This window comes from Giraffa tippelskirchi, chromosome 6, assembly GCF_054371585.1.
Source record: "Giraffa tippelskirchi isolate mGirTip1 chromosome 6, T2T-mGirTip1v1.2.pri, whole genome shotgun sequence".
Lineage (NCBI taxonomy): Eukaryota > Metazoa > Chordata > Mammalia > Artiodactyla > Giraffidae > Giraffa > Giraffa tippelskirchi.
In genome coordinates this window covers 89,805,032-89,876,759 of record NC_137280.1, presented here as the reverse complement: position 1 = coordinate 89,876,759, position 71,728 = coordinate 89,805,032, and the positions used below count along the sequence as shown (strand labels likewise).

The 71,728-nt window shown below is 42.0% G+C and overlaps 3 protein-coding genes and 1 long non-coding RNA gene across 5 annotated transcripts in view; 3 read left to right on the top strand and 1 right to left on the bottom strand.

The window, feature by feature from the left end:
- The window catches only part of LOC145508755 (uncharacterized), a 9,335-nt gene extending 2,096 nt beyond the window's left edge, over positions 1-7,239 (top strand). The window contains exons 2-4 of the mRNA XM_081496056.1: positions 2,665-2,791; positions 3,124-3,184; positions 3,554-7,239. Coding sequence (XP_081352182.1) covers positions 2,665-2,791; positions 3,124-3,184; positions 3,554-4,523 — 1,158 coding nt within the window. The 3' untranslated portion in view covers positions 4,524-7,239. The remainder of the gene's footprint in view (positions 1-2,664; positions 2,792-3,123; positions 3,185-3,553) is intronic.
- An 11,871-nt stretch (positions 7,240-19,110) lies between these two features.
- LOC145508756 (uncharacterized) lies at positions 19,111-22,710 on the top strand. Its single transcript, XM_081496057.1, has 2 exons — positions 19,111-20,261; positions 21,199-22,710. Exon 2 carries the CDS (start codon positions 21,237-21,239, stop codon positions 21,903-21,905), a length of 669 nt encoding a protein of 222 aa, XP_081352183.1. The 5' UTR covers positions 19,111-20,261; positions 21,199-21,236; the 3' UTR covers positions 21,906-22,710.
- A 5,103-nt stretch (positions 22,711-27,813) lies between these two features.
- On the top strand, positions 27,814-37,976 carry LOC145511402 (uncharacterized). Of its 2 annotated transcripts, none has more exons than XM_081504589.1 (4): positions 27,814-27,987; positions 34,417-34,543; positions 34,896-34,956; positions 35,560-37,976. In XM_081504589.1, exons 1-4 carry the CDS (start codon positions 27,985-27,987, stop codon positions 37,724-37,726), a joined length of 2,358 nt encoding a protein of 785 aa, XP_081360715.1. In that variant the 5' UTR covers positions 27,814-27,984; the 3' UTR covers positions 37,727-37,976. The 2 variants fall into 2 exon arrangements, with proteins under 2 accessions (XP_081360715.1, XP_081360714.1); XM_081504588.1 differs by lacking the exon at positions 27,814-27,987 and adding an exon at positions 28,168-28,617.
- A 25,272-nt stretch (positions 37,977-63,248) lies between these two features.
- Positions 63,249-71,728, bottom strand: part of LOC145511404 (uncharacterized) — a 25,018-nt gene continuing 16,538 nt past the window's right edge. Inside the window, exon 3 of the long non-coding RNA XR_014057833.1 lies at positions 63,249-64,780. This is a non-coding gene — a long non-coding RNA (uncharacterized LOC145511404). The remainder of the gene's footprint in view (positions 64,781-71,728) is intronic.

Below are 71,728 nucleotides of genomic sequence, written 5' to 3'. Positions count from 1 at the left end.
TAATTATGTAGAAAATAAACTTGCCCTGGAAATATTGATATATATTTTCTGAAAGGAATAGATATTTGGGGTTTTCTGGGTGGAGTAGTAAAAGTGACTTGTAATTTTCTTCTCTCATTTCCACATAAACATTGGATTTGAGTGATTTTCCTGAATTAGTCAGACAGGGTTTGTATATTTAAAATTTCAGTGGTGGTAGAGAGCCCTTTAAATGGAGAGCAGAGCCTGAGGTCAGTGTTTTCAGGCTAAGGCCCCCCTTGGAGCCTTCAAGGGGAAGTACTTGAAGACGCTCATATACTTGGAATCATACAGTTTATAGCTTTGTCAAATTGACTCCTTTCAGTTAGCAGTATACTTTTGAGCTTTCCTGGTGTGTTTTCATAGCTTGATTTCTTCCCTGGTGGCTCAGTGGTAAAGAATCCACCTGCCAAAGATTGAAGGCGGGAGGAGAAGGGGACAACTGAGGAGGAGATGGTGAAGGACCGGGGAAGCCTGGATTACTGTGATATTGAATGGTTTCCCTTGGAAACAAACAGAGATCATTCTATCGTTTTTGAGATTGCATCCAAGTACTGCCTTTCGGACCCTTTTGTTGACCATGATGGCTACTCCATTTCTTCTAAGGGATTCTTGCCCACAGTAGTAGGTATAATGGCCATCTGAGTTAAATTCACCCATTCCAGTCCATCTTAGTTCGCTGATTCCTAGAATGTCGATGTTCACTCTTGCCATCTCCTGTTTGACCACTTCCAATTTGCCTTGATTCATGGACCTAACATTCCAGGTTCCTATGCAATATTGCTCTTTACAGCATTGAACTTTGCATCTATCACCAGTCACATCCACAGCTGGGTATCATTTTTGCTTTGGCTCCATCCCATCATTCTTTCTGGAGTTATTTCTCCACTGATCTCCAGTAGCATATTGGGCACTTACTGACCTGGGGAGTTCATCTTTCAGTGTCCTATCTTTTTGCCTTTTCATACTGTTCATGGGGTTCTCAAGGCAAGAATACTGAAGTGGTTTGCCATGCCCTTCTCCAGTGGACCACATTCTGTCAGACCTCTCCACCATGACCCATCCGTCTTGGGTGACCCCACACGGCATGGCTTAGTTTCATTGAGATAGACAAGGCTGTGGTCCGTGTGATCAGATTAGCTAGTTTTCTGTAATTTTAGTTTCAGTGTCTCTGCCCTCTGATGCCCTCTCACAACACCTACCGTCTTACTTGGGTTGGACGTGGGGTATTTTTCATGGCTACTCCAGCAAAGTAAAGTAATCAGCCTCCAACTAAAATAAATTAATTAATTAAAAATAAATAAATAAAGAGTGTGATGAGAAAGAGATTTTCCAGCACATAATTGCCCTGTATATTCTAAAATTTGGCTGGAAGCCGCCCTGAGGCACCTGAGTATAGGAATTTTGTGGTCCCGATTTTTTTTTTAACTTACTGGATTTTTGTTCTGCGTGCAGGTTTTCTCTGCAGCTTCTTGTTGTGGTGGTTAGTTCTCTTGTTGAGGAAAGCACGGGTCTCTAGAACACAGGCTCAGTAGTTGTGGCCCACGGGCTTAGTTGCCCTGGGGCATGTGAGATCTCTGACCAGGGATTGAACTTTTGTCTCCTGTCTTAGGGGCTTCCCTGGTGGCTCAGACACTAAAGAGTCTGCCTGCAATGCAGGAGATGTGGGTTCAATCCCTGGGTTGGGAAGGAACCCTGGAGACGGAAGTGGCAACCCACTCCAGTATTCTTGCTTGGAAAATTCCGTGGACAGAGGAATGTGGCAGGCTACAGTCCAAGGGGTCGCAAAGAGTCAGACATGACTGAATGACTAGCGCTCCTGCATTGGCAGGCAGATTCCTAAATACTAAACCACCAGTTTCATAAACCCTGTATTGGAATATCACTTTTTTAAAAAATATATAATTTAGGAACCAGGAATGTCCCTAATGTATTATTGCTTCTTCTCCATAACTGAGGTCTAAATTTGAAATTGCTTCCTACCTGCATTAAGTTTTTTTAATAAAAAAAAAGGAAAAACAGACTCTGTGATAATTATTACACAACTTAAAGGCAGTGCTTCTGCAGAAGAATGTTTATATCCAGGCAACTGCATGTGATTTCTTCTAAATACTTGAAGGACCTTGGCACAGTATGGCCAGCTGGCCTTTGTTAAAAGTTTGAGTTCTGCAGGCCACCTGGGCTTTGATGTTAGGTGATAGGACTAGAAAACACCGTCCAGTTTTTTGCTGCATTTTTATTCATTGAAACCTCATGCAGTCTGTATTCTCTACCCCATGGGGTACTATAAATTGTAGACCATAAGGAAGAATATTAAAGAATTTTTTCACAAGAACTAAATGGTTCCTAAAATGGTATTTATTTCATCTGTATAACATTTCTAATGTTTCCCTACATTCTCTGGTTCTGCCATGATCGTGATATGAGTGACACTGTGACCACAGAAATGATGTGTAAATGGTTTCATTTCTTCATGATCCTGTCAAATTATTGAGGAAATGTGGAGAGTAAGTTTTTCATGATCAAGTCATAGAATAACTCTTTATAAACAACAAAATAGTACATCACCCGCCTGTAAATGGAGTGTGGATATCTAGTGCTGTCAGTCTCATGCATCTCACTGTGTACATATTTTGGATGTTTTAGGACTCATTGGCCTTTGAGGATGTGGCTGTAAACTTCACCCTGGATGAGTGGGTTTTACTGGATTCCTCACAGAGGAAACTCTACAGAGATGTGATGCGGGAAAACTTCAGGAATGTAGTCTCAGTAGGTAAGAATAAAGAAATTTCTTCCCTTTATCAATTAGAGAGCAAGTGTTTCTTATCTGGCTATACTGTTCAGAGATGTGGAATGTGGAGAGGGAGGACACTGGTAATGAAAGTAGGGGGAAAAAGAGGAATTCCCGCAATCCAGAGGTTAAGTAGCAGCACTTTCACTGCCGTGGCCCTGGTTCAATCCCTGGTCAGGGAACTAAGATCCCACAAGATGTACAGGGAGGTGAAAAGAAAAAAAAAGAAACTGGGCAATGTCAGAGTTCATTATGGACATAACATTCTCTAATGTCTAATACTTTGGGATCTTTTTTCTGGGTATGCATTTCAGAAGCAAAACAGGAAGATCATGACACTGAAGATCAGGACAAAAACCAGGAGAGAAAATTAAGGTGAGCCATATATACAGTACAAAGCATGTCTCATGTGAGAATCTTATGAAAACTTTAAAGGAAGCAAACAAATAGTTCCATCTTCAAATTTAGTTGTTTTTAGAAAATGTCTCCCCCAAATTTTCTTAAATGTGATATAAATGTTCTGTGTTTGAAATATAGTTGTGTACAGTCAGTATTCATAAAGCCTATATTTGAATATCACTTTTTAATAGAAAAGGGAAAGTCCTGTTAACAGCATTCAGTTTATTTGACTTCTACCAAGTCACACAAGATATAAAACCTCACTATTCCTATAAATCATAATAAAAACAATAAATATAATGTAATTAAGAAAAAAATCATTAATAGTATTCTCATGATTTACAGAAATCCCAAGGCAGAGAGACACTCTGAAAAGAAAGACATTAATTCCTCTGAAGAAAGCTTCAACCTTATTCCAACTCCCAATGTGAAGAGAACTCGTGATGTAAAACCATGGGAATGCAGAGCATGTGGGAAAGTCTTCATGTATCATTCATCCCTTACCAGACACATGAAATGTCACATTGAAAACAGATCAGGAGATCACCGAAAGTACCGTGAGAAGGTATATAAATGTAAAGAATGTGGAATAGCATTCATTTTTCCTAGTGCTCTGAAAACCCATGAAAGGAGTCACACAGGGGAGAAACCCTATGAATGTAAGGAATGTGGCAAAGCCTTTGCGTGGCACACAACTTTTCGAAAACACATGGGAACACACACCGGAGATTTACCTTACAAGTGTCAGAAATGTGAGAAAGCATTCATTTATCCCAGTCACCTACGAATGCATGAAAGCACTCATAAAGGACATAAACCCTATAAATGTACAGAATGTGGAAAAACCTTTGAAAGTCCTGAAACAATTGAAATACATGAAAGGATTCACAGGGGAGAGAAACCTTATGAATGTAAGCAGTGTGGTAAAGCTTTCAAACGTTTGAGGTCCTTCCAGGCACACAAAAGACATCACACAGGAGAGACACCGTTTGTATGTAAAACATGCTCTAAAGTATTGAATACTGCCTGGTCGCTTCGAAATCATGAAAGAATCCACACTGGAGAAAAACCATATAAGTGTAAGGAATGTGGGAAAGCCTTCTTACTGAATGTAACCCTTCAGAAACACATGATAACACACACTGGGGATGGACCTTATAAATGTAAAGAATGTGAGAGAGTATTCATTCACCCCAGTTCTTTTAAAGTACATGAAAGGAGTCACACTGGAGAGAAACCATATCAGTGTGACCAGTGTGGTAAATGGTACCGGTATCCATCATTTTTAAAAATACATCGAAGGACCCATAGTTGACAGGGGGGACACTTTGAATGTATGGGAATGGGAAATGAAAGGGAAACCCTCTGTTCCACTTATGTTGACATGCATGAAAGAATTCACACTGGACAGAAAGCTATCAATTTCATGGAAATGTCAGAAATCTTCCATTTGTGTCTCAGTCATTCAAAGACCCACGAGACTACACACTGGACAGAAATCATATAAAATGTGAAGAATGTGTAAAAGGCTTTTCCAACCTTAGTAGTTTCTGGAACCATAAAAGGATTTACTAGGTAAAACCTTATTTGTAAACAGCCTCAGAAATACTTCAATTGGCTGATATCATTATATGGAAAAACTCCCATGGAGAAGATGTGTAAATGTAAATAACATGAGATAAGTTGGTGGAAAGTAACCTTCAGCATGAAAGAGTTATTTTATTTTTATTTATTAGTATTTTCTTTTGACCTCAACTTGGGACATGTAGGATCTTAGTTCCCCAACCAGTGATGGAAGCATGCCCCTGCAGTGGAGGCACGTTGTCTTAACCATTGGACTGCTGGGGAAGTCCCAAAGGAATTGTTCTAAAAATTTGTAAATGCGTTGTGTTTACTAAAGATCTTTCTTCAAGTTTAACCTTAAATGGTGGATTTCTACTCATTTCAGAAAGGAATATTAATGTCAGTTATTTCTGTAAGTTATCTTTCAACCATAGTACATAAGGTTTAAAGATAGTAATGTTTCCTTTACTCAGTGATTTTTTTTTTCCTCTTTGGGTGTAATAGAAAAGGATAACTTTGTTTCTTTGCTAGGCAAAGGCGGCCACAGCGGGCTAATGCCCTCAAAACCATGTGTTCCCACTTGGGGAAGAGAGTGAGAAAGTTTTATAGTAATTGTTCAAAGAGGTTCACTTCATGGACATTCTTCTGATGGGTGGGTGATGAGGCAAGTTGGAGTCAGCATCATCAACCTGAGGTCCAACTGGTCTGGGGTCTCCCTGTCTGTGGGCAGCATACCCTCCTTAATCATTAACTTCTCCCACCTGAGGGAGTTTCAGTTTCTGCAAAATAGCTCAAACATATTGTGTGTGTTCATTGATGGGGAATCAGGACCTTGCCCCAAGGCTGCTCTTGACTCTTTATCCCCGGTCTTGCACCCCCTCCCTTCCCTGATCAACAGTTGCTTCCCTAAGCCCACTGGAACTCAGGGAAGCTCATGGAAGCTGAGTGAAGGCTGTTTCCTGTGATCAAAGAGATGGACACAGAAGGGTCTTGTCCCCAGGAGTCCCAGAGGGTCCGGCTCAGTATCAGTGCAGCAGTTCCTAGATATATAACCTATTATATATATTGTACCCTTTTTTATGGGCTTCCCTGGTAGCTCAACTTGTAAAGAATCTGCCTGCAATGCAGGAGACCCCTGTTCAATTCCTGGGTCAGGAAGATCCCCTGGAGAAAGGATAGGCTATCCACTCCAGTATTCTTGGGCTTCTCTGGTGGCTCAGACAGTAAAGAATCTGCCTGCAATGCAGGAGACCTGGGTTCGAACCCTAGGTTGGGGTGATCCCCTGGAGGAGGGCGTGGCAACCCGTTCCAGTTGGTGGTGATGAGTATAGGAGCCTTTTTCCGCTTCCATTCTATTAATCACTTGAAATTAATATTATGTATGGCTGTGATGTCAAAGAGTATACTACTAAGTAAATTATGATTTTTCCTATTTGTTTTATTTCTGACTAATAATTGAACAGACTGCTTGCTTGCGTGTGTGCGTAGGTGCTCAGTCATATCTGACTCTCTGACCCTTTGGATTGTAGCCCACCAGGGTCCTCTGTCTATGGAATTTTTCCAGGCAAGAAGACTGGAATGGGTTGCTATTTCCTATTCCAGGGGATCTTTCTGAACTAGAGACTGAACCCACGTCTGTTGCATCTCCTGCATTGGCAGGTGGACTTTTTATCACTGCACCACCTGGGAAGCCTGAATAGACTATGAAACTTGTTTTAATCCTAAAGATGTCAAGTTAGAGATACCTTGCCCTGTGAGTGATATTAGGACCTAGACTTTCTAGAATCCATCCTCTTTGTGGTTCCTTGTTAGAGATACCTTGCCTGTGAGTGATATTAGGACCTAGACTTTCTAGAATCCATCCTCTTTGTGGTTCCTTGTTAGCATTCACCAGTAGCTCACCTGTGTGTGATTTAAAAGCAGATGTAAAAAAGACATTGTTCAGATATTAGAGCCCCCACCCTGGGAGACAGTTACACAGGAGCTTCAAGGACAGCATCTTCCAGCTTATTTTCCAAACTCCGTGAACTTGTAGTGAAGAGTATCGTCAACACCAGCAACCAGTGGTGGTTGCTATAAAAATGATTTCCATTTTTATAGATGTATAGTTTCCCCCAATGTCTTCATAGCTTCCACATCAAAGATCCAGCAGAGTTTAAATTTTTTTCTGTTACGCTTCCTGTGTCCACAAGGAAAGTATTTCAGAGTTTTGTGGTTGGGAATATCCTCTGATTCCACTCTTATCTGGATTATATCTTTGTTTCTCTCCTACATTTCAGTTTGCTTCTCTGGTTCGTTCTGCACTGCTATCCTTGACCCATTGTTTCCATGTGAGAAGAATCACCTCCCTTCTGTCAGGAAGGCTATGGGTGCTTCCTGTTACTTGTAGCTGAACATAATCCTTCAATGTGTTTTTTATTGTATTTTATGTTATATGATTAAAACTTTGAATTTTTTGTGAAACAGAAGGTTTTGTCGTTTCAAATATTTTACCTGTATTCTGAACTGTTCATTAGCCAACAAGTTTCTTTTTCATGTCCTTAGAGAATATATAAAAGTACCCATTCGGAAAAAAACTTGCATTATTCTTCATTTAACCATTTATACAGTCTGGTCAGTTTTATCCTGTGAGTGAGTACAAGGTCAGCTACTTTATCTTTGGGCTATTTTCTTGCTTTTAGTTACAGTTTTCCTCATGAAACTAATTTCTTACTCTTTTTTTTTTAAGTTTTATTTATTTTATTTTTGGCTGTGCTGGGTCTCTGTTGTTGCACCTGGGCTTTCTCTAGTTGCAGCAAGCTGGGACTACTCTCTAGTTGTGGTGTGCGCACATCTCATTGGGGTGGTTTCTCTTGTTGTAGAGCACAGGCTCTAGGGTGCATGCGCTTCAGTATTTGTGACACACGGGCCCAGTTGCATGTGGAATCCTACCCGACCAGGGACAGAACCTGTGTCCTCTGCATTGGCAGGCAGATTCCCAACCACTGGACCACCAAGGAAGTCCCTCATTTCTTCTTATCTGCAGAAGTTAAAAAGATTGTTTCAATGCCATCTTGCCTGTGACCTCTAAGATCATAGCTGTAGTCAGATTCTAAGGTGAAGTAAATTCTATTAATAATAAATTATATTAAGAGTAACATGGAAACTTACATTACCATATGTAAAATAGATAGCCAATGAGAATTGCTGTATGTCTCAGGAAACTCAAACCGGAGGTCTGTATCAACCTGGAGGGGTGGGATGGGGAGGGAGATGGGAGGGAGGTTCAAGAGGGTGGGGACATATGTATACCTATGGCTGATTCATGTTGAGGTTTGACAGAAAACAAAATTCTGTAAAGCAATTATCCTTCAATTAAATGTTTTTCAAAAGAATTGTAAAAAAAAAAAAAAGTGATTACAGGACTTCCCTGGTGGCTCAGTGGTAAAGAATTCACCTGCCAGTACAGGAGACACAGGTTCAATCCCTGGTCCGGAAAAATCCCACATGCCTTGGAGCAACTAAGCCCATGGGCCACAACTACCGAGCCCGAGTACCCTAGAGCCCTTGCTCAGCAATGAGAGAAGCCACCGCAAGGAGAGCCTGCACACCACAACTAGAGAGTTGCCCCTGCTCCCTGCAACTAGAAAAAAGCCTGTGCAACAACAAAGACCCAGCACAGCCAGATATAAATAAATAAATAAATAATATCTAAAAAGAGAAGTTAGAGGGAATGCATAAATTCCTTAAAAGAAACAAACTCAGTTCAGTCGCTCAGTTGTGTCCGATTCTTGGCAACCACATGGACTGCAGCACGCCAGGCTTCCCTGTCCATCACTAACTCCCAGAGCTTGCTCATCAAATTCACTGTCCATCGAGTTGGTGATGCCATCCAACCATCTCATCCTCTGTTGTCCCCTTCTGCCTTCAATCTTTCCCAAAATCAGGGTCTTTCTAATGAGTCAGTTCTTCGCATCAGGTGGCCAAAGTATTGGAGTTTCAGCTTCAGCATCAGTCTTTCCAATGAATATTCAGGACTGATTTCCTTTAGGATGGACAGGTTGGATCTTGCTGTCCAAAGGACTCTCAAGAGTATTCTCCAACACCACAGTTCAGAAGCATCAATTCTTCAGTGCTCAGCTTTCTTTATAGTCCAACTCTTACATCCATACATTACTACTGGAAAAACCATAGCTTTGACTAGATGGATCTTTGTTGGCAAAGTAATGTCTCTGCTTTTTAATATGCTGTGTAGGTTGGTCATAGCTTTTCTTCCAAGGAGTAAGCGTCTTTTAATTTCATGGCTGCAGTCACCATCTGCAGTGATTTTGGACCCCCTCAAAATAAAGTCTGTCAGTGTTTCCACTGTTTCCCCATCTATTTCCCGTGAAGTGATGGGACCAGATGCCATGATCTTTGTTTTCTGAATGTTGAGCTTTAAGCCAACTTTTTCACTCTCCTCTTTCACTTTCATCAAGAGGCTCTTTAGTTCTTCTTCACTTTCTGCCATAGGGTGGTGCCATCTGCATATCTGAGGTTACTGATATTTCTCCCAGCAATCTTGATTCCAGCTTGGGCTTCATCCAGTGCAGCGTTTCTCACGATGTATTCTGCATGTAAGTTAAATAAGCAGGGTGAAAATATACAGCTTTGATGTACTCCTTTTCCTATTTGGAACCAGTCTGTTGTTCCATGTCCAGTTCTAACTGTTGCTTCCTGACCTGCATACAGATTTCTCAAGAGGCAGATCAGGTGGTCTGGTATTCCCATCTCTTTCAGAATTTTCCACAGTTTATTGTGATCCACACAGTCAAAGGCTTTGTACCTCGATATAATCCCCCAATGTTTTTTATTGTATTTGATTTTATATGATTCTAAGTGTTTGATTTATTTGTGAAACAGTTTTTGTAGTTGTTTCAAATATTTTACCGACTCTTCTGGAAGCCTTTTGTTAGCTAAGAAACTTTCATATCCTGAAAGAATATATTAAATTTCCCCTTTTATTTATGAGCCTTCCTTAAAACCTTGCAGTTTTTTTTCAGTTAATTATTATACAGTATCAGTTAGTCTTATCCTGGGCATAGAAGGTCAGCTACTTCATTCTCAGGCCATTTTCTTATATTAGGTATAGTTTTGTAACAAAAGTAATTTCTAAATTTTAATTGTAAAATTTGAATCATGGGATATGTCAGTACCTTTTGCCAGTGACCCTTAAGACGACAACTGTCCTGTAGTCAAATACTGTGATGAAATAAATTTTTTTTCAAAATAAATTTTATTAAGAATGAATACAGATAAACAAGATCCTAATGTATAGCACAGAAAACTGTATTTAACATCCTTGAATAAAATATAAAGTGTGTGTGTGTGTGTGTGTGTGTATATATATATATATATATATATATATGCACAGACACATATATATGTAATGGGATTGCTTTGCTGTACAGCAGAAATTACCCTAATATTGCAAATCAACTATACTTCAATAAAAATTAAGAAGAAAAGAATGTTACAAACCCTATAAGAATATGGTACATAACAGTATCAGGGCAATCAAAGGACTTCTTCTAGGAGTTGAACTTGTGTTAGAGAATTTGATTGCTATGCAAGGTAGCAAGGTGTTTTTCTTTATTGAATGTTTTCAGATGTTTATTTTATCAATGATGACTGGAATCATTTTCTTCAAGGCAAAATTTTCTCATATAGCTAAACTTCAATTGTAAGAAGCTGAATTCAATCATATTAGTAATGAGAGGGGACTATTGGACATTTTTATGAAATTAAAAGATGGAGACTTTATATTCTTTTGAAGGAAGCCAATAATCTAACCCTTACATATTTTATAATCATGGGAAAACTCACCATCAAATATTGTGGATGTAGGAGAACTCCCTCGTACACTGTAGCTCTTAACTTTTTCCTTAAGGCAGAAAGGTCCAAAGAATACTGTTAGGGTGGGATGAGAAAGAGTTTTTCTGGCCTGTAATTGCACTGTGTTCTAAAAGTTGACTGGAAGCAGTCCTGAGGGAACTGATTACAGGGTGTTTGTAGTCTAAGATGGGCTTCCCAGGTGGCGCTAGTGGTAAAGAACCTGCCTGCCAATGTAGATGTAAGAGATGCAGGTTCAGTTCCTGGGTCTGGAAGATCCCCTGCAGGAGAGCATGGCAATCCACTCCACTATTCCTCTCTGGAGGATCCCATGCACAGAGGAGCATGCATGGGCTACAGTCCATGTGGTTGCAAAAAGTCGGACATGACTGAGGTGATTAGCACGCACTTTGTTTAAGATATTAATGTTTTTTCATCCAGGAATTTGACAGACGTCGACAGAGTCCAAGGTTTAGTTCATTGAAACCAGAAGAGTCAACTTCCTAATTTCATCCTCCACCTGGGTAGAGGCCTTAGTTCCTACAGAACTGAAAGATATATTGTTATGTATCTCCCTTAAGAAAGGACTAGGACTCTGCTGTATTGTTGCACTAGGCAGTGTTTGACTGCCTTTTCTCTGTTCTTTCATTCCTTTGTTCCTTTAAGATCATTGCTCAGACCTGTTCAAGGGCAAGCATCCAGGTCAGGCTTAGATCACAGAATATGTTAAGCCAGAAATGGCTTCTTCTCTGTCAAGAAAGCCATGCCTGTATCTCTTTCTATGGGGATCTCTTACCTTATTTTCTTAGAAGTTCTTATAAATTCACAAATATTTCCCTTGATGGATCTAAGGAGAAACGGGGCATATTCCCATTCATAGAAGCATGAAGAATCAGGGATATGACTATGGACATTACAGAAATAAAAAATATTGAAAAGGAAGTCAGTGAACAACTGTAGGCTAGAATAAAAGGTAACTTAGAAGAAATGCATTCCTAAAAGAAACAAACTACTGAAACCAACTCTAGACAGAAAAGCAAAATCAAAATAAAACAACAAAGTACATGAGTTACTAAATAAAAATCACCTATAAAATAAATTACTCTACATTTGTGTAGATGGCTTGCTTCTACACAACATTCTGCACATATTTTAAAGACGATTTGTTATCGAATTAGACTGAAGACTTCTCTCCCAGCCATCTAGCTGAACCATAGCCCCCCAGGTTGGGTCTGGGAGTTCTTTCCCCTCCAGGTTTGAGTTGCCAGTATGGAAACTGAGTTTGGTGCAAGTCAAACAGGCTTTTAGCTCAGTTGGTAAAGAATCTGCCTGCAATGCAGAAGATCCCAGTTCGATTCCTGGTTTGGGAAGATCTCTTGGAGAAGGCAAAGGCTACCCACTCCAGTATTCTTGGGCTTCCCTTGTGGCTCAGCTGGTAAAGAATCCGCCTGCAATGTGGGACACCTGGGTTTGACCCCTGAGTTGGGAAGATCCCTTGGAGCAGGCAAAGGCTACCCACTCTAGTATTCTGGCCTGGAGAATTCCATCGACTACATACAGTCCATGGGGTCTCAAAGAAACAGACACGACTGAGTGACTTTCACTTTAAAACTTTCAAAACTTTTAGATAGGCTTTTATTCAATGGCCAGAGAAAGACAAGGGGAACTGATACTCTAATGACACCTTCTCTGAATACAAGGATAACAAGATTTTTATAGAAATAGGTAAAGGCTGCTTATAGGAGGCAGGGTCTAGTCTTCCCCATTCATGGAAATGGGTGGAGAATTCCCAGAATGCAGTTCATGCCTCTTCTCTGACCCTGTGTGGTGGTGGTGGTGGGAGAATATGATATTATTATAGTGAGATGGTGATGAGCTATAAACTAACCTTTGTCCCAATTTTGAAGTTCAGTCAGCTTAACTTGAATTCTTTTTTTTTTTTTAATCCTGAATTCATATGGTTAAGGTTTCCTTGGACTGTCTGAGTCCCTCCTAACAAGATCACAGGGCAACAAAAGATCCCTGAGACTCCCTGGAGCAAGTGAACCTTACACAGCCTGTGATCCTGTGCACTGTGAGAGAAAGCAAGGACTTCCAGGCAGAGGCAGGGGGTTGCCCCACCCATCTACCTGGTTTCCTGGTTGGTTGGATCCCAATACCCCGCCCTGTCATTCTGAGTGACAACCTTCAAAAGAAAGCCAGACCCTCCAAAACCACTGTTGGATGCTGGCAATGAATCTGTCCCCACCTGGCACTTTCTGTTCCTAACAACTTTATCCTGGGATTCTGTTTGATAAGACGATGGCCCAGGCCAGTGCTGCCTTGAAGTGGAGGGTCTTATGTCCTCCAGGGGTCAAGGGCCTAGTGTAAGGCTGTTTGGCCACACATGGAACTGTACTTCTTATTAAACAATGCAAATTCTTAAATGTGAACTCACCATCTGTAATAAAGGGACTAGCTCCATTTTCATCTTTGGCCCTTGACGGGGCTGACTTTTCACCCATGCCTTCTCCATCCCCATTCATTAGGTACTTAACCTAAAGAAGCCCAGAGCACTTGGCTCTGGTAGGAGGTCTGAATCACTCACTCCTGTCTGGATGTCAGGACAAACCTCAGTCAAACCACAGGCTGTGAGGTGCATGTATTTTCCAGTCTCAAAGGAAATTTATTCAAGATCAGTGATCCCTGTGTGCTCTGCAAACCTTGAAATGCTAGGAAAGATTGAAGGCAGGAGAAGGGGACGACAGAGGATGAGATGGTTAGATGGCATCACTGACTCGATGGACATGAGTTTCAGCAAGCTCTGGGAGTTGGTGATGGACAGGGAAGCCTGTCGACCTGCAGTCAGTCAGACAAGACTGAGCGACTGAACGGAAATGAACTGAGGCAAGGAATATGTCTTGATTCAGAACGCTGGCTGACTGAGAAGATGGCAGAGTAATGTCTCAAAATGACCATCTTGTGGGGGACTGGATGCCAGGTTCTTTTATAGAACCAAGGGGGGAAGGAGTTGAGGAAGTAAAGACCATTTTCTTGCAAGTAGCTCCTGGACTGGCCAACTTCAGGAAGGGGATATGTTTATTGGAAGGGCAGACATCCCTGAGGCAGGCCATTAGGGAGGGGAGGTATTAATCTCTTCAGGCGGAGGATCAGGGTTCCCAGAGGCAGATCTTCTCAAAGGATTATAATAAAAAAGGTGGCCAAGTGGTAAAGAATCTGCCTACCAATGCAGGTAGTGGCATCCACCTCTGAGTCAGGGAAAGGTCTAGCTAGGCCTGAAAGGTTGTTGCGGAACCACGAAGAGACACTAGGAGTCTTGGCCTCCAGAGGAGAAGAATTCAATCTGGGGCCAGAGACGAGGCTTGATCACTCAGAGCTTTTGTGTAATAAAGTTTTATTGAAGTATAAAGGAGATAGAGAAAGCTTCTGACACAGGCATCAGAAGGGGGCAGAAAGAGTACCCACTTGCTAGTGTTAGCAATGAAGTTAAATACTCTCTAATTAGTTATTACACTGAATCAAAAGAATGTCTGGAGGTTGTAAAGACCTCACTAGACCTACTCCCATAATTTACATTTTAAGATAACAGGATTAGCCAGGTTTTTTCCAGAGACTGTCCTCAAGCAGGATATATTATTGTTATATAATCCTAAGGAATGTAGAGGGGAAAAAAAGTTTGTCCTTTCTTGCTCCTTGAGAATTCCAGACCCCTCTCTCCTTGGGGACCCCTAGACTTTTTATCAACCTGCCTAGGAAATGACTCTCTCAGGCCCGCTGGGTGTCCGGCAGGTGGAGCCACTCGCGCGCAATGTGCAGGGAGCCAACCCCTGTGGTGAGCCCAGGAGGAGGGGGACGCCCAGTCCCAGCTCCCCAGTCCCGCAGCCATAAGGAGCCCGTCATGCCTTGCCTCCCTTGAGCCACAACCAGTGGCAGTGTGCAGGCTCGAGCAGGACCACCTGGCTCGAGAATGTGTCCCAGGGATGTGAGACTCGGGGTTGGACTACATGAAGACGGTTCTGCATCAGACATGTTAGGTGAAGCACACTGACTGAAACCACCCACCCTGGCCAGGCACCATAGTAACCATTTGCATGAGCTGTTTAAAGACAAGAGGTCCTGGTAAGGAACATGGAAGTAATATGTCACCACTAACCAGAAGAGTTCGGGAAAGGTCAAAAGGAGACACCACATGTCCTACCACCTCCCAGTATCCTCCTCGCTGGCATCCATCTTGGCTGAGCAAGGCATTCACCACCAGGAAGGACTTTGAGTCAGAATGATGAGCCAAAGACAACCCAGAAGCTAATCCCATCACCATAAAACCAGAGACTGCAAGCCACGTGGCAGAGCAGTTCTCCTGGGTTCCTTTACCCTACTGCTTTTTGCCCTAGGCGTTCTTTCCTAATAAAATCTCTTGCTTTGTCAGCACATGTGTCTCCTCAGACAATTCATTTCTGAGTGTTAGACAAAAGCCCAGTTTTGGGCCCTGGAAGGGGTCCCCCTTCCTGCAACAAATGGCACCTTTGGCAGAGACTACTCTTCACTCCAGCTGACATCCTGACCACTCAGGGTACTTAGGGACCAGTTTGCTCACCGATGGACCAGACCCAGCCGCCATAACTGGGACCCTTTTGTCCCTGGTCTCTTCCTGACGTGGACAACTGGTCAGAGGCCCCTGACCAGGAAAGGAACAAGAGACTTTATTGACCTCCCTCCCCTTCCCTCTCTCTTTCCTCTCCTTAACCCTTCCTGCTGCTGCCAAGTCGCTTCAGTCGTGTCCGACTCTGTGCGACCCCATAGATGGTAGCCCACCAGGCTCCGCCGTCCCTGGGATTCTCCAGGCAAAAATACTGGAGTGGGTTGCCATTTCCTTCTCCAATGCATGAAAGTGAAAAGTGAAAGTGAAGTCACTCAGTCGTGTCTGACTTGTAGCGACCCCATGGACTGTAGCCCACCAGGCTCCTCCGTCCATGGGATTTTCCAGGCAAGAGTACTGGAGTGGGGTGCCATTGCCTTCTCTGTAACCCTTCCTATCCTATCTCTTTTTTTTAGTTCCCCTGAATGCAGGAATCTGGTCAAAGGGCCTCAGCCTAAGCTGAGGATTGGAGACTGATCACCTCCTCTTGGTAGAGAACTTGAATTCTTGTTCTGTTCTGGTCTGGTTTCTGGTAGGTCTGAGTTCCAGTCCTCCCTTCTCTGGAGGCCCAGGGTAAAGTCCTGTAACGCCTGGGTGTCTGCAGGTGGCAGGAGACATCTGTAAGGCCACCCCTTTTGCCTTCCTCTCCCGCCTCCTCCCCTTCTTCTTTCAACCTGGCTTCCTTTCCCCTCTTTGAAATCTTTGAAGACCTGAGATATTTTCATTTACTCTGTTAGTACTTGGATCTGAAGTTCTGTGTCTCTATAGGAACTTTTCTGAGAGAATGTAATCTTGTATTTAAGGGAGTGTCTGATGAGGACTGCCAGGTCTGTTTATGTGTTTTATACTCTGTGTTCTGTGTTGTGATTTGTGGTGGCCATTCTGCTTTATCTGGCCATTTGGTTTAGACCTGCCACCATTTTATTAGAACTTGATTTTCTTTCCCTATGCCTTGAGATCAGGGCTCTCAGGAACACTTATCTAGACCATCTCTAACTCCTGAGACTGAAGAAAAATGAGAAAAAGCCTTTAAAAATTTTACTTATTCCAACTGTTATTTACAAACTAGTAAATTTTGTATTGTATCTAATTCATGACTAAGCTTAGAAAATGAAGCTCTATCTTGCATTATGTCTGTTTAAATATGTCTCAGTATGTCTTTGTCTCTGGATAATATTTTTGAGACTGATTTGTAAATGAGCTCTATTTAATTGGCTTAAAGAAAAGTAAGCACTTACAAATCTAATAATTCTAAATTAAATTATTCAGTATTAAATACCTGATATTAATGTTTGTTTGTTGATCTAACTAATGTAGACATGGCTTAGAGTAATTAACATTAAGTAGAACATTTTCATTGTACCTAGGTTTAATATAAATTAAATATTATTATATCTGTTACAAGTTTGTCAACAAGGAAATTACCTGGAGTAAAGAAACTTCTACACAAATGTAAATGAGATATAAGCTTTTAGATAAACTCTATTAAGAATAATTATGCTTTAGGAATACCTGTTTAAAATAGTCTCTCCGGACTGAGGTAACTTGAATTTCTAAGGGTTGTGCTAACCTAAGTGTTGGAAGTCTATTGAATAGCTAGGTCATTTCCAAATAAAATAAAATTTTGAAACATTTACTACTAAATACTAATTTCATTTTACAGAGAAATTAAAGAGATTTGGGACTATAAATAAATAATGTTTGGTGCCATCCTAAAATGTTCTAAGAAAGCAAAGGTTTTAGAAATTATCACTGGTCTTTATGCTCACCAATCTATAAAATGCTAATATAAAAGTTAGTTCTTGGTTGCTAAAGGAAAGTAGAAAGTGTGTTTTCAGTAAAAAAAAAAAGGTATTAAAAAAAAAACTAAAGAGTTATGCATGATCAAGATTTTCTAAAACTGGATTATAGTTAGTTAGATAAATGGATTTTGTTAGGAATGACACAGCCATAGCAACACTGGTTAAAGCCAACTAGGTCCAAGATGGCGGAGTCAACTTTCACTAGACTAGACCTTGAGCCTATGTATATATGCCTATTCTGACATATCACCAAGCTAAATGATACACCCATCAGCACTGACTAAATCTGACCAAATGTTCTAAACCCTTTTAATTGATTTTTTTGACAAAACTTCCTAAATCCAATTCTGTTGAAGTTCCTTTGACTTCTAGCTAACTTTGGGGTGCTTCAGAGGGCCCCTGAAACATCCCAAAGAGAGATATTAAACTAATTGTGTTTATTTGGTTGGTTAAATTACATGAAAAAAATTATCAAATGAGTAATAAATCATCTCATGTTATAATATATGGTAAATATTGCTAATATAGATATCCTAGAAATTATATGGACTTCTTAACATTCTAATATTGAAGAAGGAATTCAAAGGGCCTGGACTCCATCTTAGGCCTGTTCGTGCTGATTATGCTTGGCCACCTCTCTAATGGACTCTGAACTCTGTGCTTAGTGCCTGTGGAAATGACAATAGAAGGATAAGACCCCCTCTGGACAGGTCATAAATTCTTATCTGTAACCTCAGGCTTATTGATTATTGACTGTTTGAACACATAACACATGAATGATGGAGTTATTGTGATTGTATTTACCTTTCCTTTGTTTATGTAAGTCACAAGGAAGTTGGGTGGTGGGTTCAGACACGTACACATGGGGTATAAAAGATTTTCACAAATGCTGGTCGGGGTCCTTGGCTAAGAGGATACTCTGCCTTGGGCCCGCTGGTGTAATAAACTGCACTTCACAATCTGCATTGTCCTTCTGAGTGAGCTTGTTTCCCAGAACACGTGGCCATAACAATATGTCATGGTATTCTAATGGAAACCTGATGACTTCACAAAAGTTAACAAAAGGACTGAATGAACCAGTGAATATGCTTATAACTTTTATGGTTTCTATCTGAAAAATTATGGGTTTGAATCTTGTGTTTTCCGGGAGTAGGGAAAACCTTCCCTCAAATTAGTTATTATAGTAATTTGGTAAAATTATATGTTATAAACAAAACAATTATATTTTCTCTCTATCTGACTCCTCCAGAGATTGGAAACTCAGGTTTCCAGTAACTTTATCAGATGAGTTAGGAAGGTTATCTCACTAACAGGTACAAAAATCTCAAGGAATTTTTTAGACCTTGAAAAGGGAAGAACTCACTTAGATTTGTTAGGCAAAATCTGTGATAAGCCTTTGGTGTGAGTTTCCCAGCCCTGTTTCATTCTACAAGTTCAGTCTGAGACTCTATAAATGTTTCAGCAAAACAAAAATTCTATGCTCAATTATGGTTCTATAAATCATCAGGCCAAAATTACTGAGAGCAGACCTATTTTGCAAACAAACTAGCCTTAATTTGGTTATATTTGATAAAAATAAGAGTAACTTTAGGGAGAAAAAAATGTTTCAATAAATGTTAAATCTCAGTTTGTTAATGGAGGTCTGCATCTAGTAAGATTAATTTCCTGGATCATTCTTTGCTGTTATGCAATATTAATGTAAAATTTAATTGAATTCTTAAGGAACACCCTAAGTTTATTTCTGAAGCTTATCTCAGTAATCTATCTTTGGATGAAGATAAGATGCCTCATGAGCTGCAACCAGGACTGGAAAAAGACATAATTTAAGGGACTGTCTCCAACCTGGATGGAAGGACCTTTTTATCAGTAAAAACTGCACTACACCAGGATGAGAAAAAGACAACATCAGAGGCAGACAGCTTGCTAAGATGCTGGACCTGATTCATATGTTCATTTATAATGTTTTCTTAACTTCTTAGACCTTTGCATATAAATCAAATGCTTTTCTATCATAGGCCTGATCCTATGCTAGTTTTAAAAATCAATCCAATTGTTGGGTTTGTGGCCAATTACCTGTGCCTACTTCTGGGTTACCTTGGTAAGTTTCCCTACTCCAAGGCTCTAACTGTTTGGCCCTGAGAAAATTTACTTAAAAACAAAATTATAGTCATATTCAGGTCACTATTGACATTACTAGATGGGATCCCCTCACCTGGCCAATGAACAATGCCTGCTCTGACTCTGGCCATAAATTTGAGTTTTCTTGTATTACTCAAGTTCAATCAGAGCAACAAGCAAAGTTTTAGCAAAGGAAAAAAATCTCCCACAATTATGGGATGGATTTATATAGATAACAACAGGCTATGGTAATTTAGATTTAAAGTCTTCTCTATGTTGAAAACAATTAAATCATACTAAGGATAATCAGTTTAGTCACATTAGAAAACTGGGCTGTCTTACTGACAATGCCAATGTATAATTTCCCTGGAGGATAAAGATTTGTACAGAGTAGACTAAGTCAGATGACCTGGGATGTACTGGGCTACATCTACATCTCTTAGCTTAAGTCTTACTTATGACTTTACTAATATTGCTGGCTGTGTTATTTGTATTTTTACTGTTTTACAAAATTGCTGTTTCTTACACTACCAAATGTGTAACTGAGGCCTCTGGTAAAATAATATATAGTTCTATATGAGATCGATGATGGTATCAGTGTAACTTTAGATATGGGAAGAAGCAACAAGAGGAAATGTTTTCCTGGACCAAAAATCTCTGGTGGTCCAGAGAATTTTGGGTACTGTTTTATGCCCTAGTCCAGTAACAGCACATTGAGTGGCCTGTCAACAAAACCTTTGCCAAACCTGGGAATGCACATTCTCAGCACCATGGGATAACATGGTCATGAAATGACCCCCTCAAAATCATGGTCAAGTTTATGACCAAGAAGGGCTCTACCAACTAAAACTGACACTTGCCATCTACTTCTACAAAGATTAAATCATGGCCACTGCAGCTGCTGATCTTCAACACCCCTGAAAGGAGTTCAGGGTGGAAATCAGAAATGAGGTACTCTGTGCTCTGGAAAAAACTGGCAGAACAGGCCTTCAGGTAGTTAGATCTTTTCAGGAGGAGACTTTGTGAGTCCCAATTCTTGCATCTTCTCATACCTTGACATTGTTAATGGTGACATCTGCTTTGGCTATTAAGGAGAAATTTACAATTAAAAGTCAAAATAGAGTAGCTATGGTTCAGACATCCAAGGAAATAACTAGGTGATTCTATGGGTGTAATTTCAGACTAGAAATTATTGTATTGCTAAACACTTGAGTTTTCTAAGTCGTTGTCAGGCTTGGATGCCACCATTCTCAAAACAATGTCTGCTGGCAGCTAGTAACTGCAACCTTACTTTTTATAAAAGGAGGCAACTGGCTACCTGGCTACTAGTCTCCCCGAAGTGCCAGGTCCAGACTGGGTTTGGGGCTTATTCTTCTAAAAAGAAATGAGACCTATTTTGTCTATTAAATTCCAGTTATCACTCCTTCAACAACTTCTAATTGGGTCTGTTACGCCAAAAGGGCAGACCAAGGGGCTGAGATTTTAATCATACAAGACTCAGATCTAGGACTTGGAACTCAGGAATACTTCCAATTCAGTGTCTATTCTCCAAGCTGAGGCAGTCCTATGCCCCATTTTGACAGGAAGTTATCACAGTCATACTTGCCCAGTTCCCTGAATTAAAACTGAGCAGGACTCTGTGGGGCTCTGGAGTACAGATCTGTTCTGTGTTCTCCATATTTCCTCTGTAGGATATAGGCTTCATTCAGCCTCTTTGACCTTTCCTGAGTACCAAAGGGTGGATTCAAACAATTGCTAATCAGGGAAGCCAGGTGATACAGAAACAGAGGCGTCAGGGGACCGCCGACGTGTGTGTGGCGGTGGGACCCCGCGCTTGTTTTCCTGGTGGCCCGTCCGTGTCTCGGTCTTTCTGGTCCCTGTCCCGCGGCCCTCGCTGTGCGTGGTTGCCGCCCCTCCCCGTCGCTGCTGGCCTTCCCTCCGCCCCCTAACCCCGCACACCCGACCCGGTCCCAGACGGGTGGCCGCCCGCGCCCGCTTCCCCTATCTGGGACCGAACCTGCCTCGTCTCACGTGGGTGGCGTCCCGGGCGGAGTAGTGCATGAGGGCCGCGGGGCGCGGTACGCGGCGGGAGAGCCTTCTCCAGGGCCTGCTGTGGCTCTGGGTGTTAGCGGTGGTGGGCGCGAGCCCAGCGAGGGTGGCCCCGCGGGAGCCGGGGAGGCCATTCCGCGTCCTGGGTGCCGGGGGACCGCCCCGGTGCTGGAGGCCTCTGGCGGTGAGATCCCGCTGCGTGCCCCGGCGGCCGACTTGCTTTCGGGTCTTTTCGAACTGCCCTGGGAACCCTCGCGATGGCGCGCGGCCACCCCACCTCCCCCGCCGGTTCTTTGCTGCTGCCATGTCTTCGCAACGTCGGCCTACGTGGCCGCACCCCGTCTGTAACCCTCTCTATCCTTCTCCATCCTTCTTCTCCAACCCTCGTCCGTCCTGTCTATTGATCCCCTGGGCCGCGCCGTGGTGCGTCTCGCTTCCCGGGCCCGCCGCGGTCCCGCTCCGTTGCCCGTCGCCGCCGTCTGTGTGCCGACGTCCTTCCGTGCTGGATGAGGAGGAGCGCCGGTTCTCAAGGCGGTGCGCTCGCCAGAGCGCGGGTCCGGTCCCCGGCCGGCGGCCGTGCCCTCGCCGCTCGGCCCTTAGGCGGGAGGATGCGAGGGAGATTCGGCCGTTCCGGAGGCCCCGGGTCCCTTTCCCAGGCCTCGCTCCCGGCCCTGCCTGAAAGGCCGATCTGCCGCGGGGGTCACCCTATCGTTCTTCCTCGCCGCCGCGGCGCTCTGCTTCCCTTGTGGACCGAGCGTGGGCTGGAGACCGTCCTCGCCGGGGGCGGGGCGGGTCTGCCGGAGCCCCCAGGTGATTCCCTTCCCCCATCCTTCGCCTCGTTGGGTTTCCGCTGCCGCTCGTCGCCCCTGCGCCCCGCGCCCGGTTCCCTGTGCTCGGTTCCTGGGGGTTCCGTGGTAGCTGGGGCTTCCGTCGTGGCTCAGCTGGTAAAGAATCCGCCTGCAATGCAGGAGAGCCAGGTTCGATTCCTGGGTTGGGAAGATCCTCTGGAGAAGGGATAGACGAAGCATTCTGGCCTGGAGAATTCCATGGACTCTATAGTCCATGGGGTCACAGATTCAGACATGACTGAGAGACTTTCATTTTCACATGTACCAATGCAGGAGAGGCAAGAGATGTGGGTGAGTTTGGATCCCTGGGTCAGGAAGATCCCCTGGAGTAGAAAATGGCAACCCACTTCGGTATTCTTGCCTAGAAAATTTCACGGACAGAGGTGCCTGGCCGGCTAAAGTCTGCTGCTGCTGCTGCTGCTGCTGCTGCTGCTAAGTCGCGTCAGTCGTGTCCGACTCTGTGCGACCCCATAGACGGCAGGCAGCCCACCAGGCTCCTCCATCCCTGGGATTCTCCAAGAAAGAACACTGGAGTGGGTTGCCATTTCCTTCTCCAAGGGCTAAAGTCTACAGGGTCTCAAAGAGTTGGATATCACAGAGCCTCTGAGCAAAACCAATAACAAAAAGAATGAAAAAGAGAAGAAGCAGACCTAGCACAGAGTCTGAACAGGCTCTTTCTTGAAATATGATGTCGCTTACAGGTGGTGCAGAGCCCTATACCAAAGTCACAGGATAAAAATCTCTGGAACTGACCAAGCCCCATAGCAACTGTTGCCATGAGCCTCTGGATATAAACCGGCCAGTTCTCTGACTCCATATAACGTAAAATACTCATCCTGCTATACACCCTATAGCATCCTAACCAATAACTTAATGCCACCATTCCAGTAGGAATTTTCTCTGTCTTGAGGCTATAAAAATTGGCCAAAAGCCTTTGGCCCCCTCTTGAGTCCAGTCTGGACGTGAGTTTGGGTAAACTCCAGGAGTTGGTGATGGACAGGGAGGCCTGGCATGCTGCGATTCATGGGGTCGCAGAGTCGGACATGACTGAGAGACTGAACTGAACTGAACTGAGTCCAGTCGGCCCGCTGGTTTTTTTTTTTTTTTAATTTTTTTTATAAATTTATTTATTTTAGTTGGGGGCTAATTACTTTACAATATTGTAATAGTTTTTGCCATACATTGACATGAATCAGCCATGGGTTTACATGTGTTCCCCTTCCTGGACCCCCCACCCACCTCCCTCCCCATCCCATCCCTCTGGGTCTTCCCATTGCCCCGGCCCTGAGCCCTTGTCTCATGCACCGAAGAAATCAAAGAGGACACAAACAGATGGAGAAATATACCGTTGTTCATGGATTGGAAGAATTAATATAGTGAAAATGAGTATACTACCCAAAGCAATCTATAGATTCAATGCAATCCCTATCAAGCTACCAATGGTATTTTTCACAGAACTAGAACAAATCATCTCACAATTTGTATGGAAATATAAGAAACCTCGAATAGCCAAAGCAATCTTGAGGAAGAAGAATGGAACTGGAGGAATCAACCTGCCTGACTTCAGGCTCTACTACAAAGCCACAGTCATCAGGACAGTATGGTACCGGCCCGCTGTTTTAACAGCGTCTTCCACTCTAAAAAACTTTATTCTTCTGTCGTTCTGCCTCACGTCTGGAAATTCTTTTCCAACCCATGCACGGACCAGGACACGTGGATCAACTTGTTTGCAGGACAGAGGTAGGGTCGGGGATGTGCAGAGCAAACTTGTAATTACCAAGGCATAAGGGAGGAGGGATAAATTGGGACACTGGGATGGAAGTGTACATGCTACTATCTATAGAATAGATGACTGATGGGGTCCTGCTTTGTAGCCCAAGGAACTCTACTCTGTACTCTGTAATGGCCTATATGGGAGAACAATCTAAGAAGAGCTGATATATGTATATGCATGACTGATTCACCATGCTGGACAACTGAAGCTAGCACAGCATTGTGGATCAGCTATATTCCAATAAAAATTATTAATTAATTAACTAATAACATTTCTTCCAGTGTTAAATGTACACCTGAGCACTTAATGTACCTTCCTCACATCCTGTGGCTTGACTGAGACTTACCGTCGCAAGCCCTTAAGCTGACTGATTCACTTCCTACCAGAGCCATGAGCTCTGGGATTGTTTAGCTTAAGTATCCATTGAGTGGGAACGGGGCAGAGATGGGTGGAAGGCTAGCGCTGTCGAAGACCAAAGATGAAAATGGAGCCAGTCCCTTTATTACAGGTGGTGAGTTCACCATAAGTTCTGCGTTTCTTAACAAGATGCACAGTTCCATGCCTGGCCACACAGTTTTAACCAAGCCTTTACCCCTAGAGGACCCAAGAGGCTCAAGTTCCAGACAGGACTGACATGGATCATCCTCCTATCTATACTTGTGCCATCTTGAAACAGAATTGAAGGAGTCCTCGGGCCTGGGAAAAGGAGATAACGATCTCAAAGGCCCGAGCTGGACCACCTGACCTCGGGGAAAACAAAACTGAATTTAAAAGTCCCACCCCGATACTCCGGGCAGATTGCATCAGCCCGAGACGTTCAACCCCCTGCTAGGAATAAATTCGTTTAGAAGGCAAACATGCTTGGGGGGACAAGTCCCACCTCACCTTCCCTAGGTCGTCAGTCAGTCCCATGGGGCGGGGCATTAGGATCTGTCCAACCAGGAGGCCACCACGGCAGGTGGGCGGGGCGATGACGCGATTTTACCTAGACTTCTTTACTTTCTTTAACCGCGGGGAAGGTTGCGCTTGTTTCCTGTGTGGTTCACTTGCCCGGTAACTTTCAAGTCTTTGTTTGGCCCCCTGATCTGCACTGGTCTTTGGCGTTCTTTAGGCGGGACTCAGACAGACCAAGGAACCTGGACATGGTGAGTGTGCTGATCCGGATGCGGCCACGGCAGAGGGACTCTTGGACTGGATGAACCGACCATGTTTGGACCCCGTCTCCTCCTGATCGCCGCCAGAGTCTGTGACTGCGAGGCTCTGTGGTGCTGATGGGATCTCGGTCCCTTAGATTCATAGAGTTAGCGGGTCTGTTGCCCTGGGCGTACTAAAAGGGAGCTCTTGTCTAACACTCAGAAATGAATTGTGCCCAGGCCTAGAGCATTAGGGTAAGGGAAGCAGGAGAACTACTCTGCCGCATAGCCCGGATTTTATGGTGATGGGATTAGTCTCCGGGCTGTCTTTGAGCCAGTCACTCTGACTCAGGGTCCTTCCTGGTGGCATACACATTGGTCAGTCAAGATGGATGTCATTGAGAAGGATTCTGGGGGGTGGTAGGACACGTGGAATCTCCTTTTCCAAATGTTTGGGACTCGGAATCTCAAATCAAAGAGCTTTTCCACCCTAGATGGGCTTTTTGTCGGGCTGGCAATAAATTCTTAAATTTCTAGATCACTCTCCTCTTTGCCAAAGTCAGTTTCACCTCTCTGATTCAAATTATCTGTTAATCATTCATACAGCCTCTTTGTACAGGGAAGGGAGGAGGGTAACACTGATTGTTGGTTCCGTGCTTGAGACTCCACTGAACTTCCACTGCAGGGGGCATAGGCTGGATCCCTGGTCTGGGAACTAATATCCCCCATGCTGTGTGAAAGTGAAAGTCGCTGATTCGAGTTGGACTCTTTGTGACCCCAGGGACTATACAGTCCATGGAATTCTTCAGGGCAGAATATTGGAGTGTGTAGCCTTTCCCTTCTCCAGAGGATCTTCCCAACCCAGGGATCGAACGCAGGTCTCACACTGCAGGCATTTCTTTACTGTCATGCTGTGAGGTGCAGCCAAAACCTTTTTTAAAATGGGGAAGCTGGGCTTTCTTGATTCCTTCGCTGGAACAAGTGTATTTGTTTATTGACACTATTTAGGCATTGTGTGTAATGGACTCTGTGACTGCTCCCCTTGGAGCCATATTTATTTACTGATTTTCACAATGTATTGTAAATAATAGAATGCAGACAATACTCCACACTCCATTTTTGACACCAGTTTTTCTCTTATACCCACATGAGAACTACCCAAAAAAGAAAAAAACAAGAAAAAACATAACCGAAGAAACACACACCTTTTTTTTTAATATAGATTCAAAAAATCTCAACAAATACTAGCAACTACAAACCAGCATTATGAAAAAAGTATTATAAAGCATGACCAAGTTTGACTATTTCTTGGGATGAAAGGTTGGGCTAGCATATCAAACTCTTTAATGAAATGAATGAGATCAACAGGTTAGAAATCAAAAGTAGCAAGGCCTTCTGAACAGACTCTTTAGGAGGTCTGAGTCCCTCCTAAAGACTCTGAAGACAAACACAGTCACAGAAGATACTCAAGAACTACTGGGAACCCACAAGTGTTAGCAAAACCCACCAACACAGGATGGCAACTAGCAACTGGCCAGTGGACCTTTCCACTTGCCTTCCTGGCCTTCTGGTTGTGTTGCTTTCAGTACCCCACCCCTTTGTGCCTGAGTGACAAGCTGCAGGAGGATGGCTGCTCAGTGGAGCCATTTCTGCAGCTGCCCTGGGATGTATCCCTGCCAGGCACTTCTGGTTCTTTAACAGTTTTTCCAGGCCTGGATTGCTTCTGCTGTCCTCTGCAACTCATTCTACACTGAGCTATCTGAGATGCTCTTCCCAGATTATAATCCTCAAATCTGTCTCAAATAAATTTTCCCAATTATTTCTTAGATTGAGTGGTTAATTTTTGAAACCACCTGTGTACCAACAAAATATTGTAATGTCAACAGTTAAAATTTATGCAAGGTAACTGTATTCCTATTTCCCTTAATAGAATAAAAACAAGAAATGATACTGTCAATTGGAATATACCTGGAGAGTATTCGGGGCCACACCCCATCCCCACCAGTAGAAGGCACCCATTAACTAATCATTTTTATGCTTTTAATATATTTGTAAATACATACAACAATCACCACAGTCAAGTTATGCCTGGGAAATCCCATGGGCAGAGGAGCCTGGTGAGCTACAGGCCATAGGGTCACAAAAGTTTAATATACGACTTAGTGACCAAACTACAACATATATAAATATGTGACTGCCTTCACTGCTGTTCTACTGAGGCTCGAACACCATTGTAGATCAGCTACACTGGAATAAAATTAACAAATTAATAGTCAAAATTTCTTCCGCTCTAAAACGTGTACCTGAGAAGTTAATGAAGACACCTCACAGGCTGTGGTTTGAGGTGCGTGCTGGCACCCAGGTAAGGCTGAGTGATTCAGACCTCCTACCAGAGCCAAGGGATTCTTGAGCTTCAGGACCTAATGAGTGGGGTGGGGCAGGGATGGGTGGATAGCTCAGCCCTCCGTAGGACGAAAGATGAAAATGGAGGCGACCCCTTTATTAGAGACGGTGAGTTCACATTTCAGTGTCTGCCTTTCTTATGGAAGCACAGTTCCATGCCTGGCCACACACTTTTACACCAAGCCCTTGACCCCGGGAGTACCTAAGACCCTTCTGTTCCAGGCAGGACTGACCAGGGCCACCATCTTATCTGTACTTGCTCCATCTTGAAACGGAATCAGGAATCATAGACCCCAAAACTACTCTTTTTCCAAGCACAAGCAACGGGCCAGGGGAGGTCCAATCTCATCTCCCACAGGTTGTCACTCAGGAGAATGGGGCGGAACATTGGAATCTGTTCAACCAGGAGGGGGCCGCTGCGGCATGTGGGAGGGGCAATGCTGCGCCAATACCTGGACTTCCTTTCCCCCACTGCGGAGAAGGGCCGGTGTCTTTCCGGTTTCACCCGTCTGGTCCCTCTTCGCTTTCAGAAGCCCTGCGATCTGCGCAGGTCTTTGGAGCTCTTGGGAGGGACTCAGAGCAACTTCCAAGCAACTTGAAATGGTGAGTCCGCTGACTGGGCTACCGACACCGGGGTGGGACTGATCGCTACCGGCCGAAGCCGGCTACGATTTGATCCGGCACCTCGGGGTCACCGCCGGGGTCTGCAGATACGCGGGATCTGGGGCGCCACTCGGACCTCAGTCCCTTCCGTCTCGCAGCGTGGGGGATGGACCGGCAGCCGGGACCCGGGCGTTTTGCCGGTCACCGCGCGCCAAAACTTCGGCCCCGGAACCTCTTCCGGCGGCTCTTCGCGCGCAGCCCCTCTTCTTCCCAAGATTGTGGGTGACCACGTGCATGGTGTTCAGGGGACAATCGCGACTTGTTCTCCAGGGTCGTAGGATTAGATGTTGTCTGAGGGCTCCAAGACCTTAGTTTCTCAATCGTGTCCGATGCTTTGGGACCCCGTGGACTACTGTAGCCCGCCTGGCTCCTCTGTCCGTGGACTTTTCCAGGCAAGAATACTGAAGAGGGTTGCCATTTACTTCTCCAGGGGATTTTTTAGCGCCAGTGATGGAACCTGCGTCTTCTGCGTTGCTGCCCCTGCTGCTGCTGTCACTTCAGTCATGTCCGACTCTGTGCGACCCCATAGACGGCAGCTCACCGGGCTCCGCCGTCCCTGGGATTCTCCAGGCAAGAGTACTGGAGTGGGTTGCCATTGCTTTCTCCGGTCTTCTGCGTTGGCTTGGCGGTATTTTTGCCAGTGAGCCATCAGGGAAGCCCTTTTTATGACTGGCAGGAATCATTAAACTTCCACGTCGTTCCCCTCATTCTCAAAATTCCGATTGAAATGATCAACTATTCGTCTCTGCGGTGCATTTCAAACAAACCCAATATTTTAATTTTTTATCCTATTTGCTCAGAGTCTTGGATGGCATTTTTCCGGGGTGCGGGAGAGAGATCCGTAGGTATTCTACCTTAGCGGAAAGCCGAGAGTAACCGCCTGGAAGTTGGTTGTGTGATAGCCATTCCTCGCCCGATTTTTTGCTGGGAACAGATATTCCATAGGAAATCCTTTCATGAAGGTTTTCCTTTTTTTTTTTTTTTTGAAACTTTTATTGACAAACTACCCTGTGAGTCTCCTTCAGAAGATCTACTCACTTAAGTTTCTTCTTTCTAAACTGTAAGATGTATTTAATTAATAGAGCTTAACGAACAGTATACAATATTTCTGAAGATTTAAGATGGGAATATCAGATGGGAAACAGTCCATTCTTACATTTCATTTGTTTCACTTTGTTTCATTCCCTGAGTGAGTATCGGGGAGGAGGTGTATTTCCAATGGCATTCCAGGATTTACAGTTGCAGACAAAAAGTATTCAAGTAGGATTACTTGTGTTGAAAATAATGATTGGCATATATTTTTATGAAAGGAATAGTTATTTGTGGTTTTCCGGGTGAACTAGTAGATGTGGCTTGTACATGTCTTCTGTCATTTCCACATAAACACTAGATTTGAGTGTTTTTGCTGAATTGGGCACAGAGTATTTGTGTATTTAACATTTTAGTGGTGCTGTAGAGCACATGTAGTGGGGAGCAGAGCCTGGGTTCATTGTGTTCAGGCTAAGGGCCAGGCTAAGGCCCTGTGGAGGGGAAGTACTTGAAGGCCTTCATGTATTAAGAATCATACAGTTTCTAGCTTTTTCAGATTGGCTTCTTTCAGGTAGCAATACAGTTTTAATACAGTTTTTCTTCATGTGTTTTCATAGTTTGATATTAGCGCTTCATTCCTTTTCAATAGTGAACAGTATTTGATTGTATGGATGTACCACTGGTTATTTGCCTCTTGCAGGATTTGTTGCTTACCTGTTAGCTTCTGCTCCCTGGGAATCGAGCCCATACAACTATTTGTGTATGACTTTTGTGTGAATACAAGAGTTGTCCTCATTTCAACAAATAACAAGGAGTGGTATAGCTAGGTCATAAGATACTTAGTAAAGTAACAGTCTATTTTGTTTTCAAAGAATGCTCCTGTCTTCCTTGATAGGGTATCAAATTCCATTTTCCTCAGCAGTAAATCCTGTTGCCAATTCAGGAGCCTCCAGTTGGATCCCTGGTCTGGGAAGGTTCCATGGAGAAGGAAATGGCAAAACACTCTATTATTCTTGCCTGGAGCACCCCCATGGAGCCTGGAATAGATTATTATAGTCCGTGGGGTTACAGAGAGTGGAACTCATAGTTGCCACCTACCGACTGAACAATAACAGCAGTGAATGTGGATGATCTTCACATCTAATTGGTATTCTGAGTATTTTTCTTGGTAGTCATGAGTGTGTAGTGACAGTTTATTGTTTTATTTGTAGTTTCCAATTGACATTTGATGTTCAGCTTGTTTTCATATTTCCTGTTTCCCTTCTGTATATGCTTTTTGGTCAGCTGTTGAGATCTTTTGCCCATTGTTAATTGGATGATTTTGTCTTCTTACTGTTGAGTTTTCATAGTTGTGGGGCTATTTTGAATACTAGTCATTTATCACATGTGTGGTGCTGTTCTTACTTGCTCAGTCAAGTGACCCTATGGACTGCAGCCCACCAAGCTCATCTGTCCATGGGGATTCTCCAGGCAAGAATACTGGAATGGGTAGCCTATCCCTTCTCCAGGCAATCTTGCTGACCCAGGAATCGAACCAGGGTCTCCTGCATTGCAGGTGGACTCTTTACAAGCTGAGCCACCAGGAAGCCCCATTTATCACATAAGTGATTTGCAAATATTTTCTCCTATCCTGTGACTTGGCTTATCATTCTCTTAACACTCTCTTTCTCAGAGGAGACATTTTCTATTAATGAAATGAAATTATACTTATTTTCTTTTATAGACCTTGTGTTTGTTGTTTGAAAATTAATCATCAAAGCCTGTTCAGTTCAGTTCAGTTCAGTCGCTCAGTCGTGTCCGACTCTTTGCGACCCCATGAATTGCAGCACACCAGGCCTCCCTGTCCATCACCAACTCCCGGAGTTTACCCAAACCCGTGTCCATCAAGTCAGTGATGTCATCCAACCATCTCATCCTCTGTTGTCCCCTTCTCCTCCTGCTCCCAATCCTTCCCAGCATTAGGGTCTTTTCCAATGAGTCAACTCTTCGCATGAGGTGGCCAAAGTATTGGAGTTTCAGCTTCAACATCAGTCCTTCCAATGAACACCCAGGATTGATCTCCTTTAGGATGCAAGTCCCTTGCAGTCCAAGGGACTCTCAAGAGTCTTCTCCAACACCACAGTTCAAAAGCATCAATTCTGCGGCGCTCAGCCTTCTTCACCGTCCAACTCTCACTTCCATACATGACCACTGGAAAAACCATAGCTTTGACTAGACGGACTTTTGTTGGAAAAGTCTTTCTGTGAAATTTTGCAGGAGTTTATTACTTTTGTACTTTACATTTAGATCTGTGATGGTTTTGAGGGTTTTTCTGGTAAAATATGTAAGTCCTGTGTCAACATTCATTTTATTTGTGTGTTTGTGAATATCTATTAATTCTTGCACTATTTGTTAAAAAAAGTTTATTTTCATTTGAATTGCCTTTCCTTTTCTTTGTCCAATTTCAATGTGGCTCTCTAGGAAGATACTGATTTTCTTCCAATATTAGGATAAGTCTTACCCCGTTGTCTTTGAATTTTCAAATTTTTATTTTCCAGATTATTATTATTCTCATTATCTTTATGCTGACTGCTCTGGGTCTTTGTTGCAGCTTGCTGACTTTTCTGTAGTTCAGGCACATCAGCCTCTCTTGTTATTGAGCAGGGACTATAAAGTAGGCAGGATTGGTTGCCCTGGGACATACAGGACTTTAATTCCTGGAGCAGGGTTCTTACCTGCATCCCTTCATTGCAAGGCAGATTCTTAAGCACTAGGCTAACAGGGAAGACTCTGAATATGTTTCCTTAACCAAGAGTTATCTGTTGTTGGAGTATCTTTCAAATGTTTCACAGACATAGTTATGTGCCACAGAATGACTATTTGAATTTACCTACAGAATTCAGGAACATGTTCTTTCTTAGGAAGTAGAAGTTGCCTCTGTTTCTTGTTTGTGATGATAAATGGATGCCTGATTTTACTAAGTCCTTTAAATTTTCATTTCCCCTTCCTTATATGTGTGTGTCTTCCTTATATTAGTCATTTCTATCTTCCCGCTTATTACTGAATCTGGGCAAACTCTAGAAGACAGTGAAGGACAGAGGCGCCAGGCATGCTACAGTCCATAGGACCACAAAGAGTCAGAAAAGACTGAGCAACTGAACAACAACAAGAATGCCCCTGCATAATTTATATTCTTTCCAATGAATATTTTCCTAAAGATTTATTTATTTATTTATTTATGGCTGTCCTGGCTCTTCCTTGCTGCATGCAGGCTTTCTCTAGTTGTGGTAAGAGAGAGGCAGTCTCTAGTTTCGGTGAACAGGTGTCTCATTGGGGTGCCTTTTCTTGTGGAGCATCGACTCTATGGGCAAGAGCTTCAGTAGTTACAGTATGCGGATTCAGGAGTTCTGGCTCTAGGGCTCTAGAGATAGAGTCAGTACTTGTGGCCCATTGGCTTAGTTGCCACTTTGCATGTGGGATGTTCCTAAAGCAGGGATCAAACTCGTGTCCACTGCATTGGCAGGTGGATTCTCAACTGCTGACCACCAGGGAATCCCCATTTCTAATGAATTTTCAAAGGTATCTTTCAAACTTGTTATATTAATGACTAATTCCCTCAATTTTTTTCTCAAAATGGCTTTCTATTCTTAATTTTTCCTAATTGTGCTTGCTAACAAAATTCTAGGAAGTTTTTTTCTTTTAACATGAAATCATTAAATATTTCAGTCAACTTGATTCTTGTTTTAGTTTATGTTTGTCCCAAAAACAAGTCCAATGTGATTCTAGTCTTTTCCTGTACATAAAAGTGTACCTCTGGCTTTTTACAATATATTCTCTTTGCCTTTGTTTTTTTCTTCTTTTGAGTATAACATACATTGGTCTCCATTTTAGGAGTTTTGATTTTTTGTTCACTGAGCTTCTTGGACAGGTGTTGTCTGTCATTAATGTCAGGAAAACCTCAGTGCGTGTGATTTCTGTCTGTCTTTTTATTTAGTTATTTTCACTAACTGTACCTGAAATATTCCATTAAAAAATGTCATGTCATGTCAGGTTTCATGAATATTTTTTTCTGTGTTTTTTTATATTTTTAGTCTTTGCGTTAGACTCTAGTGAAACAGGTGTTTTGGGCATACAGGCCTTTAGAGCAAAATATTTGAGGAATATTTTTTAAATGTCTTTCTTTTCTCTTCCCAGTATTAGGACTCTAGCTTGACTTTTGAGTCATGCTTTGATGGTTGTGGGATAACTTCTTTATTTCAAGTTTTTCAGTCTCTTCTTCTGACATGGAGAATCACAAGATTTAAATTCACAAATCACAGACTAGATTTACACCTCTCTGGGGTTATAGTGGCTCTTGCCGAAACACTTGTTCTTGAAATTGCAGGATAGAAGCTTTATGTTCTTTTGGAGGAGGCCAATGATGATAACCTCACATATTTTATAATCACAGGAAAATTCACCCTCAAAATATTATGGACATTGCTGTGGCTGTAGTTCTTAACCTGTGCTTAAAGGCAGTAAGGCCCAGGATATACTGTTACTGTGTGATGAGAAAGAGACTTTCTTTTGTGTAATTGCACTGTGTGTTTAAAGTTTGGCTGGAAGTGCCCAGAGGCACTTGGGTAGAGTAAATTTTGTAGTGTAACATATTGGTAGTGATTCTTCATCTCTGACGTCTAAGGTTGAAATCACTTGCTATCTGCATCAAGTTTTATGTAGAGAGAAGAGAAAAGCAGATTCTGTGATTATTATCAAACAACTTACAGGCAGTATTTCTTCAGAAGAATATTTATATTCAGGCAGCTGCAGGTCTTTTTCCAAAGACCTGGAGGACATTCAGACAGTGTGGACAGCTGGACTTTGGTCAAATTTGAGGTATACTTGTCACCTGGCCTCTGATGTTAGGTTGTACAACTAGAAAAGGCTTTCCAGTTTTTTTACTGGGTGTTTATTCATGGATACCCTATGCAATGTTGATCATCTGCCCCATGGGTTAGTGTAAAGTGTAGACCATAAGGAAGAAGATGAAAGAATTTTTCCACAGGAAATCAGTGTTCCTGAAATTGTATTTGATTCGTTTGTAAAGGATTTCTGTCATTTCCCTCCATTCTCTGCCTTGGCCGTGATTGTGATATAAGTAATATGTGACCACAGAAATGATGTGTAAATAACTTCATTTCTTCATGATGCTATTCCATTATTGAGAAAGTGTGGAGTGTAAGTTTCTCATGATCAAGTCATAGCATAACTCTTGTTAAAGAACAGAATCATACATAAGGTACATAACATTTACAAATGGAGTATAGTGTCTAGTGTGCCAGTCTCATTTATCTCACTGTGCACATATTTTGGGTGTTTTAGGACTCACTGGCCTTTGAGGATGTGGCTGTGAACTTCACCCAGGAAGAGTGGGTTTTACTGGATTCCTCACAGAAGAAACTCTATAGAGATGTGATGTTGGAAAACATCAGGAATCTGGCATCAGTAGGTAAGAATGACAAAATTCCCATCATTGGTCTATTAGAGAACAAATGTTTCTTACCTGTCTATACTGTTCAAAGATGTGGAGTGTGGAGAGACAGTACATTGGTAAAGAAACTATGAGGGAAGAAAGGGCAGTTCTCCTGCAGTCCAAAAGTTAGGACTTGACTCTTTCACCGCTCTGGCCTGGGTTCAACCCCTGGTTCAGGAAGTAATATCCCACAAACTGCACAACATGGCAGAAAAAGAAAGAAATAGAAACTGGCCAGGGTCAGAGTTCATCATGGACCTAAAATCCAGTGAATTTTTCTTTAATTTCTAGTATTTTGGATCATATTTTTTCTGGTTCTGCATTTCAGTGGCAAAACGGCAAGATCATGACATTGATGAACAGGAGAAAAACCATGGGAAAAAATTAAGGTGAGCCATATTCATGATACACAGCATGTCTCATGTCCAAATCTTGGTGTATTATGAAAATTTTATAGGAATCAAAGAAAAGAAATAGCCCCATTTTCAAATTTATTTATTCTTGCAAATGTCTCCCCAAAATATTTTCTTAAATATGGAAGAAATGTTCCATGTTTCCAATATAATTTGTTTACAGTTCATATTTATAAACTCTATATTTGAATATAAGTTTTAAAAAAATAATTTTATTTATTTATGTATTTCTTGTTGTAGAGTTTAGGCTTCAGTACTTTTGGTCTCAGGCTGTAGAGTTAAGGCTCACTAGTTGTGGTACAAGAGCTTAGTTTCTCCGTGGCATATGGGATTTTCCAAGACCCGGGATTGACCCCATGTCTCCAGCATTGGCAAGTGGATTCTTTACCACTAAGCCACCAGGGAAGCCCTCAATATCACTTTTTAACAGAAAGGTTGAAATTCTGTTGGAAAGCATTCAGTATATTCAACTTGTTACAATCACACAAGATAGAAAACCTCACTATTCTTATAAATCATAATAAATACAAAAATGTAAAATAATGAAGCTATTTAGAATGTTGTTCTTATGATTTACAGAAGTCCAATGATAGAGAAACTCTGTGAAAGTAAAGACATTAGTTCCTCTGGAGAAAACGTCAATCTTATTACAACTCTCAAAAGGAGGAAAAAAACTACTGTTTTAAAACCATGGGAATGCAGTGCATATGAAAATGCGTTCATGAGTGGTTCATCCCTTACTAGATACATGAAATGTCACATTGAAGACAAACCAAGAGAGCATCGAAAGTACCCTGAGAAGGTATGTAAATGCAAAGAATGTGGGAAGGAATTCTTTTCTCCCAGTGCTCTCATAGCACATGAAAGGAGTCACACTGGAGAGAAATCCTATGAATGTTTACAATGTGGAAAAGTTTTTTTATATCAAAACTATTTGAAAATACACAAAAGAACTCACACAGAGGAGAAACCCTATGAATGTAAGGAATGTGGGAATACCTTCTTGTGGAGAATAACTTACCGGAAACACATGTTAACACACACTGGAGATTTACCTTATAAATGTCAGAAGTGTGAGAAAGCATTCCTTACTCCCAGTTGTCTTATTAGTCATGAAAGGAAACACAATAGAGAGAAACCCTATCAATGTAAGCAATGTGGAAAAGCCTTTAAAAGTCCTAAAAGTGTTCCAGTCCATGGAAGAATTCACAGGGGAGAGAAACTTTATGAATGTAACCAGTGTGGGAAAAACTTCAGTAATTTGAGTTCCTTAAAGGCACACAAAAGAGTTCACACAAGAGAGACACAATATGTATGTAAAATATGTTCCAAAGTATCGACTTGTGCCAGTGCTCTTCAAAAACATGAAGCAATCCACAGTGGAGAAAAACCATATGAGTGCGTAGAATGTGGGAAAGCCTTCAGATTTAAGGAAAGCCTCCAGAAACACATGATAACACACACTGGAGAGGGCCCTTATAAATGTAAGGAATGTGAGCGAGCATTCATTAATTTGAGTTCTCTTAAAATCCATGAAAGGAGTCACACTGGAGAGAAACCCTATGAATGTTTACAATGTGGAAAAGTTTTTCCATATCGAAACTCTTTACAAGAACATAAAAGAACTCACAGTGGAGAGAAACCTTATGAATGTAAAGAATGTGGGAAAGCCTTCATGTGGAAAATAAGTTTTCGAAGACACATGGTAACACACACTGGAGATTTACCTTTCAAATGTCAGAAATGTGAGAAAGGATTCATTTTTTCCTTTTTGCTTCGAAAGCATGAATGGAGTCACAATATAGAGAAACCATATCAATGTAAAGAATGTGGAAAAGCCTTTAAAAGTCCTGAAAGGATTAAAAAACATGAAAGAATTCACAGGGCAGAGAAGCCCTATGAATGTAAGCAGTGTGAGCAAGCATTCATTAATTCCAGTTCTCTTAAAATACATGAAAGGAGTCACACTGGAGAGAAACCCTATGAATGTTTACAATGTGGAAAAGCTTTTCCATATCAAAACTCTTTACGAAAACACAGAAGAACTCACAGTGGAGAGAAACCTTATGAATGTAAAGAATGTGGGAAAGCCTTCCTGTGGAAAATAAGTTTTCAAAGACACATGGGAACACACACTGGAGATTTACCTTTCAAATGTCAGAAATGTGAGAAAGGATTCGTTTTTTCCTGTGAGCTTCGAAAGCATGAATGGAGTCACAATGTAGAGAAACCATATCAATGTAAACAATGTGGAAAAGCCTTTAAAAGTCCTGAAAGGATTAAAAAACATGAAAGAATGCACAGCGCAGAGGAGCCCTATGAATGTAAGCAGTGTGGTAAAACCTTGCAGTGTTTGAGTTCCTTAGAGGCACACAAAAGACGTCACACAGGAGAGACAACATATGTATGTAGAACATGTTCTAAAGTATTCTCTTGGTCCAGCTCTCTTCGAAGGCATGAAAGAATCCACAATGGAGAAAAACACTATGAGTGTATGGAATGTGGGAAAGTCTACAGATGGAAGGAAAGCCTCCAGAAACACAAAATAACACATACTGGAGATGGTCCTTATAAATGTCAGGAATGTGAGAGAGCATTCCTTAATTCCAGTTCTCTTAAGAAGCATGAAAGGAGTCACACTGGAGAGAAACTGTATCAATGTCATCAATGTGGTAAAAGTTATAGATATCAATCTCATTTAAGTAAACATCTGAAAACCCATACTATAGAAACATCCAATGATTGAAAAATATTCAAGAAAACCTTCACTCCCTCTTATGTGCTGGTGTATGAAAACATTCACACTGGACAGGAATCCTATAAAATGTGAACAATGTGGAAAGACTTTGTTTCTCCGTAAGAATAAACACCTTCCTTCTGTCAGGAATCCTTTGGGTATTTTTTGTTACTTGTACCTCAATATAACCCCCCAATATGTTTTTTATTGTATTTTATTTTATATGATTAAAAGTATGTTTTTGTGTGTGTGTGTGAAACAGTTTTTGTAGTTTCAAATATTTTACCGAGTCTTTTGGAAGCTTTTCTTAGCTACGAAACTAGTTTTTCGTTTCTGGAAAAAATAAAGTTCCCATTTTACTTATGAGTATTCTTTAAAAACCTTGCAGTGTTTTTCAGTTAATCATTATACAATAACAGTTATTAGTTTTATCCTGTTTATAGAAGGTCAGCTACTTCATTCTCAGGCCATTTTCTTAGATTTAGTTACAGTTTTTTATCAAAAGTAATTTTTAATTTTCAACTGTAAAAGTTAAATCATGGGATGTTTCAGTACCTTTGTGCCTGTGGCCCTCAAGATCACAACTCTCCTGTAGTCAGTTACTGTGATGAAATAAACTCTATTAAGAATGAATACAGATAAACAAGATCCTAATGTATAGCACAGAAAACTGTATTCAACATCCTGTAATAAAGTAGAAATATATACAATGAGATATATTTGTATATATATACATAATATCACTTTGCTGTAGCAGAAATTGACATAATATTGCAAATCAACTATAATTCAATAAAAATAAAGAAGAAAAGAATGTTACAAGCCCATAAGACTGTGGTATGTAACAGTAAGAGGGCACTCAGAGGCCTTCTTCTAGGAGTTGCACTTGTGTTAGAGGATTTGATTGCTATGCAAGGGAGCAAGGTGTTTTTCTTTATTGAATGCTTTCAGATGTTTATCATTGATGACTGGAATCATTTTCTTCAAGGCAAAAATTTTCTCATGCAGTTAAACTTAATTAGTAAGAAGTTTCATTCAATCATATTAGTAAGGCGAGGGAACTATTGGTTATTTTTATGATTTCATTTTTTTAAATCACTGAGTCAGGGTTAAAATGGAGAAAGCAATGGCAACCCACTCCAGTACTCTTGCCTGGAAAATCCCATGGATGGAGGAGCCTGGTAGGCGGCAGTCCATGGGGTCGCTAAGAGTCAGACACGACTGAGCAACTTCACTTTCACGCCTTGGGAAGGCAATGGCAACCCACTCCAGTGTTCTTGCCTGGAGAATCCCAGGGACGGGGGAGCCTGGTGGGCTGCCGTCTATGGGGTCGCACAGAGTTGGACACGACTGACGTGACACAGCAGCAGCAGCAGCAGGGTTATAAAATACATACATTCAGTTCTTCTGTATCCTAGGTAATATTTTTTAATCTCTCATGACATAATCAAGGCCTATAAATTTATGTAAATTGTGAGGCAATAAAAGATGGCTTGAGAGAAAGATAGACAGTCTGCCTGTGAACCTTTTCTGAAAGACTTTACAGTTTTCAAAAAATTAATTTTATTGAAGTATGGTTGATTTACCATGTTGTATTAACTTATACTGTATAGCAAAGTGCTTCCATTGTATATGACATTGTTTTTTATATTTTATTCTATTAGAGTTTATCACAAGATAGTGACCCTATACTATACTGTAGGACCTTGATGTTGATCTGTTCTATGTATAATAGTTCGATTATGCCAGTTTGAAACTCCCAGTTCATCCTTCCTCCTGTCATCTCTCCCCTATGGCAACAAGAAATCTATTCTCTATGCCTGTGAATTTGTTTCTGTTTTTTAGACAAATTCATTTATGATATATTTTAGATTCTACACATAACTGATATCAGCTGTCTGTCTTTCTGGTATCAGAAAGGGAGGGAGAACAGTTTCCAGGTGAATCCCAATTTATGGAAAGGTTTAGTGTGTTACTTCTACCAGAAAAATCAGGAATCAATTTCCTTAGGGATACTAGTTATTTGCCTGTCAAAGTTCACTAGGGTTTGAATCAAAACCTGACCAAATATTTCCTTCCAGTATGAAATGTATATAGAAGTGTTTAATGAATTATCTCACACTGTGTTTGAGAAGAACCCTTGCACCCATCTGGGCTACAGGGTTCAAACTTCTAACCAGGGCAAAGTGTTTTCAGATTCTTTACCTTAAGTACCAAATCAGTGGGGATTGGAAAGGCTCAACACTGGGAAAGATCAAAGATTGAAACAGATTTAGACTGAGATATCCTTGGTGGTCCAGTGTTTAAGAATACACACTTCCAAATCAGAAGGCACAGTTCTATCCCTGGTTGGCAAAGATCTGCATGCTGCATGGCAATGCCAAAAATAATAATAAATTATGATTTATTATTAAATCATTGCCCAGGTGTGCAATGGGGTGGGAGGTGGGAGGAGGTTCAAGAGCAAGGGGACATATGTAAACCTATTACTGATTCACGTTGATGTATGGCAGAAACCCACACAACTTTGTGATGCAGTTTTCCTCCAATAAAAAATAAATTAAAAAATTAGGATTCAGGCTGTGTTACAGATGATGGAGAGGTCTCAGTATAGTGTTGGTGCTCCAGTATCTGAGGGATGTATGTCTTCTTTGAATTTGTTTTAAAATCACATACAGGTGAATGTAAAATGGAACCAGAAAGAATAGATTCTAGGAAATCTATGTTTAATAATACTCACAGGCAGGATATCTCCAACTCTAGATTTATTTTTGTACTATCACAAGTCTCATAGTCTGTTCAACAAATACCAGTCAGAAGGAAAGACAACTCATACTACCAAACTGCATGGACTTCCCTGGTGGTCCTGTGGCTAAGGCTCGGTGCTCCCAGTGCAGAGGGCCCTTATTGCATCCTTGGTCAGGGAACTAGATCCCACATGCTGAAACTGAGAGTTTTTAGATGCTGCAACAAAGATCTCAAGTGCCATAGCCACGTAAACAGAAATCAACATTTAAATAAAATATCAAGCTCATTTTTTTTAATGGCCCATTACCTGAGAATGAACAGACCATTATAAACATTTAACTCTAGTTGCATTCTAGAAATAACACTGAAATTCACCCATGGATTCAACAGGCTTCAAATGGGAAGAGAAAAAGCTCAATTATCTGATTAAAGGAAAAATCTCTACCTTTAAACATTACCTATTTGTGTTGAAAGATAATTTACAGAATTAACATATTAGTATTCATTTCTAAAATTCGTGGGAACCCACCATTCAAGGATACACTTGAAGAAAGATGCTTAGTAAACACAACATAATTGTAAACTTAAAACTCTTTCAAGATTTCTGGAACATGAGGCATTGATTAATTTTCATCAAATTATCTCATGTTGGGACTTCTCTGATGATCCAGTGTCAACGATTCCATACTTCCAGTGCAGGGGACCCAGGTTCCATCCTTGTGCCAGGAACTTCATCTGGCATGCCACAACTAATGACAGGTTGTTGCTGAACCATGAAAGATGCTGGGATTCTTGGCCTCCGGAGAAGAATCCAATCCGGGACCAGAGACAAGGCTTGGTCGCTCAGAGCTTTTGTGTAATAGAGTTTTATTAAAATATAAAAGAGACACAGAAAGCTTCTGACATACACATCAGAAGGGGACAGAAAGAGTGCCCCCCTCGCTAGTTTTAGCAATGGAGTTATATACTTTTTAATTACTTATTACAGTGAATCAAAAGAATGTCTGGAGGTTGTAAAGACCTCACTAGACCCCTCCCATAATTTACATTTTAAGATAACAGGATTAGCCGGAAGGTTTTTTCCAGAAACTGTCCTCAAGCAGGATACATTATTATTATATAATCCTAAGGAATGTAGAGGGGGAAAAAAGTTTGTCCTTTCCTCCTCCTTGAGAATTCCAGACCCCTCTCTCCGTGGGGACCCCCGGACTTATCAACCTGCCTAGGAATTGACTCTCTCATTCCCCCCTTTTCTTTTAGGAGAATTATGTTGCCAAGAGAAAGGGGTGTCGTTTTCGTTCCATAACTTCTTCCTGCTGTTTAGGGGCATGGTCCCTAGATTGTTGAGGCAACATATTCTCCTAACCCTCATATTGAGGGTCTCTGATCTAAGGGCCCCTGTAAGTAAGAGTTGGAGGAAGCTGTGGCAGTCACAGGAGTTTGAGCAACCATTTGTAACTTAAAAACCTTCATGTGACTAGAAACAAACCCTGTTTTACAGTTACAGATGTAAGGCAAAATAGTCATTAAACCAAGTTAAAATCAAATTAAAAGTCACATTATGTCCATAGTTACATCAGTCCATCTTAGGATTGTTAGATGTCTTGACAGAGTTGAAGCGAGTCCTTTCCTTTAAGTAGAGAAACCCACCATGGGAAGTCTTCAATTGATGCGGAGGGGAGTGCTCCGCAGATGCAGCAATTAGACCAATTGTGGAATGCAGTGTCGGAATCAGCCCAGGACAGGAAGGCATTGTTTTGAGGGTCAAATGGCAGACTCAGGACCTTTGGAGTCAGCAGAAGTAGGCTCACATAGATTATCAGGCCCATCTGAAAAGTACAAAGTCAGAGCATAGAAAGTAAAGACATAAAATGATGTCACTTAGTCAGGGGCCACCTCTTAACTCGGGTGTGATGCACCCATAAATCAATTCCTGGCACTTTGACAGCTGTGGGAGAAGAAAGAATAACCTGGTAAGGGCCTTCCCAGAGGGTCTCGAGAGATTGGCCCCCAGATCCAAATGTTTTTATCAGGACCTTGGTTCCTAGCTCAAACAGAGGCTTGCTTGACTCAGGCTGGGTCAGGTGTCACCTCCTGGAATTCCATCAATGCCTGTTGAGAAGCTGAGAGCTGAGTTACATAATTAGTAAATTCCAAGGCTTTAGGAAAACTTTTCCATTGAGCATTTTCAGGAATTATTAATCGTCCATCAGCAGACTGTAACCATCCTTTATCAGTAATCTTTGCTCCTCTTTTCTCACATCTTTCCTCAGTATATTGTGGTTTTTTCCTGTTCCACAGGACCTGTCCAGATCAAGGGCATCTGCAGTGACGGGGTTCCCTAAAGTGCCGCTTTTCTGGCTTGACAGTCAGCCAGCTGATTACCTTCAGCTACTTTACTCCCATCCCTGCTGTGCCCTTTGCAATGCATAACAGCTGCTTCTTTAGAATATATAGCGTTAAAAGTCTCTCAATCTCTCTGAAATGCTTAATAGGTTCTCCTGTCGCCATTTTAAACTTTCTTTCCATATTGCAGCATGAGCATGTAAAGTCAAATAAGCATACTTAGAATCAGTGTAGATATTTACTGCCCTTTGCTTAACTCTAGAGCTTGGGTCAGAGCCACAAGATCCGCTAACTGAGCACTGGTTCCCTGGGGGAGAGATTTTGCTTCTAAAACCCGTTCAGCAGTCACCATGGCATAACCTGCTTTATGCTTTCCATCCCAAACAAAAGAACTGCCATCTGTAAATATTTCCATGTCAGGATTGTCTAATGGGGTATCCATTAGATCTTCCCAAGCTGCATAGTTTAGAAATTGGGAACAATGGTGACCAGGTGTTTCATTGTCTTTCTGAGGAAGGAAAGTGGCAGGATTTAAATTTCCACAAACTTTAGGCTTAGTTATTGATCCTTCTAACAATAATGACTGATGCTTAAGAAGCCTACTGTCTGTCAGCCAAGTATCAACCTTAGAATTTAAGATTCCACTCACATCATGAGAAATCAGTACAGTAAGATTTCATCCATTAATTATTTTTAAGGCCTCCGGTGTTAATAAAGCCATTGCTCCAATTACTCTTAGTGTGGTCACCCATGAGAAATTACGTCTAATTCTCTACTTGGATAAGCAATAGGTTGCTGGTGAGGCCCTCGGGATTGTGTCAAAACTCCCAAGGCCATACCTTTTCTTTCAGTGACAAATTAAATTCTGACCCTCTGGGCAAGCTCAAAGCAGGAGCTTGCAGGAGAGCAGCTGAAGAACCTTAAAAGACTTTTGGGTATATGGAGACCAAACCAGTTTGTTGGTTTGGGCCTGCTGGGTCTCAGTTATAAGTTTATATAAAGGCTGGGCAAGTTCCCCACAACCCAGAATCCAAATGTGGCAGTAGTCTATGATTCCTAAAAATCCTCTCAATTGCCTTAAAGTCATAGGTAGGGGATGAGTTAGTATAGATTTAGTTCTCTCAGGGCCTATGGCCCTAGTCCCTTCTGATATGATTAGGCCCAGATATCTAACAGATTGTTGACAAAGTTGAGCCTTTTCTCTTGATGACGAACTTTGCCCAAATAGGTGAGGGCTGTCACGAAATCCCTGGGGCAAAACTATCCAGGTTAACTGAGAAGCTGGCTGCGTAGCGTCTTCAAAGGCAAATAGAAATTGACTTTCCTCCACCAAAGGCACTGAATAGAAGGCATCTTTTAAATCAATTACCGAGAAATATTTGGCTCGTTCAGGAATTTCAGACAATAGAGTATAAGGATTAGGCACCACGGGGTGGAAAGGAACTACAGCCTCATTTATTATTTGTAAATCTTGAATTAGTCTCAATTTACCATTTGACTTCTTTATACCCAAAATAAGAATGTTGCATGGACTGTTATAGGGAATTAATAACCCCTGCTCCTTTAAATTCTCAATGATGGGTTTTAACCCTTCCTTAACCTCAGGTTTCAGTGGATACTGCTTATTATGTGGAAATAAATGCGGGTTTTTTGAGCTTGACAACTACAGGAATAGCATTTTGTGCTTAACCCACAGATTTTCCAAAAGCCCATACTCTAGGATTTACATTTTGTTCAATTAAAAGGAGAGAAAGGGAGGGCTCCATGTTCATGAAACCAGAGGCATGGACTTTGCTCAGTATGCTGCTGCTAAGTTGTTTCAGTCGTGTCCGACTCTGTGTGACCCCATAGACAACAGCCCAGCAGGCTCCACCGTCCCTGGGATTCTCCAGGCAAGAATACTGGAGTGGGTTGCCATTTCCTTCTCCAGTGCATGAAACAGAAAAGTGAAAGTGAAGTCGCTCAGTCGTGTCCGACTCTTAGCGACCCCATGGACTGTAGCCCACCAGGCTCCTCTGTCCATGGGATTTTCCAGGCAAGAGTACTGGAGTGGGGTGCCATTGCCTTCTCCGTTGCTCAGTATATCCCTCCCTAAAATGGGTGAGGGAAACTCTGGCACAATCAGAAACTCGTGTGAAAATAGCATAGAGTCCCAGTTACAACTTAAAGAACAACTGAAATAATTCCTTTTGGCTTGTTCAGACAGTCCCACTACAGAAGCAGATCGGGAAGAAAGTGGGCCAGGGGCTTCAGTAAGCACAGAGTAATTTGCCCCAGTATATAAAAGGAAATCAACGGATTGGCCCCCAACAGTTATTAATACCAGGGGTTCCTCAGGTGTAATTAGGACGGGAGCTTGTGTGGTGACCCCCAGGCACCTTCAGTCCTGATTGTCTTCAAGGTCCGACCCCTGAAACCTACGCCTCTGCGGGCAGTCTCTCCTCTAGTGTGGTCCCTTGCAGACCAGACATGGAGCCTGGGGTGGCTTACATGCCTGAGGGCAATCCCGCTTGAGGTGTCCCTCCTTTCCACAGTAATAGCAAGCCCATCCCTATTCACCTGGGTCCCTCTGGGCATTTTTCTCGGGCTGTTTAAGAACGGTTCTGACAGCCATTACAAGGGCTTCCGCCTGTCCCTTTGTCTTTTTCTGCCTTTCTTTCTTTTCCTTGTATTCCCTACCATAATAGACTGTTTAAGCCGGTTACAACAGATTACCTAAAGACTGATTTGGTCCATACTCCTGTTTTAATAGCTTACAGCGGATATCTGGAGCCAACTGAGTGAGAAATCTATCTTTTAAGATCTCTCTTCCCTCTTCACTTTCGAGATTCATCTCAGTGAACCTGCGAAGGTCTTCTCTCAGTCTATCTAGGAATTTACCAGGTGCTTCCTTCTCCTTCTGTTCTGTGTTTGCCAATTTGGCATAGTTTAAAGTCTTAGCACATGCTTGCCTGAGTCCTTCAAGAATACATCGACAAAATGACTCTGATTCCATCTTCCTTTAGCAGTATTATAGTCCCAGTCTGGTTCTATAGTTGGGACCACTTGATTGCCAGTGGGAAGGGCAGCTATCTCGTCCTCCCTCTTCCCTGCTGATTCATTACCAAGCCATTCATCTCCATAAGCAACAGCTTTCCCCAAAACTCGAGTTTTTGAGTCAGGAGTCAGCTTTTGTCCCAAGATATACATCACATCCTTCCAAGTAAGGTCATAAAGCAGAAAAGAAAATAAAGTTTAATTGCTCAATCATAACAACTTTAAAAGCTCTAATATATTTTTCTGGGTCTTCTAAATAATCTCCCAGATCCTCCTTGATTCTTTGTATTTCTTGATAAGAAAAGGGCTTATTAACTCTCATAGACTGATTATTTCTCCCTGTGGGTGTTTCATGAAGAGGCAACAGCTTGTGTGGCTGTTCCTCAGCACCTCTGGCTGCTCTGCACATATGATTCCAGGGATAGATTGGAGGAACCTGCTTTTCTCTATCTCTTTGTCTCCTGTCCTCCATCTCATCCTGTATTTCACCCTTTGTTTTTGCTGTCTGAGCTTCTCTTACTTCAATTGTCTGAGTTCCTATTGAAACCAGAGGAGTCAGAGGTGGTACTAAGACAGGGGCTGTTTGGACCTCTCCTTGGGCAGTTTGAATCTCAGTTTGGGTTTCTACTGAGACCAAGGCACCCCTTCTTGTCGTGGCGGGGAGGGGGGAGTCTCTGACTTTCAGTTTGCTCAGTTTGGAGCCCCAGATATGGGGGCAAAGTAGGAAGACAGGAGGGAACTGGAGGTTTCACACCCAAATCTCTACCCTTAGGACATCAGTCTGGCATATATCGCAGAGAGAAAAAGGACAACATATATGCTACTTCTACCCATTTCCCTTGTTTTCTACAGAACCAGTCTAATTGTAAAACAGTAATAATTGAGATCCTTCAACAGGTAAGCGTTCCCTGTCTTCTAAAGGATACTGTGGCCATTCAGTATATAGAAGAAGATCAGGAATGCTTTAAGCTCTGGGAATCAAATCTATCCCAGTTTTTCAGGATATAGTTCAAAGGAGTGAGGCAGGAATTGTTAGCTCCCATCTGTAAGAGAGAAAAAAAACGACCAGCGCCATCTTTCTACCAGAGGCATTCCTCCCTGCTCTAGATGGGGGTGTAGACAGACTTTACACCAAAGCTTTTCTTTCCTGGTCAGACTTAGTCTGTCCCTTACTGACGCAGGCGTGGTACTCGTCCCTCCCAGTTCTACCACCAAGATGGGGTGGAGATGCACCAGGGGTAGACATGATGGCATCCCAGACTGATGTCCAGTTCCTCACCATTAAAACTTTGCTTGTCTCTGATGCTACCCGGGGTGCAATCAGAGTAACCTTCTGGGATGCCTCCCAAGCTAAGACTGCTGGGGGATACATTCATCACTTGAGTGCCTGTGTGTGACCCTGAGTATATTCCTGACCACAATAAGATCAGTACGAACATAAAACTGAAATGTTCCTTCCAAGCATCACCACACCAGCGTAAGTGATAGCAAAAGAGATGGTGAAGGGCTGACCAGTGTGGAAAAATTATTTTTGTCCTCAAGTTTTTAGGGTCAGTCCTTCCATTTCATTCCCACAGATTCCACAGAAAGAATATCTAAGGAGTTGGGACAAAAGCCACTGGAAAGCCTCCTCTGGTCCACTAAGAGCTAGCGTTACCAAAGGAGGAAACTCATTGCACTTCCAATCTGAGTAACCTTTAACCTCAGAGATGCTCTTGGAGCTAGAGCTCTGTCTAGCTTCCGAACTTTCGACTCCTAGCAAGGCTAGGCGCTTCCTAACTACCTGTCCAAGTTTGGGACATAAGTGACAGTACACAGTAACAGCATAGATCACAAGTCCCTTGAAAGTCTATGATCTGACAGAAAGGTTAGTTGTTCTAATTCCCAAGAAATTATAGCTAGTTAAGCTAAGTTGCTTCAGTCGTGTCCGACTCTGTGCGACCCCATAGACGGCAGCCCACCAGGCTCCCCCATCTCTGAGATTCTCCAGGCAAGAACACTGGAGTGGGTTGCCATTTCCTTCTCCAGTGCAGGAAAGTGAAAGTGAAGTCACTCAGTCATGTCCGACACTTAGTGACCCCATGGACTGCAGCCTACCAAGCTCCGCCATCCATGGGAGGATGGCGAGAGTACTAGAGTGGGGTGCCATTGCCTTCTCCCCAAGAAGTTATGAAATTGGTTAAAGAGACCGGAAAGTCTAACTGAGAAAGGAGAGTTCGGTCCACATGCTTTGCCCATTTCTGATTAGTCCCCAAAGGAGAGGTTGAGTGCCTCTTGGTATTAGCAGGTCGGTATAAACCCCCGACAGGGTTTCTGCCATAAGCCATATGAGGTCACCACAGAACCACAGAGCAGGGCTCCTCATTTGCTTAGTGAAGGGCGTGTCATTCATTCACACAAGCACACTGTAGGGTTAGTAAAGTACAGCAGAAAACGTGTTCACTAGGAGAACAAAGAACTAGAGCTCCAAGCATCCTTACCTTGTCCTGAAGAATCCTGGACAAGCCACCAAGAGGATAGGTTATTGCTGAACCACGAAAGATGCTGGGATCCTTGGCCTCTGGAGGAGAAGAATTCAATCCAGGACCAGAGACGAGGCTTGGTCGCTCAGAGCTTTTGTGTAACGGAGTTTTATTAAAGTATAAAAGAGATAGAGAAAGCTTCTGACATACACATCAGAAAGGGACAGAAAGAGTGGCCCATCGCTAGTGTTAGCAATGGAGTTATATACTTTTTAATTACTTATTACAGTGAATCAAAAGAATGTCTGGAGGTTGTAAAGACCTCACTAGACCCACTCCCAAAGTTTACATTTTAAGATAACAGGATTAGCCAGAAGGTTTTTTCCAGAAACTGTCCTCAAGCAGGATACATTATTATTATATAATCCTAAGGAATGTAGAGGGGGAAAAAAAGTTTGTCCTTTCCTCCTCCTTGAGAATTCCAGACCCCTCTCTGCTTGGGGACCCCTGGACTTTTTATCAACCTGCCTAGGAATTGACTCACTAAGAGTTCTCATTCCACAACTAAAACATCCAGCATGCCTTAAGAAAGATCGAAGATTCTCTGTACTACAACTAAGACCTGACTCAGTCATATAAATAAATAAATAATTTTAAACAATTCTTTTATTGTAGTATTTATTTTATTTGGCTGTTTCTGGTCTTAGTTGTGGTATATTTCCTTGCAGCATGCAGGACCTTTCATTGCATCCCATAGACTTCATGTCTAGTTGTGGTGTGAAGTCATAGGTCCATCATGAGCTTTTGGGATCATAATTCCCCGACCTAGAATCAAACTCTTGTCCCCTGCATTGAAAAGTGGATTCTTAACCGTGGACCAACAGGGAAGTCTGTAAATATATATATATATATATATATTTAATTGTCATGATGATTGCATGTATCTACAAATATCCTGAAATGTATAAAATGTACACTTAATGAGTGCCTTCTACAATATGTGTAATACATCTAAATAAAGCTTTTCAAATAAACCAGCGGATAAAGTGTTTTTTTACAATGGAATAGAGTTTTGCAATGCAGTCTTTTGGGAACGTAAGACTTGCCTGGACACAATACATCAGTCTCTTCACTAAGTTGCCTTCAGTTCTGTGTGTGTGGTCAGAATGCTGAAGATCCACTTGCTTAGGACATTTCAATAGTATGATACAGTACAAGTGTATGCGACCATCACGTTGTAATCTTTAAATGCAATTTTATTAGTCATTTAGTTATACCTCAATAATACTGCAGCCACGGGGTGGCAGGAGTTTCCAGGTGCATTCCTATTTTACCTATAATTTATAGTTTTTCATTTATCAGTAGAAATAGGAGTACAATTGCCTTATATATATTATAGCTGTTGACATTGCAAAGTTTTCTAGGCACACAGGGAGCACTGATCTAAAATTTCCCACATGCCAGGCTCCCAGCGCCAGACCATCTGATCATTCTGAATGCCTGCCATTGCCACCAGTCAGCAGCAACTACATGTAAAACATGAAATTAGAACACTCCTTAACACCATACACACAAAAAACCTCAAAATGGATTAGAGACTTTCAAGTAAGGCTGGGCACTATAAAACTCTGAGGAAAACACAGACAGGACCCTCTTTTGCATAAGTTACAGCAATCTGTTCTTCAATCCACCACCTAGAGTAATGAAAATAAAACAAAAATAAACAAATGGGATCTAATTACTTTTACAAGATTTTGTGCACAGTATTCTTGTCTGGAGAATCCTATGGATAGAGGAGTCTTTTGGGTTACAGTCCATAGGGTCACAAAGACTCTGACATGACTGAAGCAACTTAGCCTGCATTCATGTGACAGAAGGTAAAAATTTAGACTTTGTCTCCTTTTGTGTACAGTAACTTTCATTTTGTGTGTTTTGTGTTTCCTTTTTAAAATAATTAAGCCAAAAAGTGTACAGTGATCACATTTTCTTTCTTGAAGAAAAAAGTTGGTTTCTTGCACATGGAGCACATTTCTTTCTTTTTGTTTTCTCATTCTTTTTGTTTTCTCAATTTTTCTTGACTTGCAGACTTAAGTTCATCCCCTCTGTAAATGCCACTTAATAAGACTGTACAGTTAAAAAAGTTTTTGCACAGCAAAGGAAAACATAAGAAGACCATCCTCAGAATAGGACAAAATATTTGCAGTTGAAGCAACCGACATGGGACTTAATCTCCAAAATATAGAAAAAGCTCATGCAGCTGAATAAAAAAAAAAAAGGGACGATCTAAATAGACATTTCTGCAAAGAAGACATACAGATAGCCAAAAGCACAGGCAAGGTTGCTCAACATTACTAATTGTTAAAGGAATGCAAATCAAAACTAAAAGGAGGTGTCACCTCACACTGCTCAGAATGGCCATCATAAGGTCTACAAACAGCTTCCCTAGTGACTCAGTGGTAAAAAAAAAAACCAAACCTGCCTGCTAATGCAGGAGACACGGGTTCAATCCCTGATCTGGGAAGATTCCACATGCTGTGGAGTAACTAAGCCCATGCACCACAAGTATTGAGCCTGTGTTCCAGAACTGGACACAAAACTGCTGAGCCCACACACCATAGAGAGCTTGCTCTGAAGCAAGAGATGCCACTGCAGTGAGAAGCCCTCCCACCTCAACTAGAGAGTGGCCCCCACTTGCAGCAACTAGAGAAAGTCAGTAACAAAAACACAACACAACCAAAAATAAATAAAAATTATATATATATATGTATGTATATGCTTAAAGATCTACAAAAAATAAATGCTAGAGAAGATGTGGGAAAAAGGGAACTCTCTTACACTGTTGATTAGAATGTAAATTGTTACAGCCACTATGGGGTACAGTATGGAAGGTCCTTAAAAAACTAGAGCTATCATAAGGGCCAGCAATCCCACTCCTAGGCATATACCTGAAGAAAACCATAATTCAAAAACATACATGCATCGCAATATTACTTGCAGCAGTATTTACAAAATCCAGGACATGGAAAGAGACATAGCTGAATGACAAAAGGACATTGAAACAACCCAAGTGTCCATCAAAATAAGAATGGATAAAGAAGATATGCTACATATAAACAATGGAATGTTAACCATAAAAAAGAATAAAATAATTTTCTGCCATTTGAAGTCCCATGGATGGACTATGACATTGTACTGCTGAATGGAACGGGTCAGACAAAAGGATGGATGTCATATGTCGTCAAGTATATGTTAAGTCTAGAAAGGGGGACAAATGAACTTGTTTGCAGGAAAGAGGTAGTCTTTTCTACGGAGAGCAAACATATGGTTACCAGATGGTAAGGAGGAAGAGATAAATTGGGAGATTGGGATGAAATGTACACACTACTATAGTTAGAATACATAACTGATGGGGACCTCCTGTGTACCTGAGAACTCTACTCTGTACTCTGTAACGGCCTATATGGGAACAGAATTTAAGTAAAGAGAGTGTATATGTGTGGTTGATAAACTTGCTGTACACTCGAGGCTAGCACAGCATTGTAGATCAGTTATGCTCCCATAATAATTATACATTGGTAAATTAATTATATTTCCTTCCAGTGTAAAATGTACACCTAAGAAGTTAATGAACACACCTCACAGCCTGTAGTTTGGCTGAGATTTGTCTTCGCAGACAACTTGCTTTAGTCACAAAGTCCGGTCCAACTCTTTGTGACCCCATGGACCGTGTAGCCCACCTGGCTCCACCGGCCCCTCTGTGGGATTTCCCAGACAAGAACAGTGGGATGGGTTGCCATTTTGTTCTCCAGGGAATCTTCCCGACCCAGAGATTGAACCTGAGTCTCCTTCCCAGGCAGATTCGTTACTGAGCAGGTGCACCTGGGAAGCCCTCACACCCAGCTAGGCCCACTGATTCAGACCTCCTACCAGAGCAAAGTGCTCTGGGATTCTTTCACTTAGGTACCAAAAGACTAGTGATAGGGCAGATATGGTTGGAAGCTACAGCTATGTGAAGGATCAAAGATGAAAATGGAGCCAGCCCTTTTATTAGAGATGGTTAATTCTCATTTAAGTGTCTGCATTTCTTAACAAGAAGCATGGCTCTACGTGTGGCCACAGAACCTTGCACCAAACCCTTGACCCCTGGAGGACATCAGACCATCTTCTTACTAGCAGGTCTGGCCCTGGCCATCCTCATATCTCTACTTGCACCATCTTGAAGTGAAACAGGAATTCCAATGCAGGAGAAGATGTCGAGGACAGCAGAGGCAACCCCAGCACAGGAAAAACTTCTATTTGAAACCAAAACCATGCTTGAATAGGTCACATCCCACCTTGGAAAAGACCCAGATTCTGGGAAGGATTGAGGCAAATGGAAAAGGCGCTGGCAGAGGATGAGATGGTTAGATAGCTTCACTAACTCAATGGACAATAAGCAAACTCAGAGAGAACTGAGAATAGAGAAGTCAGAGATGCTGAAGTCCATGGGGTCTCAAAGAGTCCCGTGGTCTTAACAATCCTTTCCATAGGTCCTCACTCAGGCATGAGGGGCAGGGCATTACAATCTGTCCAATCAAGAGGCCATTGAGCCAGGTGGTCTGGTGATGCTTCCTGGGTGGGACTTCTATCTTTCTCTGTGCAGAGGCTACTGTGTCCTGACCCATTCATTCGCCTGGTCTCTCTCATGTACCTTCTGTCGCCCTTTGATCTGCACTGCTCGTTGGAGTTGCTGGGAGGGACTCAGTCCTAGGAAATCTTGGAATGGTTAGTGTGGTCCCCCCGGGCTAAGGACTTTGCAGAGGGACTTGTTGGCACTGGCTGAAACCGGTCATTTTTTGACTCAGGACCTCCCGGTCAGTAACAGATCTGGGGATCCCCGGAGTCTGGATTCTGCTGGGTCCTCAGTACACTCAGGGTCTCAGCGGGAGGGTTGGCCCCGCGACTCAGCTCCTGCAGCCCTTCTCCCCCCACCCCCGATTGTGTGGTGACTTTGTGCATGGTCTTAGGATGATTACTGGGAGTCTTCTCCAGGGTCTGGGTGTGGGATTAACTGTCGTCTGACCAGTCCCAGCACCTCCTTTTTGTCCAGGAGGCACCCGTTTTCCTCTGAGTTTTTTAAATATTTAGGATGCAGAATCTCAACTCAAAGACTAGTTCAACAGAGTGTCTCTTTGTAGGGCTGGCAATGAATTATTAAATTTCCAGATCGCGCCCCTCATTTCCAAATTCAATTTCGTCTCTGCTATTCTAATGATATTGATATAAACTGTTCCTCTCCGCGGTACATTTCATACTGAAAGGGGAAACGGAGACCTAGTTCGCAGAGCTGAAAACTGAACTTCGTGAGCTGGTAAACACTAACACAGGCAAGTTTATTTTAGAGGGTAGAGATACAAAGCTCTCAGCATAGAAACTGAGAGGGGTGTGTGAGCTCCCAAAGGCAAGAATAGCAACAGTTTATATCTTTACTAGTATTGATCTGTTCATTTTTGGTTGGTTTGGGGCACCTGATGTATGTAATTTTTGACCAATCAGTTTAAAAAGCTACAATGTCCACTTCGTCATTTTTATGACTTTTTGATTCCCCAGTCCTTGGGTCTGTTTTTTTTTTTTTTTAGGCATTCAGTTGGCAGCCTGCGACTCTTTCCCATTACCTCAGGCTATTGTTTAAGGACCAGATGAATCTTTAAAACTTAATGATCCAGCTGGTATTTTTTCCTTGATAAGCTGGATGGCAATTACTTATTGTCTTATCATGGGTCTGGATGTCTTATGGCCCTTCAGACCAGGAAGGCATTCCTCTGAATGCCTGAAAGCTGTAACAACAAGTATAGCTATAGACTAGTGGAGCAAGATGCTTATGAGAAATTAAAGTTGGACTTAAAAACTAAAAACTAAAATTGAAAAAAAATAACCGAGGCCTCAAACCTTACACTGACTGCCTAACAACTTTTACCTTAATACAAGTCCAACATTTTAAATTTTTATCCTATTTGTACAGGGGTGCATAGCATTTTTGCGAAGGCAAATAGCTGGGGCGGGGGGGGGGGGGTCTGCATATTTCACCTGAGGGGAAGTCCGCAATAACCATGTGGAAGTAGGTGTATGAAAGCCTTTCTCCTTCCAACTTTTTATTGTAATAGATACACCATAGTAAGTTCTTTCCTAGATATTGTTTGTTTTTTAAACTTCTTCACAATCAACCCTGCCCATCCCTGGTTAGTCCCCTTGAAAAGATTTACTCATTTAAGTTTCTTTTTTCAATAGTATAAAATGTGTTGAATTAATAAAGAATAAAAGACCACATAAAGTAGTTCCAAAGTGGTAGTATAACAGGGAAGAGTCAACTTTGACTCTCCCAAGCTAGATGTATTTCTTTAGCCACTTTTGTTATTATAATCACACATAATGGCCTGCCTCAGAATCCTGTCCCTCTGCCTGCCTGTTAAGCTAAAGTGCCTTTATTCAGAGCCTTGTCCACCTGTAGATGGCAAGAAGGAAGGAATTAAACACATCCCCCTGCCTGAGGCTTGCCATTCTAGGAGATATTTGCAAGATTAAATGGACTTTTGTTTCCTCACCTCACCCCATCTCTGAGCCAAAAGAACCTGGCATCCAGATCCTGGTAAGATGGTCATATTGAGGCAGTAGTCTGCCATCTCCTGGGTCACCTGGCTTTCTGAATTAAATAGTATTCCTTGCCTCAACCCCTCGTCTCCCCGATTAATTAACCTCAGTAAAAGAGGTGAATTTCAGAGGGAAGAAATTGCATTGTTACATTCCATTTATTAAGAAATTTGTTGTACCTTTTTCATTTCCTGAGTCAGTATGATGAGTTCTTTTGGATCACCTTTTGTTTTATTTGATGTCAAATCACATTCCAGGATTTAGACTTGCAGACAAAAAAAGTATTCAAGTATGATTCATTGTGTAATAAACTTGCCTTGAAAATAATGATTGACTGACGTATTTTTTTCTGAAAGGAATAGATGTCAGGCGTTTTCTGGGTGAACTATTAGAAGTGGCTTATAATTTTCTTCTCTCAGTTCCACGTAAACACTGGATTTGAGTGATTTTCATGAATTGCCCCCTTGCAGCCTGTGAGGGGAAGTACTTGAAGGCCCTTATATATTTGGAATCATACAGTTTGTAGCTTTGTCAGATTGGTCTCTTTCAGATAGCAATACGTTTCTATGCTTTCTGTCATGTGCTTTCATGGCTGGATATTTCATTTCTTTAATTAAGGAACAGTTTTTCTATCATATGGATGTACCAGTGATAATTTGACTCTTGCAGGATATGCTGCTTATCTGTTAACTCATGCCAGGTGTGAATTAAGCCCATACAGGTATTTCTGTGTAAGTTTTGTGTGAATACAAGAGTTGACCTCTTTTGGACAGATAACAAGGAGTGGTATTGCTGAGTCTTAAAATACGTAGTAAGAATATATTTTGTTTTCAACGAAAGCTCCTGTCTTCCTTCGTTCAGTTCAGTCGCTCAGTCATGTCCGACTCTTTGCGATTCCATGAATTGCAGCACGCCAGGCCTCTCTGTCCATCACCATCTCCCGGAGTCTACCCAAAGCCATGTCCTTCGAGTCGGTGATGCCATCCAACCATCTCATCCTCTGTCGTCCCCTTCTCCTGCCCCCAATCCTAACCAGCATTAGGGTCTTTTCCAATGAGTCAACCCTTTGCATGAGGTGGCCAAAGTATTGGAGTTTCAGCTTCAACATCAGACCTTCCAATGAACACCCTGGATTGATCTCTTTTAGGATGGATTGATTGGATCTCCTTGCAGTCCAAGGGACTCTCAAGAATCTTCTCCAACACTACAGTTCAAAAGCATCAATTCTTCAGCGCTCAGCTTTCTTCACCGTCCAACTCTCACATCCATACATGACCACTGGAAAAACCATAGCCTTGACTAGGCAGACTTTTGTTGGCAAAGTAATGTCTCTGCTTTTAAATATGCTATCAAGGTTGGCCATAACCCTCCTTCCAAGGAGTAAGCGTCTTCTAATTTCATGGCTGCAGTCACCATCAGCAGTGATTCTGGAGCCCCAAAAAATAAAGTATGACACTGTTTCCACTGTTTCTCCATATATTTCCCATGAAGTGATGGGACCAGATGCCATGATCTTAGTTTTCTGAATGTTGAGCTTTAAGCCAACTTTTTCACTCTCCTCTTTCACCTTCATCAAGAGGCTCTTTAGTTCTTCTTCACTTTCTGCCATAAGGGTGGTGTCATCCGCATATCTGAGGTTATTGATATTTCTCCTGGCAATCTTGATTCCAGCTTGTGTTTCTTCCAGCCCAGCATTTCTCATGATGTACTCTGCATATAAGTTAAATAAGCAGGGTGACAATATACAGCCTTGACGTACTCCTTTTCCTATTTGGAACCAGTCTGTTGTTCCATGTCCAGTTCGAACTGTTGCTTCCTGATCTGCATACAGGTTTCTCAAGAGACAGGTCATATGGTCTGGTATTCCCATCTCTTTCAGTATTTTCCGCAGTTTATTGTGATCCACACAGTCAAAGGCTTTGGCATAGACAATAAAGCAGAAATAGATGTTTTTCTGGAACTCTCTTGGTTTTTCGATGATCCAGCAGATATTGGCGATTTGATCTCTGGTTCCTCTGCCTTTTCTAAAACCAGCTTGAACATCTGGAAGTTCACAGTTCACGTATTGCTGAAGCCTGGCTTGGAGAATTTTGAGCATTACTTTACTAGCATGTGAGGTGAGTGCAATTGTGCGGTAGTTTGAGCATTCTTTGGCATTGCCTTTCTTTGGGATTGGAGTGAAAACTGACCTTTTCCAGTCCTGTGGCCACTGCTGAGTTTTCCAAATTTGCTGGCATACCGAGTGCAGCACTTTCACAGCATCACCTTTGAGGATTTGAAATAGCTCAACTGGAATTCCATCACCTCCACTAGCTTTGTTTGTAGTGATGCTTTCTAAGGCCCACTTGACTTCACATTCCAGGATGTCTGGCTCTAGGTGAGTGATCACACCATCGTGATTATCTGGATCGTGAAGATCTTTTTTGTACAGTTCTTCTGTGTATTCTTGCCACCTCTTCTTAATATCTTCTGCTTCTGTTAGAGGTACCAAATTCCATTACCCTAGCACTGAGTCTGCCTGCCAATGTGGGACATTCAGGTTTGGTACCTGGGCCAGGAAGACAACCTACAGAAGGAAATGGCAACTGACTCCAGTATTGTTGCCTGGAGGACCCCATGGAGCCTGGCATGCTAGAGCCCATGGGGTCACACACAGTCAGATATGACTTAGTGAGTGAACAACAAGAACAACAGTAGTGAATGAGATTATCTTCACATCTATTTGGTGTTCTGAATGTTTTCCTTTTTACTTATGAAATGTGTGTAGACAAAATGTATAGACAAAAATGCTATGTGATTGAAACAAATATCATTTTTAGAACATTGATTTTGGTGTGAAAATTCTTTCATCTTCTTCATTATTATCCACCATCTGCAGCACATTCTGAGATAGAGGGTAAAGTCTGCATGAATTTTTAATGAATGAGTCTTCTGAGGAGAACTGGAAGCTTTTCTTCCTATTCCTATCACCAAACATGGGCATCCAGGAGGCCTGTAGAGATCAAGTTTTTACCCAAAGCCCACCTGGCCACACAGTCCCAAAGTCCTCCAGGCCTTCAGAAGTAATCTAATGTTCCTGACTAAATATAAATCTTCTTGTGGGAAAGCCCCGCTTTTAAGTTGTCTAATAAAGATCACAGACTGTGTTCTTCCCTTTCCTCTCTCTCTATAATTTCATGCAGCTGGGAAGTTATTTAAACTTAGAGCTCAGACCTGAGGAAAAAGGAATAACAACTGAGACCACAAAAGGCCTCTACTCATGTGCCTCAGAGCTTCTTCCAGCCAAACTATAGAGCCCACACTGAGATAATAGCCAGAATAGCTCTTTCTGGTCAAGCCCTGTCCCCTTAAGGAAAGGATAATAAGAGCTACAGATAGCAAGCATGTTCACTAAAGTCCATATGCACTGATGGTGTATTTGTTCATTTAAAGGTTTCATCAGTGGATTCCTCCAAAACAACATAAAGTCTCCATTCTGCAATTGCAGGACCTAGTATTTCCTGAGTAGACACCCTAGCTGCTGCCTGGCCAACTTCCAGTCTGGAGTTTATGGCATTAGAAGCTGTGATTCCCAATCTCATTAGAAAAGAGTGAAAAAATTTGAAGTAAAGTCTTCCTAGAACAATGAGACCGGTGACTACAAAGGGTAACTGGTGTCTCCAAAACTGGGAAAGAAAAAATAAAGAGGGTTCTCAAATATGGCACAAATATTATTTTTAAGGCCTGTGCTGGAAAAAAAAAAAAAGTGGTTTTGCATTACACATGCAAAAACAAAACAAAAATATCCATAAACATCAGAATAACCTTCTTTAACACAAGATTTAAAATACACATAATGATAGTAAGTGAAGGAAAAGAAAGACAGAAACAGAAGTTATAACTAACAATCACTGAAATTTTCCAAAAATTAATGACAGACAACAATGGTAGACCCATGAAGCTCAGTGAACTTTAAATATGAAAACACCTGAATGGAGATCAAAGTATATCATATTCAAAGCAGAGAAACGCAAAGGCAAAAGAATATATTTTAAGAATCTAGAGTAGAGGGGGTGGGAAACACCCCTGGTGGTCCATGGTTAAGAATCTGCCTGCCAATGCAGGGGACACAGCTTTGATCCCTGGTCTGGGAAGATCCCACATGTCTCAGGGCAACCAAGCCCTTGCACCCTAGAGCTCATGCTTTGCAACAAAAGAAGCCACTTCAATGAGAAGCCCACGCACCACAGCTACACAGTAATCCCCACAGGACTCAACCAGAGAACGCTCACATGCAGCAACAAAGACCCAGGGCAGCCAAAAATAAATAAATAAAGTTTTTAAACTGTATAGGATTCTACATCAAGCAGTATTATCCTCAAAAAATAAAGAATAAGGACTTTCTGAGACAAGAATTGGGTGTCTGTCATTATACTGAAGTTGTTGTTAGTCAACCTGCTTTGAAAGAAATGTTCAAAATTCATAAAAAGAATACAAATGATGAAAGTGGGTTAGAAGAAGAAGACAATTTTTATATTACATATAACAAATGTAAAAACTAAGTTACATAAAAAAATAGCAACAATGACATTGTTAATGAAAACCCTGTGGAGTGAAATAAGAGATGAGGGAATTGAGAATAGTCTGGTAGGAGGTACCTGTAAAACCACTGCAGAAGTCAAGTGTTACTTGACAGAGGATGTGGGTTACTTCTAAATGTATACCAAAAACTCAAGGGCAACCACTACAAACATTTTTTTTTTTAATATGTAATTGGTAGCATAAAAGAGGATAAAATGAAGAATCAGGTAAAATGCCAAATTAAAGCCAAAGAAGGTAGAAAAAAGGGGGCAGGAAATTGAACGAAAGAGCCATGGCAACAAACAGAACAGTAGAAGGTGTGGTAGATATTAATCCAATTGTATTAATCACAACTTCAATCATCAATAGTCTCAAAACAAATGAAAGACAAATACAGTAATATCAGATGTTAAAAATTCTAATTTTATGTTGTATACAAAAAACCCATTTTAAATATGGACACACAGGTAGATGAAAGGTAAAGGGGTACAGAAAGATGTACCATGCCAAAACTAATCAAAAGAAAGGTGACATTGGCAAATCAATTTCAGACTATGCAGATTTCAGACCTAGGAAACCTGAGATAAAAGGCAGCTTTACTTAATGACAGTAAGCTCCATTCTCCAAGAAGGCAAATGAATCCTTCGTGTGTATACTCAGAACAACAAAGGGGCAAAATAAAGCAAGGCCTGAAAGAATGCAAGGAGAAATACATGAAACCATCATTATAGTCATACATCCTCACCCTCTTGTCAAAACCTATAAATTTCATTGGGCAGAAAATCAGGAAGGATAGAGTTGAACTGAATAAGCACTTTATAAAACAACACTATTTAATTGTAATTTATGGAATGCGTTATGCAACAAGGGCAGAATACACATTCTCAAGTTTACCTGGAACATCCACCAAGACAGAACACACACTCTGGGATATAAAACATGCTTTAACAAATCTGAAAAAAAAATCATATAAACTATGCTCTTCAAAGGCATGTGAAAGTGAAAGTTGCTCAGTCATGTCTGACTCTTTGCGACCCCATGGACTATATAGTCCATGGAATTCTCCAGGCCAGAATACTGGAGTGGGTAGCCTTTCCCTTCCCCAGGGGATCTTCCCAACTCAGGTATCGAACCTAGGTCTTCCACATTGCAGGTGGATTCTTTACCAGCTGAGCCACCAAGGAAGCCCCTCAAAGAATTTATCTAGATATAAATAATAACAACGATAAAAAAGAAATAGATATCAATAACAGCAAGAGAGCTGGAAAACACGTCAATATGTGGAGAGTCAACAAATTTTGAAATAATACATAAGATCAAAGAAGTCTCAAGAAAAAGGAAATTTATTTTCGACTAAATGAAGTGAAAACATGTTTGAAAAGATGTGGGATGCAGCAAAAGCAGTGCCTAGAGGGAAATTTATGCCAGGAAACAAATATACTGGGAAAACACCAAGATGCAGAATTTTAAAAATAATAAAAATTAGGGGAAAAATGTAACATAATTGTGGGATATTGATGGAGAAGAAAATTTTAACTCTCGGTTATTTGACAGGATTAGCAACACTGATAAAGATCTAGTCAAGATAACTAAGAAAGGGGAGACAAAAAGTATGAATATCAGAAAGGAACAGAGAGGTAAATGAAAATGAAAAAGGATTTGATAAAATCCAACATCCATTGATGATTACAAACTACTAACAGTGGTAACTTTCACTTCTTGAGAAGGAACACCTTCATGAGTCCTGTGGCCAAACCTATAACATGATTATCCCTGTAAAACATCTGAAAGCATCCATATACAATGACAAAGATAGCTTCTGGAATTAATAAGAGGCTGAGATCAATGGTTCATCAACTGCTTTCCTACAGATCCAAGTGAACTTGGACCCAAGTACTCAAACGCACTCAACTGAACTAGGACCAAGAGGGAAAAGTGATTCAAATGAAAAGGAAATTCTTTAAACAAATACCACGGGAAATAATGCATAGTTACATAAAGCACACACATGCACACAGACAGACAACAAATGTAGACACAGGCCTTACACATCTCAAAAAAAAAAATTCAAAACATTTGTTAGATCTAAATGTAAAATGCAAAAGCAATAAATTCCTAAAAAATAATAAAGAAGGAAATGTAAGTGACTTTGGGTTCTTTGATGAATTTTCAAATATAACACAAAATGCAAGGTCTGTAAAAGAAAACAAAAAGGTAGAATTTCACTTCATAGAAAGGAAAAAAAACACCTTGCTCAAAGAAGATGGTGTTAAGAGAACGAAAGGCAAGCCGGGGTGAAGGGAAAAAAATCTCTGCAAAACTCCTACGTGATAAATGATATGGTATCCAACATATCCAAAGAACTATTAAAGCTCAACAGTAAGAATAAAACCTAATCAAAAATAGGCAAAATGTCTGAATAAACAGTTCCCCAAAGAAGATATATTGAAAAGATATAGGCTATATGAAAACATACTCAACATCAATGGGAAATGGAAAAAAAAAAAAAAAGCCATGCGGCACCAGGACATAGTTATAAATGGCTCAAATTCAAAACACTTGAACACCAAATATTTGTGAAGATGTGAATATAATTCTCAGTTACTGCTGAAAGGAAAGGAACTCGGTATCCCAATAATGAAAGATAGGAGATTTCCATCAAGAAAATAAACTCTTACTATGTATAGTAAGATCCAGCAATCACACTCTGTTAGTAGTTTGCTATTTATCCTTATGTTTGCAGAAAACTTGTACACAAAGTTTACTCATGATTCGTATGAGTTAAACAAGATGTGCTTCAAGAGTCAAATAAATCATCAGTGGTATATTCATATGATGAAATACTCGGTGACAAAAAAGAAATGAGGCAGCTTCCCTGGTGATCCAGTGGGTAAGAATCTACCTTGCAATGCAGGGGACACCAGTGTGATCCCCCACATGCTGTGGGGCAACTAAGCCAACACACCACAACAACTGAGCCTGTGCCCCACAACGACTGAAGCCCCCATGCCCTAAAGCCCATGCTCCAAAACAAGAGAAGTCATTGTAATAAGAAGCCTGTGCACCTCAGCAAAAAGTAGCCCCCACTCCCTGCAACCTCACACACACAGCAAGGAAGCCCCAGCGCAGCCAAAAATAAATGAGGTTTCAAGCCATGGAAACACATGGAGGAAGTTTAAAAGTATATTGCTAAGTGAAAGAAGCCAATCAAACGAGGCTACATACTGTATGGTTCCAAGCATATGATGATCTGGCAAAGACAAAAGCATAAGACAGTAAAACGATCTTCAGTTCTGAAGGATTTGGGGGCTAGAAAAAGAGACGAATCAATAGGTGAAGCATAGAGTATTTTTAGGAAAGTGAAAGTACACTGCTGTGCTGTGCCTAGTCATGTTCGACTCTTTGTGACCCCATGGACTGTAGTCCACCAGACTCCTCTGTCCATGGGGATTCTCCAGGCAAAAATACTAGAGTGGGTTGCCATGCCCTCCTCCAGGGGATCTTCCCAACCCAGGGATCGAACCCAGGTCTCTGGGTTCGATTGCAGGCAGATTCTTTACCATCTGAGCCATCAGAGAAGCCCAAGAATATTGGAGTGGGTAGCCTATCCACATTGCAAGACGATTCTTTACCAGCTAAGCTACCAGGGAAGCCCCAAAAGTACACAACATGTGCAAAAACAATGGACAGAAGTATTTGCCAAACCCAGACATTAAACATACATTATGCAATACAATACAAAAAGCCCATGCTAAAGTAATCTATAGACTTTAATGCATCAATATTGGTTCAACAATTGTCACACACGATTTTTTTAAAGTGAATCCTGAGTTATGTGAGAACTCTATAATTTCTGATCAATTTTTCTCTTAACCTAAAAGTGATGTAAAAGCTGAGTCTGGAGTTCCCTGGTGTTCCAGTGGTTAGGACTCAGTGCTTTCACTGCCCTGGCCCCAGGTTCAATCACTGGTCAGGGAATTAAGATCCTGCAAGTTGTGTGGTGCAGCCGCAAAAAAAAAAAAAAAGAAAAGAAAAGAAACTTAAGTACATTCAGTTCAGTTCAGTGGCTCAGTCGTGTCCAACTCTTTGCGACCCCATGAATTGCAGCACGCCAGGCCTCTCTGTCCATCACCAACTCCCGGAGTCTACCCAAACCCATGTCCATCGAGTCAGTGATGCCATCCAACCATCTCATCCTCTGTCGTCCCCTTCTCCTCCTGCCCCCAATCCTACCCAGCATTAGGGTCTTTTCCAATGAGTCAACTCTTCGCATGAGGTGGCCAAAGTATTGGAGTTTCAGCTTCAGCATCAGTCCTTCCAATGAACAACCAGGACTGATCTCGTTTAGGATGGATTGATTGGATCTCCTTGCAGTCCAAGGGACTCTCAAGAGTCTTCTCCAACACTACAGTTCAAAAGCATCAATTCTGCGGCGCTCAGCTTTCTTCACCGTCCAACTCTCACATCCATACATGACCACTGGAAAAACCATAGCCTTGACTAGATGGACTTTTGTTGGCAAAGTAATGTCTCTGCTTTTAAATATGCTATCTGGGTTGGCCATATCCTTCCTTCCAAGGAGTAAGCGTCTTTTAATTTCATGGCTGCAATCACCATCAGTAGTGATTTTGGAGCCCCAAAAAATAAAGTCTGACACTGTTTCCACTGTTTCCACTGTTTCCCCATATATTTCCCATGAAGTGATGGGACCAGATGCCATGATCTTAGTTTTCTGAACGTTGAGCTTTAAGCCAACTTTTTCACTCTTCTCTTTCACTTTCATCAAGAGGCTCTTTAGTTCTTCTTCACTTTCTGCCATAAGGGTGGTGTCATCCGCATATCTGAGGTTATTGATATTTCTCCTGGCAATCTTGATTCCAGCTTGTGTTTCTTCCAGCCCAGCGTTTCTCATGATGTACTCTGCATATAAGTTAAATAAGCAGAGTGACAATATACAGCCTTGATGTACTCCTTTTCCTATTTGGAACCAGTCTGTTGTTCCATGTCCAGTTCTAACTGTTGCTTCCTGACCCGCATACAGATTTCTCAAAAGACAGGTCAGATGGTCTGATATTCCCATCTCTTTCAGATTTTCCACAGTTTATTGTGATCCACACAGTCAAAGGCTTTGGCATAGTCAATAAAGCAGAAATAGATGTTTTTCTGGAACTCTCTTGCTTTTTCGATGATCCAGCGGATGTTGGCAATTTGATCTCTGGTTCCTCTGCCTTTTCTAAAACCAGCTTGAACATCTGGAAGTTCACGGTTCACGTATTGCTGAAGCCTGGTGGGGAAAAAATGAAGAAAGATCTGTACAATTTACCCCTGATGACTGCCTGATGTTTAGTTAGCTGTGGCGACCACTGAGTTTGGTTCTCCATCAAGGCTGTCCCAATTCAGGGATAAAGGGCAGCAAGTCTCCAATGACCTCTATCAGGCACCAAGGTGCGCTGTCATCCTTAGTCTAGGCACTTCCCTGAGCTGTGCACTCAGTTCATCCCCAGCAACCACCCAGGGAACCAAGGTGTTGGAGAAGGGTGACTCCTCCAGCACCACAGGATCTTTCAAAGGGCCAAAGAAAGAAATGTCCTCTCTCCAAGGGAGGTATAAGCCAGACAGACAAGGTTTGGCTCCATCATACCACAAGTAAGTGTGAGCAGCTGAGCTGAGCTGGTGTTTCCAGGACCAGGCCTGTAACAGGCACCTCAGTGGAGGGTCATACGATCAGAGCTTATGGGAGGACTCTATTTTCTAGAGAACCCAGAATATGAATAACTGAGCAAGACGCTATTGGCCCTTCTGGGAACAAGACACCTGCCTCTCGTCTGTAGAAAAACTTAGCCTTCTAAGCCTTCTTCATAATAGAGTAAATTTAATCAGAGACAAGAGAAAATGCAAAAAGAAAAACAGTCAAGCAAGACAAAGTAATATATGGAATACATTCTATGGAATAATAAATAATAATGGAAGAAGTTAACTCTAGGGGCTTCCTGGTTGGCTCAGTGGTAAAGAATCCACCTGCCAATGCAGGAGACACCGGTTCAATCTCTGATCCGGGAAGATCCCACGTGCCTCTGAGCAACTAAGCCCATGTGCCACAACTACTGATCCTGTGCTCTAGAGCCTGGAAACCACAACTACTGAGCCCACATTCATGGGTCCTGCACCCTAGAGCCCCTGCTCCAGAACAAGAGAAGCCACCGCAATAAGAAGACCCCACTCACCACAACTAAAGAAAAGCCTGTGTGGCGACGAAGACCTAGCACAGCCAAAAAAAAGAAAAGAAAAGAAAAATAAATAAACAAATAAAATTTTAAAAGAAGTTAACTTTATGCTGCCCACAATCAGGCAGACCCCAGACTGGTTGGAACTATAAGTCTGATGATGTTAACTCCAGATTACCTCACCACCAAACAATCAGAAGAATGTCCACAAGCTGACCACATATCCACAACCTCCTCCCTCATCCTGTCTTTAAAAACCTTTTTCAGAATCTTCCAGAGAGTTCAGGGCTATTAAGTTCTAGCTATCTGGATGCCTGGCTTGATGCCCTGCAATAAACACTACACTTTATCCTTCACCACATCCTGGTGTTACTAGGCTGGCTTTACTGCCCAACAGCAAGTGGACCCAAGTTTGGTTCCATAAACACATAGAGATAATTACAGCTCTACTGGCATATAAATGTGAGACCCAGGGCAGTGCCTTGCATCAGAAGGCTATGGACAACTTCAGGCCTTCTTCCAGAGAGCTTCCCATCATGGCCCACAGGGTTAGAGGCTTCCTCCATGACACTGATAGCTTTATGGAGCTTAAGAAATCAGAACTTAAGTTGGATCTGAACCAACTCCTTTGCTGCACCAACTGAGACTGTGGGTGTTGGTCCACCACTACCAAGAGGATAAGGGTCACTGTTGCAATAGATGCAGGGCCAACAGCCCCAGAGTGACTTAAAACTTTCGATGAGTCTTCTGGAATCTCACCACCTCTTGGCTGCCTTTATTCCTGTCTCTTTTCTTTTCGTTTCTCTCTGAAATAACTGCTCTCTATGCAGTATTCTTGCCTGTGAAATCCCATGGACAAAAGGAGCCTGGCAGGCTACAGTCCATGGGGTCACAAAAGATGAGACATGACTTAGCATCTAAACAACAACCAAGGAGTGACTATCTTTTGGGCTCACCTCCTTCACAGGTACACTCATTCTCCTAGCCCCTGGTCCTCCCTCCAGGTCTAATGTCTGGGTAAACCCAAGCTCAGTCACACCTTCACTCTAAACACAAGTTCCAGCTCAGACATCAACCTAGGACCATTGGAAGGAGAGCCCTGTTCTCATATTCCTGCTCCCAACTCAGTGTCCTCCAACTAGAGAGGAAACTCCTGTTCGCCAATTCAGAAACTGCTAACTCTGAGACCTCCAAACTGACAACCAATGCTTGGTGGAGTCAGCAATGCCACACAGGGCAGCACAGGGCACAGGAAAACCTCCCCAGCAAACAGCAGCTCAAAGAGGAGGAGCCTCCAGGCTTTCTTATCAGCCTGTCCAAGTAAGACGCCCTGGTGGAAAAGGAGAGGTGAGGCTTAACTTTCACTAGTGAAGCATCCAGTATGTGGATCCCAAGTAATATCTCAAGAACAAAAAAGTGCAAGAAAAATAGGCATTTTGCATTGGATTGTTTATAAAGAAACACTAAAAGTAGTAATTAAAACTGGTTAGCTGAGCGTGGCTGGAGTTAAGAGCAGAGAAGCAGGGGAATACATGGAGAAGGGAGTCTGAGATACTTTCCTCCCTTGGGAATTTAAACTATGTAAAAACTGCAAGTTCTGGTCCTTTGGGGCGGGGCAGGTGTTGTGTGTTTGTCGCTCATTGGTGTCCGACTCTTTGTGACCCTATGGACTGTAGCCTGCCCAGCTCCTCTGTCCATGGGATTCTCCAGGCAAGTATACTAGAGTGGGTTGCCATTTCCTTCTCTAGAAAGAAGGGGGTGTGGGAAGGGATAAATTAGGAGGTTGGGATTAACATACACACACTACTATGTATAAAATGTGTTTCCCAGCTGACCGGCGGTAAAAAATCTGCCTGTCAATGCAGGAGACGTGGTTTCCATTCCTGGGTCGGGAAGATCCTCTAGAGAAGGGAATGGCTACCCACTCCAGTATTCCTGCCTGGATAATTCCACAGACAGAGGAACCTGGCAGGCTACAGTTCATGGGGTTGTAAAGAGTCCGACATGGCCAAACAACTTTCAAGTTCATTTTTCAATTAAAAAAAAAAAAAAAGATAAAGGGACAAAAGCCTCTAAAACCAAAAGATTTGGTGGGCTTCCACATTGGTGAACACGTGGTGGTGCTGGGACTGTGGCACGCCTGGAGAGGACATGGAAGTTCTGTGCCTCTTCTGTGCCAAACCTTGCCCTACACATCTCTTCCATCTGTTCATTTGTATTCTTCAAAATATCCTTTGCAATAAATCAGCAATAGCAAATTAAAAATCAGATTCTTTAAACAGAAAATGGATATAAAACTGCAACCTATATTAAAAAAAAGAAAACCTTTCAAACTAAAAAACAAGGGACATTAAGGTTTGTCCCACTATTATAGTAAACAGAATGGTCCCCTGATGACCCTCCATGTGGTCAAGGAACACTCTGGAAGAGGCACAGGGCTGAGGGTGCACAGCTGCCCAGAGAGGCTCCAAGTCAGGCCGAAGACGCCACCCACAGGGACCTGACCATGCACTTTGGGTCCTCGCTGCCAGCCACACACCAACGCTACCAACCATAGGGTACTGAGGTCTGCGCAGTGCCGGGAGAGCACTGTAGTCAGGAGACTTCCGAGTTGACCGCGAGGAGGCCAGTTAAGGCCGGTCCCCACCAGACCTTTGGTGAGTCCCCGCAAACCCGGGCAGCACACTCCCCATTGTGAAGTGTTCTGGATCTTTCTATGTCCTTCCCTGGATTCCAACGACCAGTGCATATACGAGTGCAACAAGAAGATAATGAAGGGCTACCATGAACCCCGAAGCATAGGCTACACGCCTCCTCCCGAACGTCTAAGGGACGAAGAAAGGACAACCATGTGCAGAAGACGCGTGGTCCCACCCACGTGCTTCAGCGGCCTCCTGGTTGGGCAGATCTCAATGCCCCGCCCCTCATGCCTGAGAATGACCTAGGGAAGGTGGAATGGGACCTGCCACCTCCAGGCACCTTTGGTTTGTGACAGAAATATTTCCTTGCCTGGGATTGCCTGTGCTGTCTTCACCTGTTCCTCCTGCCCTGGGATTCCTGATTCTGTTTCAAGGCGGAGCAAGTACAGGTTAGACTATGGCCCACACCAGAGCCTACTGGCACAAGAGGGTCTTATGGAGGTCCTCAATGGGTCAAGAGCTTGGTGGAAGGCTCTATGGCCGCTCATGGAACTGTGGTTCTTCTCAAGAAAAGCAGAGGATGTCCTTGGTGGTCCAGTGGTTAAGAACCAGTCTACCAATTCAAGTAACACAGATTTGATCCTTGGTCCAGGAAGATCGCATATGCCACTGGGCAGCTGAGCCAGTGGGCCACAGCTACTGAGCTCACACTCGGCAATAAAAGAAGCCCCTGCAATGAGAAGCCCACTTAACAGCGACTAGAGAAAGCTCGGGTGCACAGCAACGAAGACCAAGCATAACCAGAAAGAAAGAAAAGAGAAACAGACACTTAAACATGAATTCACCATCTACGCTAAAGGGGCTGACTACATTTTCATCTTTGGCCCTTGACAGACCTGAGCCTTCCATCCATCCCATCACCATCCTCACTCCTGAGGTACTTATCCTAAAAAATTCCAGATCACTTGGCTCTGGTAGGAGATCTGAATCACTCAGCCCTGTGTGGGTGCTAGGACAAACCTCAACTCAGTCAAACCACAGGCTGTGAGGTGTATGCTTTAATTTCTCAGGTGTACGTTTTACACTGGAAGGAAATTTTATTTATTTATAATTATTATTGGAGCATAGCTGATCTACAATGCTGTGCTAGCCTCAAGTGTACAGCAAGTGAATCAGCCACACAAATACATACACACACTCTTTTCTTAGATTCCCCTCCCATATAGGCCATTACAGAGTACAGGGTAGAATTCCCTTGGCTACATAAGAGGTCCCCATCAGTTATATATTCCACATTTAGTAGTGTGTACATGTCATCCCAGTCTCCTAATTTATCCCTCTGTCCTTACCCCCTATTAACCATACATTTGCTCTCCACAGCCCTGACTCTACATCTGTGCTGCAAACAAGTTCACTTGCACCCCCTTTTTATACTCTACATATAAGTTACATCACACAACATCCATCCTTCTCTGTCTGACCCACTCCACTCAGCACAATCTCATGGTCCATCCATGTGGCTGCGAATGGCATTATATTCTTTTTTTTAATGGCTGATATTCCATTACATATGTATACCATACCTTCTTTATCCATCCCTCTGTTGATGAACATTTAAGTTGTTTACATGTCCTGGCTATTGAAAATACTGCTCCAATGAACATTGGGATGCAGGTGTGTTTTCAAATTATGATTTTCTCCAGCTATATGCCTAGGAGTGGGTTTGCTGGGTCTTATGATAACTCTTAATATTTTCTGCTTGTGTTAGGTCCATACCATTTCTGTCCTTTATTGTGCCCATTCTTGCATGAAATGTTCCCTTGGTATCTCTAATTTTCTTGAAGAGATCTTTTGTCTTTCCCATTCTATTGTTTTCCTCTATTTCTTTGCATTGATCACTGAGGAAGGCTTTCTTATCTCTCCTTGCTATTCTTTGGAACTCTGCATTCAAATGGGGATATCTTTCCTTTTCTCCTTTGCCTTTAGCTTCTCTACTTTTCTCAGCTGTTTATAAGGCCTCCTCAAACAACTGTTTTGCCTTTTTGTGCTTTTTCTTGGGGATGGTCTTAATCACTGCCTCTTGTACAATGTCACAAACCTCTGTCCATAGTTCTTCAGGCACTCTGTTTTAGTTTAAGGACCTTCCATAGTGTTCTCCATAGTGGCTGTACCAATTTACATTCTAAACAACAGTGTAGGAGGGTTCCCTTTTCTCCACACCCTCTCTAGCATTTATTGTTTGTAAATCTTTTGATGATGGCCATTCTGACCAGTGTGAGGTGCTATCACCTTGTAGTTTTGATTTGCATTTCTTTAACAATTAGTAATGCTGTACATCTTTTCTTGTGCTTTCGGCCATCTGTATGTCTTTTGTTGTAGAAATCTCTATTTAGATCTTCACATATTTTGATTTTTTTCTGATTTTTTTATATTAAGTTGCATTTGCTGTTCATATATTTTGGAGATTAATTCCATGTGATTGCTTCATTTGCAAATATTTTCTCCTATTCTGAGGATAGTTGTTGTTGTTGTTGTTGTTGTTTTGTTTATGGTCTCCTTTGCTGTGCAAAAACTTTTAAGATTAATTAGATCCCACTTTTTGGTTTTATTTTCATTACTTTAGGAGGTGGACCAAAGAACAGATTGCTATGATTTATGACAAAGAGTGTCCCGTCTATGTTTTCCTCAAAGAGTTTATAGTGTCCAGCCTTACTTGAAAGTGTATAATCCATTTTGAGTTTATTTTTGTGTATGATGTTAAGGAGTGTCCTAATTTCATTGTTTCATGTGTACCTGCTGCTGTATAGTGGCCATGGTGGCTGTACAGAGGGAGCAGAGGATCATCTGGCTTTGAGAGCCTGGCATGTGGGAAATTTTAGATCAATGTTCCCTGTGGCTAGAAAACCTTGCAATGTCAACAGCTAATATATATATGTGTGTGTGTGTGTATATATATGTATGTATATATATGTATATATGTACGTATATGTATATATATATACATATATATACACACACACATATATATGACAATTGTACTCCTATTTCCACTGATAAATGAAAAACAATAAATTGTACGTAAGATAGGAATGCATCTGAAAACTTGTCCCACTCCATGGGCATAGCTTTATTGAAGTATACCTAGTTGATTCATTGGAAAAGATCCTGATGCTGAGAAAGACTGAAGGCAAAAGGAGAAGGGGGCAGCAGAGGATGAGATGGTTAGATAGCATCACCGACTCAATGGACATGAATTTGAGGAAACTCCCATAGATAGTGAAGGACAGGGAAGCCTGACATGATGCAGTCCATGAGGTCACAACGAGTTGGGCATGACTTAGCAACTGCAGAACAACCATTGACTAATAA

Excerpts from the sequence above, each read along its gene's own strand:
- LOC145511402 (XM_081504588.1), top strand. The coding sequence starts at position 28,498 with ATGGAACCTGCGTCTTCTGCGTTGCTGCCCCTGCTGCTGCTGTCACTT. Across the intron at positions 34,544-34,895 it reads CAGGAATCTGGCATCAGTAG|TGGCAAAACGGCAAGATCAT; the intron begins GTAAGAATGACA and ends TCTGCATTTCAG. Across the intron at positions 34,957-35,559 it reads AACCATGGGAAAAAATTAAG|AAGTCCAATGATAGAGAAAC; the intron begins GTGAGCCATATT and ends TATGATTTACAG.
- LOC145508756 (XM_081496057.1), top strand. The coding sequence starts at position 21,237 with ATGAGGGCCGCGGGGCGCGGTACGCGGCGGGAGAGCCTTCTCCAGGGC.